At 41.2% G+C, this 72,089-nt stretch overlaps 3 protein-coding genes across 4 annotated transcripts; 2 read left to right on the top strand and 1 right to left on the bottom strand.

Moving 5' to 3' along the window:
- Positions 1-23,031: 23,031 nt before the first annotated feature.
- Positions 23,032-32,629, top strand: LOC115267899 (opioid-binding protein/cell adhesion molecule homolog). The gene is made up of 8 exons (XM_029875512.2): positions 23,032-24,310; positions 28,609-28,752; positions 28,934-29,283; positions 29,401-29,551; positions 29,679-29,836; positions 30,462-30,608; positions 30,674-31,112; positions 31,662-32,629. The coding sequence occupies exons 1-8, from the start codon at positions 24,244-24,246 to the stop codon at positions 31,832-31,834; spliced, it is 1,629 nt and encodes a 542-aa protein (XP_029731372.1). The 5' UTR covers positions 23,032-24,243; the 3' UTR covers positions 31,835-32,629.
- Positions 32,630-33,309: 680 nt separating this feature from the next.
- Positions 33,310-44,782, bottom strand: LOC109411416 (uncharacterized). Of its 2 annotated transcripts, XM_062860517.1 has the most exons (4): positions 44,194-44,782; positions 43,964-44,091; positions 35,057-35,258; positions 33,310-34,990 (listed from the first exon to the last, which is right to left on the bottom strand). In XM_062860517.1, the coding sequence occupies exons 1-4, from the start codon at positions 44,776-44,778 to the stop codon at positions 34,760-34,762; spliced, it is 1,146 nt and encodes a 381-aa protein (XP_062716501.1). In that variant the 5' UTR covers positions 44,779-44,782; the 3' UTR covers positions 33,310-34,759. The 2 variants fall into 2 exon arrangements, with proteins under 2 accessions (XP_062716501.1, XP_019540477.2); XM_019684932.3 differs by having other exon boundaries at positions 43,964-44,782.
- Positions 44,783-65,034: 20,252 nt separating this feature from the next.
- On the top strand, positions 65,035-65,687 carry LOC109411420 (perlucin-like protein). Its single transcript, XM_029876353.2, has 2 exons — positions 65,035-65,193; positions 65,249-65,687. The coding sequence occupies exons 1-2, from the start codon at positions 65,095-65,097 to the stop codon at positions 65,624-65,626; spliced, it is 477 nt and encodes a 158-aa protein (XP_029732213.1). The 5' UTR covers positions 65,035-65,094; the 3' UTR covers positions 65,627-65,687.
- Positions 65,688-72,089: the final 6,402 nt, after the last annotated feature.

Genomic DNA, 72,089 nt, shown 5'->3' with positions numbered 1-72,089 from the left:
CACTCATTCTTTAATTGATTTCATTCATTCATTCTTAAACTGATTTTCCCAGGTATTTAACAAATAATTTTGTACAAGAAATCTTTTGGGATCCTTTCATGCAAGGATTTCTTCTTGTATTAATTCAATTACTCCTGCAAGAGTTTTCCGGAGATTCTTTCACAAATTCCTCCAAGAAATTCTGTAGGAAATCCTCCAGAGGAGGCATTGAGTGTTTTGCTAGTTTATTTTTAGAAATTCCTCTAATAAGCCTATTCAAGGATTCATAAATTCCTCCAATGAATACTTAAGAAACTCAAATAAAAAAATATAAGAATTCTGTCAATTCTCACAGAAATTCCCCCAAGAAATTCTAATGGAATTTCTTCATACATTTTTAGGAAATTGTTTGTGATCTCTTCTGGTAATCATCTTAATTTTTTGGAAATTTTATTAGTAATTCTCTTGAGATTATTCTCGGTCGTTCCGTTGTAAATTCATTGATTTTTTTTTAATTTGCAAAAGTGTATCTCGTAGAAAAGTAATAACAAACAAGCTTTTAAAAGTTGTCACTTAAATTTACAAACGAATCGACTAATTAAATTTCAAAGTGCCTATCGAATGAATTTCAACATTGAACTATTGAAAGTATTACAAATGTAATTGTGAGGTATATTTGCAAAGGGACTTCCGGTGGAACTTTCAAGGAATTTGCTAAAATCACGTGATAAATTTCCAAAGCAGCTAGCTAAAGAGTTTAAAAAAGTGATGTTAAAGATATTTTCACAAATAATAATCTAATTCAACTTCGAATATTATCGCCGATAAATTTCCAAAAGAGTTATCGAAGATTTCGATGGAAGTGCCGAAATAGTTTTCAAAAACATTTGCAAAGAAAGCCCCAAGAATAATTTTATAGGAATTTTCGGATTAAATCCAATCAAAGCATTTCCCAATAATTAGCCATAAAAAAACTCCGCCTAAAGATATTCGAAATTTTTATTCAGGTAACTCACAGAAAACTTGCCAAAAAAAATACCAAAAAAATGCCAGGCGAGTTACCCAATCAATTCCCGTAGGGATTGGCATACAAGTTTCCAGAAAAAAGTTGAATTTATTCCGAAAGTAATTACCAGAGGTTTTCTCAAACGCATTGTCAAAAAAAAAATCAGTGAAAAGTTGCAGATGGAATTCCCAACGAAATTTCCGTTGAAATTAAAATCTGAAGAAGTTCGTAGAAATAAAAATCAGAAGCCATTTTTGTAGCATTGCCGAGAATTCGTTGAAGAAGTTTCCAAAGGAATTGCCTAATAATAAATCAAAAGTATCGCCAAAGGAAATTTTCAGAGCAATTGCCGAATGAATTTCCAAATTAATGTTTAAAGATCCCTAATGAATTTGTACACGGGTTTCCGAATTAGTTACTGAAAAAAAAAATAAAAATACTTCAGAAATTCTAATAAATAATGTAAAAATTCATACAGGAATTCCTCCAAGAAATTCTACTGGATTTCCTCAATGAATCATTTAGAAATTCTTCCAAGTTTTATATTAGATTTTTTTTCTATTGATGCCTTAAAGGGTTTCTTTAGCGATAACACCAGTTTCGTCTGGATTTCCTTCACGAAACTTCTAAGGAAAGTTTCTAACGATTTCATCAAGCAATTTTTTCCAAGTGCGGAGCTCCAAGAACTCTTTCTGGGACATCTTTTACGATTCTTCTGGGAAATACTCCAAGGACTTCTTTACAAATTCTTCCAAGATTTGCTGCGAAAGTTGCTACAGCGATTCCTTAGGAAATTCCTCCTTCATTTCTGAAGAAATTTCTTCAGTATTATGTAATCCCAAGAACTCCATAAAGAGTTTCTTAAATATATCCACTAACGATTAATTTGAAGCTACCCCACATGTTTTCTTCAGCATTTTTTCAGAGGAATACTTTAGGAATTCCTTCAAGAATTTTTTTATAAACTTCTTCAAGGGTTCATTTTGCACTGCCTCATATGATTTTGAAGTCCTTTCAAGGATTTCTTAAGAATTTTTTTCATGCATTTCTTTAGTCATACCTGCAGGGATTTCCTCAGAAATTTCTCTAATAATTGCTGTAGGAAATCATCCAAAGATTCCTTAGGTAATGTTTTCAAGTCCTCTTTCAAAATTCGTTGAATAATCTTTCAAGAAATTCCAGTAAAGATTAAATCTTTTCTCCAAGGATTTTTCAAGTTATTATTATTATTATTATTTCTTTATTATAGAGATTTTCAGCCCTAGGCTGGTTCATCTCTTTAAAAGTATGACGGGGGTTGAGAAGGGAAAGGGGAGAACCCTGGCAGAGTCAGGGAGGGGAAAAGGGGTTTAAACAGAGTTTTTGTGCGTAGTATGAACGCGAAAATAACTGGCAACTGGTGGGGTTGTCTGGTCCGGGTCTAGCTGGGTCTGTCATAATCAAGCTTGGTAGGTCTTGTCATAATCTATCGGGGTCCGTTTTCGTTGCCGGTCAGTCTTCTTGGTTTGTAGTTTCGTTCATGTTCCAAAAACAGTTCCTGTGGTGCGGTCTGCCTCAGAATCTCACTCCGTGCCAGTGGGATGTTTTAAATTTGGTCGTACAGCCCTGCGTCTTTTAGAAATAGAAGCAACGTTGTTTGCCGGACCTCATCTGGAGATAGAGCGCTTTGTATGTCCGTGATATTGTACTGAGTACGTAGATCCTCCAGGGTTCTGCAGTTTGCGATAATATGCTCCACTGTATTTGGTTCTGAGCAGGTATCGCAACGAAGTCGGAAATTTCCGGCACCGCCCATACTATGGGAAAGTCTAGTATGCCCTGTTCGCAGTCTAGACAGAACCACTTGATCTCTTCGAGATGTCAGGTCCGGCCAACGCTGCGGGCTCGGTTTGATCTTCCGGATAAAAAGTGTTTGCCTCGACCAGAGAGAGTCCCACGCTTCTCTGACCCTGTGTCTAAGCCACATCTTGACATCGTCCCCCGGTATCTTCGGGGTGAGGAGTGCCCCTTCACGACCGAGAGAAGCCAGGCTGTCAGCTTCTTCGTTCCCCTTGATACCGCAGTGGCCCGGCACCCACATGAAGGTGACCTCATTTTGGCATTCGTTCAGCAACTCCTGAATCTCCTGGACGAAAGGATGTTTATTACTAGGGCTCTGCAGAGCGTCGAGTACGCTGGCCGAATCCGACACGATTAGCAGTGGGGCAGAGCGGGGGTGAGCAATGGCTCGCGATATCGCTGCCGCCTCGGCTGAGAACACCGAGCACAGGCTTCCTAGTCGGTGAAACTCGTTGTAGTCTTTACTATGGATGCCGATGCCAACCAACTCATTCTTTTTAGAGCCGTCAGTGAAGATAATTTCCGTTTCTCGGTACTTCTTACAGACTCCTCTTGCAAAACTGGCCTTGACGCTTTGAGGGTTTGCGCCTTTGCGGAAATGCCTCTTGATGGTTACGTCCACCATTGGCTTCTCTGCCGCCCAGCTTCTAGGTCCGATCCGGTGGAGACCAGCCACCGGGGGAAGCCGAGGGATGGCCATATCCGTTAGGGCTCGGTTGGCTTGGTTGCCGAGGAAGCCAACGGACCCATCGTCAATTGTGCTCTGTAGGTATCCGACGGCTCGGCAGCTAATCGTCAAGGTTAGCTTATGTTGAAACGGCAGTGCACCTATCTCGGCACAAGCTGCCAGGGCAGGTGTTGACGGTAATAAACCTGATATTGTGCGGATTGCACCGTTGTAAACTGGTCCTAGGGTATTCAGTAACTGCTCCGTCGCCCGGCAGGTGATTTCGACCCCGTAAAAAATTCGGCTGGTGATAATAGCATCGGCTACTCGAAGACGGGACTGTCGGTCACTACGCGTGCGTTTCCCAGATATCGCTCTGAGCAGATTTAAACGGGTCTTGCATCGGTCCTTGACCTTGCCAAAATGGTTGCGAAATGAGAGCGTTCGATCCAGTGTGATTCCAAGCACTTCTAAGGTTTTTTGATTAGGGATCGGAACACCTTTGACTTTCAGCTGTGCTGAGGGAGGCGTGTGATGATGTTCACAGATATGCAGCCGGGCACATTTTTTAGCTGCAAGCTCAAAACCATTTTTGTCCGCCCATCCAGCGACCGCAGTGACTGCGGCTTGCAGCTTCCTCCGTGTGGCCTTTGGGTGTTTACCGGTGACTAGCAACAGAATGTCATCTGCGTACACTAGGATATATACTCCTGCTGGCAAGATGTTGAAAACACCATTCATTGCTACCAGGAACAGGGTTACCGCAATTACCGAGCCCTGGGGGACTCCAGTTTCCTCTCGGGTTGGCTTGGATAAATGGTTGCCTATGGCAACTTGGAAAGTGCGGTTGGTAAGGTAGTGCTTAATGAAGTGCAAACAGTGACCTGTTACGCCCCAATTAGCGAGCTGCTGCATGACTCCCGGCATCCAGGCTCTGTTATACGCTTTAGCCAAGTCTAGTGATGCTACCTCAATGTGGTCTCCTCTCTCCAGCGCTTCGTCTAAAATTTGGCCCAGGGCGGCCAGATATGACCCCGTGCCGTGGCCAGCTCTGAAGGCGTGCTGCCTGTGATCCAGACGGCCTTCGGTTTCTAGGTGATGCACAAGCCGTCTGTTTACCAGTCGTTCCATCACTTTGGCAATGCAGCTGGTAAGTGTGATTGGGCGAAAGTTGTCCACAGTGTTTGTGGGACCCGACCCCTTCGGAATTGGGATCACGATGCCGTGTCCCCAACTGCTGGGCAGAGTATCGTTAAGCCATTCTTTATTGATGGTGTCTAACAGGCGCTTCTTGCCGATCGGGGGGAGGTTTCGGAGCATCGGGTATCCAATTTTGTCTGGGCCGGCTGATTTGCCTTTGGTTTTCCGAAGGACGAAGATTAATTCCTCCATTGTGAAGGGTGAGTTGAAAAACTGTCCCTGATCCGCCGGCACTATAAAATCAGTGACGGCTGTTGCAGCTGTCGGATGTCGCTTAATAAAGACGTCACTGTATCGGTTGATAGATGATATTCCCCCAAAATGGTCGGATAGAGCATCCGCTATTGTTGCTGCGTCTCTGGTTGTGGTATTATGTATTTTCAGAGCAAATCCCTTTTGTCGCCTTTTTCCTTGCAGAGCATTCAATCGTCCCCAAAGTTGGGACGCAGATTGGTCGTCGTTAATCTGGTCTAGGAAGGTGGCCCAGGAAGCATCCTTTGCCTCTCGGATGACCTGCCTGCACTTGTTTCGAGCTTCATGCCATTCGTTCGCTATTTTCTCCCAATCCGGGTGTTCAGTCGGGAGTCGCTTCAGGTGCCTCAGGGCTTTCCGACGTGCCTTTACCGATTTCTTTACCTCGTCTGTCCACCAGTGGAGAGCTTTCCGGCCTGGATTAGGGCTGGTTTGGGGTATCGTGTTCGCCGCTGCCTCTCTAATGACAGAGGAAAGATCCAGTATGTCTTCTGGGGCGTTAGTACATAGACGATCCTCAAGCTGTGCTTGAAAGCTAGCCCAGTCTGCTTGGTCAAACTTCCATCTAGGCCTCCTGGAAGTTTTTGGGACATCGCTGCCCGTGAGGGTGACCAATATTGGCCGGTGATCGCTTCCGTGCATGTCCGGGTCTGCTTCCCACGTCAGTTTTTCAATTATCTGTGTGGATGCGAAAGTAACGTCTATGGCCGATTCTATTATGTTTTCCTTGCTTCTGCGGTTCACTCGGCCAAAGGTATTAGAACCGTCATTCAAGATCGAAAGTCCATGTTTGTTGGCAGTGTTGACAAGGATAGAACCCCGGAGATTTGATGTCCTGCTTCCCCATGCTCGATGATGACTATTGACGTCACCGAGGATCAGCCTAGGTTCTGGAATCTGTTGGAGAACTTCGTCAACCTTTTTCTTTAAGTCTGGCACCTTTCCATTCGGCAGGTATAACGACACGACGGATAGTGGAAAAGGCCATGTGATCCGTGCTGCGATTATAGGTAGGTCGCTGTTCAGATCTATCAGCTCCGAGGATAGTTCGGTGGCTATTCCCAATGCAACCGAGTGGTAGATGTTCTGCTCGGTTCTGATATACCATCGATGGCTACTTCGAAGAGTTCGGTTCATTTGTTCTGTTGTTGCTTGGTGGACCTCTTGCAGGGCGATCACTGCTGGAGCGTGCATATCTTGGAGGATCTCCAGGTCTGGGAGATTATGGAAGAAGCCGTTAATGTTCCATTGCAGGGCTAAAACCTGGTGAGGGCTTCGGGCTGGAAAATGGGTCTTACAACCCGGGTTGGGGTTCCCGGGATGCCCTTTTCAAGTTATGAATAAAGATTCGTTCATGGATTTTCAGTTTTTCTTCAGATAACCCTACAAAGATTAACACATTCATCCCCAAAGTATTGCTGCACAAATTTCCTCATTTCCTCCCCCTGCAGAAATTCCTCCAAGGAAATATGTAAGAATTATTTTGAAGACTGTTTTTTTTATTTGCCCCAAAGAATTTGGAATTCTTTACTAATTCTGTAAAAATACTTCCAGAACATCATCAAATATACCTCCAAAATCAACCCAATGATTCTTTCCAAACACATCTTAGAATTCATCCAGGCGATTTTTCAAGGATTTTTTTTTAAATTTCTACAAAAAATGCTACAGACATTTCTACAAGGATTCCTTCGGGAATTCATTCAAATTTCTTTAGAAAATCTCCCAAGGATCCATTCAAAATCATAAATGATATTTTCAGTGAGGAACTCCTGCAAGATTCCTTCTTGAAGAAATCTCTAAAATCATACTTGGACAGATTTCTTATGGTCCATCTAAAGGATTTCTTGAAGGGCATTATGACATAATCCTTCAATGGCTTTATGATCGTTTCCGAAGAGGTATTTCTGAACGACTGCTTGAAGAAATTCGTACAAAAAAAATCTCAAAGGGATTCCTGAAGGATTTTTCGATAATTTTTTGAAGAAATTCCTGAAGAAATGTTAGGAGGAGTTCCTGAAGGAATCATTGTAAGTATTCGTTAACCAATGCTTAGAATTTTTTTTAAGCAATCCCTAAAAAATGTTCTGAAGTAAATCTTAGAGGAATTTTTGTAGAAGTCTTTGAAGTAACTGTCTGATAAATCGTAAAAAGATATTCTTGCCCGAAGGAATTCCCACAGAAAGCCTTCATGGACGTTGAATGCGTTCAGTTCTTAATTTTGATGAATGGGGCCCCTGAATTTCAGCTGCTATCTTAAGCTAAATCAAGAGCTTTGTTTGGTTCTGTGGTTAGGATATCATGGATGTTTTCATAATGCTCATGAATTTTACTTCCATATCGGTACTGAATATCGTAAAATTCAATTTTGATTTTGAACACATTTTTTATTGTATTTTGGGGCTCCTGCAGGTGCAGAGTAGTCATCAAACTAATATAAACAAAACTACACGAATAAAGTGTATACTTTTTTAATTGTTAATAATAGAACTTCAAAATAGCCATCTGTGTTCCCCATTCCAAAATCTCTTGATCATCACGAAGAGGCCCCTGCATAAGTATCAGCAGATCGGCAAGTGTTGAACTTATACTTATAGGAATCTTTCTCTAATCACAGAACTTTATTCAAACTGGGCCCCCGAATTCAGAGGGCCCCCAAATCAGGGATGGTTTATAACACTAGACCTGCCCTGATTTGGAGGCCCCCTGAATTCGGGGGCCCGGTGCGGACCGCACCCACCGCCCCCCCCCCCCCCCCCCCTTGCTACGTCACTGGCGGGACGTCTGGTCATTTTAAACTAGAAAATCTTGTAAGGCTTCTTTGTGGAGCGGACCTGGTGTGATGTTTAATGCACGTGACTATCACGTCAAGGACCTGGGATTGAATTCCACTTCCGACAAACTCACAAAATGTGAGTTCTTCCTTCGGAAGGGATATAACGCGTGGGTCCCGAGATAACACACCTAGGGCTAAAAATCTCGTTAAAACAGATAAAAAACTTCGATCAATGAACGAGACAATCAAAGGTTTGCTGGCCAGTTGTTCATTCAGTTGGGGCGGTTGATTCAATTTAAGCACTGATCGACAAAACTGCCGAAGTTACTATCAGAGTGCTACATACCTTTTTTGGAGTGGCGAGGACCACTCGGGAGACTGGCTAAGCGCCAGCAGGCTATCGTGATGGACTCTCCAGAGCGAGTCATCGATGTTCGTTGCTGCTAGGCTACGGCAGCTAACCTTGAGGGTGCGATATGCACTAGCCCCTCTCTGAAGCAATACCTTCTTGGTGGTTCCGGAGAGACGTAGGGTTTGGCGACCATAGGAATGTGTTTTAGTGGGTCGAGGAGAGAGTAGTCCTGGCTTCTACCGGCATTATAGAAGACGGCCTCATCCCCACACTACTGTAGTAGCGTGTACATCTAGTACGTTGTTCATTTCCGTTTCCGTTATAGTAGGCTTAGGGATTAGACAGTTAGGAACACTTTAAGTCAATAAATTCATTCTGTTCCCAACCATCAACCAGACGACTTCTACAACTTCAGAAGTGGGATCGACATTGTTCTTTCAAGATCACCAAAGCCATAGCAGTTCAAGATGCGCCGTACTGCCAGAAGTCCACCTCGCAGCCGTCCTGGATTGGTTGAAAATGAAAATGAAACTGAAGCTACTGTTTCAAACCGGATTAATACACCAAAACCAGATGATCATTCAAGTACAAATGAAAATGAAAACGTTCAAAATACCGTCAATTTTTCAAACGCTGGGGCCCAAGGACCATTCATCACTCAATTTCCAATGCACCCGGATGACGTCAAGAAATTAATTCCTGTTTTCAATTCAAATGAAGTTTCATCAAGTTCATGGATTACAAATATAGAAAATTTGAAGCTCCTCTATTCCTGGTCGAATCATACAACCCTTCATCACGCTGTCACAAGATTAGGAGAAGTTCCCCGAATTTGGTACGAAGCTGTCAGATCAAAAATATCTAACTGGGATGATTTCAAGAATGAATTAGCGATTGGTTTCCCGAATATACTGGATGAAGCAGATGTCCATTTCCGTTTGATGAGTCGTCTAAAGAAACCGGATGAAGATTTCGAGAAGTACGTGTTTGAAATAATGGCGATTGGGAAGAACATCAACCTCAGCGAACAGGCCTTGATCAAATACGTAATTCGTGGAATCCAAGACCAAGGACTTCAAACGATGCTGTCTCTTCAGAAGTTCAATTCAGTGATGGAAGTTATTAGCTGCTTGAAAAGATTTGAATGCGTGAGTGGGTTGAAGAATCCTCTCAAGAGTCCTCAAGTTTTTCGGATGTCATCTACAGAAGCCCGCTGGATTTGCCACAATTGTAATCAGGATGGACACATTTCAAGAAACTGCCCAAGGCCTCCTGTTAAGTGCTCTCAATGTAATCGATTTGGTCACAGTTGGAAATTTTGCCGTGCTGGTGCTCCATTATTGCGGATGTCGGACAGGACGAATGGGAATGCAGATCCTAGAATTCTCAATCGAGTTGGAAATGTGTACACCGGTCGCCAGGTTCAAGATGCTAGTCAGCCAAATTTTGATCTAAACACGAATCAGCTAGGTAATATGATTAGGATAAGATTAGTAAAGGATCATTTCATGAGTTCTTTGAGATTCGGTAACTATTTTAAACCATGTTTAACACTAATTGACACAGGTAGCTCAGTTAGTCTAATCAAAGCAAGTCAAATACCAGCATTTTTCAAAATTGTTCCATTTACCAAAGATATAGAATTCAAAGGCATAAATGATACAATTGTTAAAATATTAGGAGTTATTGACACGGAAATGATGATTAACAATGTTATTTTCAATTTACAGATTAAGGTTGTCCCAGATGAGACCATGTACCCGGATTGTATTGTGGGACGCGATTTCATAAGCGGAAATGATGTTAAGCTCATACATGAACAGGATTTGATAACAATCGAAAGGAGATCAAGTTGTGACAACAAATCAGAAATTTTGAATGATACGGAGAATTTTCTCAATCAACTTTATGCTATCCAGGTAAACAATTCACCAACTAATGTTGACATGATTGATAATTTAGACATTGGCGATAAAAACATAACTTTGAATATTATAAATCAGCTTAAATCTCTTTTCAATAAATATTATTTCAATGCTTCTAAACCAGAGAAATCAGAAATTGTAACAATATACTTCGGGTCGAAGTCTCATCAGGATGGCCGAGTTGTAGTAGCGTGTACATCTAGTACGTTGTTCATTTCCGTTTCCGTTATAGTAGGCTTATGCCGTTTTTCTTTATTATCCAGTTCCAACCTGGGTTGGAACTGGATCAGATCACAGTTTCAACCCCAACCCGATTTCGGTTTCGCTTGTACTAAAGTTTGTTTGACGTTGTTTGTTTACACATTTTCCGCCAATCCAGTTCCAACCCAGGTTAAAAAAGAAAAACGGCATTAGGGATTAGACAGTTAGGAACACTTTAAGTCAATAAATTCATTCTGTTCCCAACCATCAACCAGACGACTTCTACACTACCCTAACCTTCCTGTTAGGGTGTCTGATGAGCAGATTTATCCCCCTATGGTTTAGAAGAAAAAAAAAATACCTTTTTTGAAAGATTCTGATAAGTATATTGTCGGCCATTCTACTGGATGCAGATTCTGCAGCCGTTCATTCATTTTGAAGTAGCGTATGGTTCTGCGAAAGGAATAGAGCTTTGGTAGATTATTTCAGAGCAAGGTTCTCTGGCAATCAGAATGACAGGTTCAATGCTGTTTGGATCGAGTTCAACTGTTTGGAGTGCAGAGGTATGGTTTCCTCATTTGTTAATTCAGATGGATTGAAACAGGGTGATGTAACTTCAAATTTACTGTTCAATACTTATTACACTCAAAGCGTTCAGGGGATCCGATGCAGAGGAACTCCTCCATCATGTCGTGATGTGCTCGTACCAACCGAAACCATTGGATCAATTGGTGGTAATCCCAGCATAAACGGTTGCCAACTGCAATCATAAGGAATCCAAAAACAGCCAAAAACTATCGCGAAAAACACAGCAATTTAGAAACGCGCCACAGCAGCCGTTTGGAAAACTTTGGCTACTGAGTTGCGTTGTTGTAACGCTTCCCTACCACATCGCGCGGTTGCAGCTCTCCACAACAGTCAAAAGTTGTTCTTGTAGGAATGGGTCTGCCTGCTTCTGATGGTGTTCATCTAGAAGAGGGATATGCGACATGACGATACTCCCACGAATAGTGATGATGCGCGCGAAGTGTAGTCGTCGAAATCAGCTAATGGCTACCGCACGCTCGCTGGTTAGATTGAAGTGCATCAGTGAGATTTGATTCGTTCTACTTTCAGAGGTGAACCACCTTTTCTCTAAACATTCCAACTACGTGGGTGGAATTTCGGAGCGCGCATATTAGATGTTAGTGTTTATTTCGCGGTGCGGTAAGTGTATTTCATTGTGATAGACAACAACACCAAAGCCAAAAGTTTATACATAGTATTCTCTAGTGTCGATGGTTGACTAAGTTCTGCTAGGACGAACGGCTAGATGTGAAACAGTTAACTTTGTCTTTAATTTTGAACTTAACTATTAAATTCGCTTTTCCAAAAAGATCAAACGTTCAGCCATGACCAAAATTATATTTTGATAATCTATATCCTATTTCACATATGATAATAAAAAAATATTCACTCAGTTCATCAACAGCTCTTGAGAGGCTGATCCTTAAACTACTAGGGACAAAGAGTCCAACTCGTAGCAAATAAATACCGTCAAGAGCAACGTGTCAAGGTTATTCCAACAATTGACGACTCATCATAGGTAATACGTTATGATCACAAGTGAATTTATCTGCGGCATGTCACCAAACCGTTCGGCACTCATTCTGGTGAGTGAGCTTCCGGCCCTGTCACCTGTTACCAAACGATACCACCACCACCGCCTAGGCCATCAGCCAAAGTTTGTCACAGCTGTGCTCCACTGGATGCATCCAGCTGGTGCAGCAGCAGCACCACTTGCGCTGTGTGGCAGTAGCTAGCTGTGCCTCCGGAAAAGCAGGGAAAAATTGCCATTGTATGTGCAACGGCAATAAATATTATGTAAATTATGGTCGCGGTTTTGGCTTTGCAGTTCGGTGCTAAATCCCGCTCGGCCTTGTCCGTCCGTCGTGAGCCAAACAGCGGCGCAGCACAGCGGAAGTGCTGCTATGACAGCAGAAGCCCGGTGGCGACGAACGGTGGTGGTCGGTGTGTTTTGGCACCATGGAACGAACATTTTGCATGCATGAACGGACCGTTGATTTTCCGTCAAGTGTAGCCAGCCGGCAGCTGTTGATCCACTGACTGAGGGGATTTAAAGGATAACATATTAAGCTCTGTTTTGGGTGGATTGTCACGATTTTGGCCGAGATTTAAAACGACAGAGATGAATCTTCGGGGAAAATGTTATTGCGTTTGAAATAACTGGTTAGTGGAAATAGGTGGGAATGATGAGTGAGGTTTGAAGAGGGCCCATATAGCCGAGGCGGTAAACGCACGGATATTCAGCATGACCATGCTGAGGGTGACGGGTTCGATTCCCGGTCGGTCCAGGATCTATTCGTAAAGGAAATTTCCTTGACTTCCTTGGGCATAGAGTATCTTCATGCCTGCCACACGATATACGCATGCAAAATGGTCATTGGCAGAGGAAGATCTCAGTTAATAACTGTGGAAGTGCTCATCATAGAACACTAAGCTGAGAAGCAGGCTTGGTCCCAATGAGGACGTTACGCCAAGAAGAGAGAGAGAGATGAGTGAGGTTTAATCAGCTGAAAAAAGTTACCTTTTTAAAAATAAGATGCAATCAATTGTAGAGACATAGTTTTGGTTGGTTTGATTTCTCGGCTATGTCGTCTAAAAACCTCCTCGAGACGGCAACGGTTTGGATTCTTTTGGGGGTTTTAAGTTATATACTTGCACAGATCAAAAAAAGAGTGTAAAATTCTGTGACATATGATGCACATTAGGGGCTGTTTATAAACCACGTGGACCAAAATTTGGTCATCATCAGGAAAAATCAGGGGAGCTTCAGATGGTCTGGGCTGCAAAACGGTGAGTCGAAAAGGAGAGCATCCAACATAGCCCTGGTTCTCACAAGTTCCTACCTCATGTTTCCACGGGTCAAGCGATGACAAAGACCGCCAGCTAAGAGTTGTGTGCTTAGCAGGTACACCAAAACCTCATTTTATGCATGTTATTTTTATGCACTTTTAATTTATGCACCTTTTTAATGTCCTGCATAAAACAGGGAGAGCTACTCAGAACCAATATTGTGCATAAGAATATTTAATAATGACGGAAACTATTGCAACGGTGGCCAAGGGGTGTTTACAGAGGAGAGCAAAGGAAGGTTACAGGTTCGATTTTGGATGTTTCCGAAGGTCTCATGTGCGTTACATGGGGTCCGAGTGGGTCTTAAGGGGGTTTCGGAGCCATTTCAGGAAGTCTCAGAGCATTTTGGGCTGGTTTCAGAGGCGTTACGGAGGCGTTTTTAGGGGTTTTGGTTTAAGAGAATTTTTTGAGGCATTTCAGGATGTTTCAGGCCATTTTCGGCGAGCTTCAGAGGTGTTACGGAAGCGTTACGGAGAAGTTTTCGGGATGTTCGGAGCTTCTCAGGCGCGTAACATGGGGTTCGAGGGGGTTTGGAGGGATCTTGGAGGCATTTCAAGACGTTTCAGAGGATTTTCGGTAGGATGCAGAGGCGTTACTTAAGCGTTACGAGGAGTTTTCGTGGGTTTCGGAGCCTCTCAGGTGTGTTACATGGGGTCCGAGGGGGTATTAGGGGGATTTTGAAGGCATTTCAGGACGTTTCAGAGCACTTTCTGCGGAATTAAGAGGCGTTACGAAAGCGTTACGGAGGAGTTTTTGGGGTGTTCGGAGCTTCTCAGGTGCGTTACATGGGGTCCGAGGGGGCTTTAAGGGGGATTTTGAAGGCATTTAAAGACGTTTCAGAGCATTTTCTGTGGGATTAAGAGGCGTCACGAAAGCGTTACGGAGTAGTTTTTGGGGGGGTTTGGGGCTCTCAGGAGCGTTACATGGGGTCCGAGGGGGTTTAGGGGGGATTTTGAAAGCATTTCAGGACGTTTCAGAGCCTCTTCGGTGGGATTCAGAGGCGCTACGGAGGAGTTTTCGGGGCGTTCGGAGTTTTTCAGGTGTGTTACATGGGGTCCGAGGGGATTTAAGGGGCATTTTGGAGGCATTTCAAGACGTTTCAGCGCATTTTCGGCATGATGAAGAGGCGTTACGGAAGCCTTACGGAGGAGTTCTCAGGGGTTTCGAAGCCTCTAAGTTGCGTTACATGGGGTCTCAGGGGGCTTTAAGGGGGATTTTTGAGGTATTTCAGGAAGTTTCAGAGCAGACTCTGGAATACCTTAAAACGCCCCTCAAACCTCTTGCAACACCCTTTAAAGGCTCCTGAGATCCCTTGAATTGCCCCTGAAATACCCCAGAATTTCCCGTAATCCCATGAAAACACCAAAAAATCTTGACAGAACACCTTTAAAACGCTCCTCAAATCCCCCGAAACAACCCCTTAAAACGCCCCTGAAGCCCCTTGGAGCCCCCTCTTTGGGCTCTCTGGGAACTTCCTGGAAACCCTCTTAGCCCATCTCAACTGCCCAGGAGCAAGACCTGTTCTCGCGAACTAGATTCTCTAATTAAAGCCCAAACTTAATTTATGCATAAATTTCCCTCTTTTTATGCCTTTTCTAATTTATGCACATTTTTAATTTATGCAGTCCCAGCCATGTGCATAAAAAGAGGTTCCAGTGTAGTACAGTCTGGGCACTATTGTCCTTCTGACTTCAGCTAGATTGAGGAGGGACGTCTTGAGCGTCTGTTCAGCAAGGAGGTGCGCTCAAACAGCGTCTGTTCTGGCATCCAGCGACTGAGTATAAAATGCTCCTCCACCGGAAGCTATACCTAAGGTGGCAGCCCCACCACGGTGGATAGGGGACCTTAGGTCAACAACCTATTGTCTCTGAAACCCAAAAAACGTTACTGAAACCGAAAATAAAAGATTTAGAACTGATTCAACGACAACAACTCTTAGCGCAAAACAATGTACAAAAATTGGAACTTGGAATGTATTAACCATAGCCTAGCAGGATAAACTGGCGCAACTAGCCAGTGAGGCATTCCTTATGAAGCTTGATATCCTAGGACTGAGTGAAGTCCGTTGGCCGAACTTTGGAGAACACAGATTGGCGTCGGGTCAAATTCTGCTATACTCTGGCCATCGAGGTGAACACGTTCCTTGCCGTGGAGTTGGTTTCCTGCTCAGCGCTCACGCCCACGCTGCGCTAATGAAGTGGAAACCTATTAATGAGAGGAAAATTGTAGCTAGATTCAGAACACGAGTTCGAAACCTTACCATGATCTAATGTTACGCGCCAACCGATGCTGCCGAAATGAAAGACAAACAGAACTTTCACAGCCAACTGGATGCTGTCGTGGACAAGATTCCGAAAGGTGATATCAGGATCCTCATGGGGGACTTCAACGCGAAGGTTGGTTCCAACAACTTGGACTATGAGCACGTCATGGGACGCAATGGTCTAGGAGAAATGAGCGAAAACGGAGAGCTGTTTGCAGAGTTTTGTGGCAACAATGACGTGGTGATTGGGGGACCGCTCTTTCCTCATCGACCAGTGCACAAAGTGATATGGGTTTCTCGTGATGGTGTCACGGAAAATCAAATCGACCACATCTGCATCAGCCGAAAATGGAGGCTGAGCCTTCTTGATGTGCTGAACAAACGTGGTGCCGACATTGCGTCCGAACACTATCTCCTAATCGGCGAGATCCGACTGCGCATGGCTTGGATCCATCGACAGGAGGAGAAAATCGGGTGCCGGTTAAACACACGCCGATTGGAAGACGCTGCGGTGAAAAGGTCCTTCGTCGAGGAGCTAGAGAACCGTGCTGCGATTATTCCAGAAGGTGGAAGCGTAGAAGATCAATGGAGTGTCATCAAGAACGTCCTCATCGCCACCGGCGAGAATAATTGTGATATGAGCTACGCACCCGAAGAAAGCAGTGGATCGAAGATGATACCTGGAGGAAGATACAGGAAAGAAGGAACGCCAAAGCCGTGATAGAGCGAGCGAAAACACGAGGAGCCAAAGCCGTTGCCCGTCAGCGCTATTCGGCTCTCGGGAAGGGAGTGAAACTGTTGGTGAAACGCTCATGTAGAAGGGACAAAAGAGCTTGGGCAAACTCCCTAGCCGACGAAGGCGAGAAAGCCGCAAAAACCGGCGACATCCGTCTCCTCTACGATGTCTCACGTCGTCTTAGTGGGACCAAGATGAATGCTACGATGCCCGTGCAAGACACGTTTGGACAGTTACTGACCGACCCGTCTGACCAGTTGAAACGCTGGCTCGAGCACTTTGGAAACATTTTTCAAGTGTCAGTCACGCTATCAACAACTCAGCATGATCCTCCAAGGGTTCGACGCATTACCCGTGTCAACATCGAAGCTCAATCAATGCTGGAGATAGAAACAGCCATCTTTAGCATGACATCGAACAGGGCCCCTGGGGTCGATCGCATATCAGCTGAGATGCTCAAAGCTTTTCCGCAACATATGGGAAACCGCGACATTTCCGGCCGACTGGATGCAAGGTACCCAAAAAGGGTGACCTGACTGTAAGCGATAATTGGCGGGGCATCATGTTACTTTGTGTCGTTCTCAAAGTCCTCTGAAAAGTGATCCTTATCCGAATACAGGAGAAGATTGACGCAACTCTCCAACGGCAGCAAGCAGGATTCCGAGCCGGACGATCCTGTGTGGACCATATTGTCATGCTCCGTATCATTCTGGAGCAAATAAATGAATTCCAAGAGTCTCTTTACCTGGTGTTCATTGATTACGAAAAAGCTTTCGACGTCTCATTCATGGAAACATGTGGGAACCCTCAGGCGCAAGGGTCTCCCCAAGACAATCATCGGCCTTATTGAAGCAATAGGTGCATGGACCAAGAAGGCGAGGGCTGCTTTTGCGAGTTTAAGAAATGTATGGAAAAACAACCAGATAAGTCGAAGCACCAAAATCTGAATTTTTAACTTGAACGTGAAATCTGTAAAATCTGCTATACGCCTGTGAAACCTGGTGTGTATCATTGGAGAACACACAACGGCTGCAGGTCTTCATCAATAGATGCCTCCGGTATATAATTCGTGAATGTTGGCCTCATAATCGGATCTCGATCGTCGATGTCATCAAAAGCCGATAGCGACAGAAATTCGTGAGCGAAAGTGGAGGTGGGTCATCCACACTCTACGCAGGGGCGGAAACGAAATCGGCAAGCAAGCGTTAGATTGAAATCCAGCAGGACATCGCAATAGAGGCACACCCAGAGGTTCATGGCGGCACAGCATCAACAATAAAATTGAATAAACTAGTCGACAGAAATTTGACCTGGTCATAGGTCAAGGCTATGGCTGTCAATCGCCAGGCTGGAAGTCTTTCAATTCGGCTCTCTGCACCACCGTGGGTGCTCAGGACTGAAAGTAGTTCAGGGGGGCACATGAGGCGTTACGGGAGAGACTCTGGTGGCTTCAGGGGGTCTCGGGGCACTTCAGAGGAGCAAAAGGGGGTTTTGGGGGAGTTCCAAGAGGACTTTCAGGGACAAAATCCCTGGAATCCCTGGATGGAGTCCTGAAAGGACTGTGTTAGAGAGTCAGCTGGAGCTGCAAGTTTATATGCACCTTTGGAAAAATTGCGTCGCAGATTTACCTGAGATTGAAGTATGTATGAAGATTTCACGGCTGCAGTATAATATTGCTTTATAAAACTAAATCTTGAAATTCATAAAAATAATGCAAAAGGTTATTCTTCGAAATCATTCAACTATATTTAATTAACTATTAGATGGGATACTTATCGCCCTTTAGTCCCAACCGGGTCAGGCACAGCTCCAGGTCCCGCTGGATCTTGATGGTGGTAGTTTTCATAAAGTTGAAGCTCTTCCGGATATCCGCGGGTGTTCGGCAAAGATACGAAATCGGTTGTTCTTCTTCTTGTAGCTGCTGCTGCTGCGTGGCCAAATCTTCATCGCTTGCGTTGAATCCTTTGTCAGCATAGGAGGAGCAGATCATAACATCCAGAAGTGATTCCGTACTGGAACGACTCAGAGCAGGCTCGACGTTCCCGTAATGCTTTTTGCGCAGGCGGGTCACGTAGCTCAAAGTGAACTGAAGGTGTTCCTCCAGCTCGGCGCAACGATCTAAGGCTTGATCAAGATGTTCTATTTCTTCCATGATAAATGCTGATGTTAGTGACTGATTCTTGATCTTGATGATGAGCAAACAGACTACTTCGATTTGAAACTAGAGGTGCAAGGAGATGAACAGAGCATGGTTTTATCCGTTTTATCCATTAGAATATTAATAACTAGCCACAGAAGTCCAGAATGTCGTGACTGTTCGTGTGACGAACATCTAGTTTGCCACGCCCTTACAGCGTCAGCAGCGGTACTGGAGGTGTCAAATAAATTTTGTTTACCAAAACAAAAGATCCTTTACAAGATGAACACTTAAAAATAGTCAATTAATACAATTGAAATAAGTAAAATATTTAAATAGGAAAAGTGACTACAGCGAGACTTTCATCCTAGGTGTCATGTAGAGTGACTCAATGAATGTAGAGTGAAGTCAATGCCAGAAAACTAAATATGGTAGATGAACATTGTTCCAACCAATAACAATGTTCATCTACCATATTTAGTTTTCTACAAGTCTGTAAAAATCTGGTATAAACCATTCCCTAAGTTCGTTTTCCTATATATCTTTAATTTAGTGTCTCTTTCATGCCGAATCATCAATTCCATCAAATACGTTTCTAAAAGATATGTTTTGAAGACTATTTTCAAACACAGCTTCCACTTTTCCAGGTTCCCCTTGAAGAAGTCATTTGTTTTCTTCGAATTACTGCCAAATGATGCTTGCTACAACATCAACCCACAACCAGTCACAGTACGACGTCCTACCTACATCCGACTGAGCTACGACGACGTCATCTGCCAAGGTCGTCTGATGGCTTATGGCTTATCATGGCTGCTGGCTTCTGACTGCTGGTTGCTGGCTGGTGTGCAAAAGGATCTCACATTTATCAATGTAAAAGAAACAAAACACAACGCCCACTACCGCAGTACCGCACCGTTGGAGATTACAAGGTAAACCAAATGGGAAGCCATAGGCATGGTGGTGGAGAGGCTGAACTGGTAAGATGACGACGCTCCTAAATAAGCAGTTGTGAAGATTAATTTTGTTGTCTTGTACAAGAAAGCTAGAGTTACAAAGGAGTTGAAGTTTAAAGCGAACTCTAAAAAAATATCATGTAAAGTGCATTCATGCGTACACGATTATGGCATTATATTATTGCATTATAAGTTCCGCAGGCAATTTTGATTTCAAGCGGAGGCGTCAGTCTTTTTTGTCAAATGTACAAATATTGTGCTTCACCTGTAACATCAGACAAACATCTATGAACCATTATCTCGGCTTTGTCATGCAAATGTTTACTTTTTGGTTTATTAATGCGTAGACCAACATTTGCTATTGTGTACTGCTGACTTCAGAAGCAACAAACACGCCATGCTGCTTTTATGTCTTTAAAATTTGAGATAGTCCCAGTCTTGGACCCATATGTCGACTAAACAGTTCTCTCACACAAATTCTGCTGTCAGAACCAACATGTAAATAGAGTTTTCCGCTCCATTTTATCATATTCTGTTAAAACAAATCTCTCCAAACTTTTCCGAAAATCGAGCAATCCCGAAGAAAGTTGACTCTCCCTTCATTTCGGGAGTTGTTTTGATCTGGATTTTCCTAGTTTCCACCTAAACAGTACGAACGGGAAGTGTAATCAAGATACAAGCAGAGGAGATTGAAACGGATCACCACAGAAGAGAACGTGTTCAGTTCATTCGTGCCATTCACGCCAAGTTGTACGGATGTTGCCCAATTTTCGAGCGCTTGCTCTTTAAAATAAAACTCTGCACAGAATAGAAAAAAAGCCTTTCGATAAAAGCCAGTACATACTCTCTTCGATATGACGGACACATTAAAATACAGGTTGAATAATTTGTACAAGTATCAACTAGTAGTATGGTCGTTGTACATGTTTTTTTTTATTTTTTTAGACAGAACCAATGTTTACGTTAGTAGGCTGTGACATATTTTTTTAAAATTTGTTGAAACCGTTTCAAAGTTGTTGGAATTTGTAAGCATTCAAATGGCATAAAAAGAGAAACCTCCGAATTTGAGTCAAATATATTGATATTTAGAGGTGGCGCTCCACTACACTCCACTCCACTTCACTCCACTCCACTCCACTCCACTCCACTCCACTCCACTCCACTCCACTCCACTCCACTCCACTCCACTCCACTCCACTCCACTCCACTCCACTCCACTCCACTCCACTCCACTCCACTCCACTCCACTCCACTCCACTCCACTCCACTCCACTCCACTCCACTCCACTCCACTCCACTCCACTCCACTCCACTCCACTCCACTCCACTCCACTCCACTCCACTCCACTCCACTCCACTCCACTCCACTCCACTCCACTCCACTCCACTCCACTCCACTCCACTCCACTCCACTCCACTCCACTCCACTCCACTCCACTCCACTCCACTCCACTCCACTCCACTCCACTCCACTCCACTCCACTCCACTCCACTCCACTCCACTCCACTCCACTCCACTCCACTCCACTCCACTCCACTCCACTCCACTCCACTCCACTCCACTCCACTCCACTCCACTCCACTCCACTCCACTCCACTCCACTCCACTCCACTCCACTCCACTCCACTCCACTCCACTCCACTCCACTCCACTCCACTCCACTCCACTCCACTCCACTCCACTCCACTCCACTCCACTCCACTCCACTCCACTCCACTCCACTCCACTCCACTCCACTCCACTCCACTCCACTCCACTCCACTCCACTCCACTCCACTCCACTCCACTCCACTCCACTCCACTCCACTCCACTCCACTCCACTCCACTCCACTCCACTCCACTCCACTCCACTCCACTCCACTCCACTCCACTCCACTCCACTCCACTCCACTCCACTCCACTCCACTCCACTCCACTCCACTCCACTCCACTCCACTCCACTCCACTTCACTCCACTCCACTCCACTCCACTCCACTCCACTCCACTCCACTCCACTCCACTTCACTCCACTCCACTCCACTTCACTCCACTCCACTCCACTCCACTCCACTCCACTCCACTCCACGCCACAAAGAAATTGTTGCAGAATTACTTTCAGGTATCAGTTTCGGGGTCAGGGCTTTCCAGAAAGTTAATTGTAAAAATTATTGAAGAAATTCATGAAGGTACCTAGTCGCAAATGAATTTCTCCAAGATCTTCTAAATAATGTCAGCAAGAATTCCTGAGGGGAATCCTGCAGGAGTTTCCAAAGAAACTTTTGCCGGATTTGATTTTGGAAGAACCTTTGGAGATACTCCTGGAGGAATCCCAGCAGGAACTTTTAGAGCAATTCGTGGTAAAAAAATAGAGAAACTGTCGCAGAAACTCCTTCAAGACTGCCTAGATTTCTTGAAGAAATTCTTCCAACAGTGTCTCTAGATTTGTATTGCTCTTTGTTGATTTAAAACTCTCCCAAAATTCCTAGAGTGTTTTCGGAAGTTCTTTCAGAAAAACTATCATGAGCTCTTCTACACAGCAAAGCAAAGCAAAGCAAAGCAAAGCAAAGCAAAGCAAAGCAAAGCAAAGCAAAGCAAAGCAAAGCAAAGCAAAGCAAAGCAAAGCAAAGCAAAGCAAAGCAAAGCAAAGCAAAGCAAAGCAAAGCAAAGCAAAGCAAAGCAAAGCAAAGCAAAGCAAAGCAAAGCAAAGCAAAGCAAAGCAAAGCAAAGCAAAGCAAAGCAAAGCAAAGCAAAGCAAAGCAAAGCAAAGCAAAGCAAAGCAAAGCAAAGCAAAGCAAAGCAAAGCAAAGCAAAGCAAAGCAAAGCAAAGCAAAGCAAAGCAAAGCAAAGCAAAGCAAAGCAAAGCAAAGCAAAGCAAAGCAAAGCAAAGCAAAGCAAAGCAAAGCAAAGCAAAGCAAAGCAAAGCAAAGCAAAGCAAAGCAAAGCAAAGCAAAGCAAAGCAAAGCAAAGCAAAGCAAAGCAAAGCAAAGCAAAGCAAAGCAAAGCAAAGCAAAGCAAAGCAAAGCAAAGCAAAGCAAAGCAAAGCAAAGCAAAGCAAAGCAAAGCAAAGCAAAGCAAAGCAAAGCAAAGCAAAGCAAAGCAAAGCAAAGCAAAGCAAAGCAAAGCAAAGCAAAGCAAAGCAAAGCAAAGCAAAGCAAAGCAAAGCAAAGCAAAGCAAAGCAAAGCAAAGCAAAGCAAAGCAAAGCAAAGCAAAGCAAAGCAAAGCAAAGCAAAGCAAAGCAAAGCAAAGCAAAGCAAAGCAAAGCAAAGCAAAGCAAAGCAAAGCAAAGCAAAGCAAAGCAAAGCAAAGCAAAGCAAAGCAAAGCAAAGCAAAGCAAAGCAAAGCAAAGCAAAGCAAAGCAAAGCAAAGCAAAGCAAAGCAAAGCAAAGCAAAGCAAAGCAAAGCAAAGCAAAGCAAAGCAAAGCAAAGCAAAGCAAAGCAAAGCAAAGCAAAGCAAAGCAAAGCAAAGCAAAGCAAAGCAAAGCAAAGCAAAGCAAAGCAAAGCAAAGCAAAGCAAAGCAAAGCAAAGCAAAGCAAAGCAAAGCAAAGCAAAGCAAAGCAAAGCAAAGCAAAGCAAAGCAAAGCAAAGCAAAGCAAAGCAAAGCAAAGCAAAGCAAAGCAAAGCAAAGCAAAGCAAAGCAAAGCAAAGCAAAGCAAAGCAAAGCAAAGCAGGGTCTTGATGAGTTCATACGAGGCATGAACCAGATTGGTTCACCTTTACCGATGCACCTGCAAACTAGAATGCGGGAAATGACTATTGACTACGTTCTTCTCTTCCATCTAGTTCTACCCACCGATTCACGAAGTCACCCCTAAGCAAAATTCGAGCAGTTTAGTGTTCATCCCTTTTCAGTTTGTTGCCATCACCATTATAGCCATATCCTCCCACACGCTACAAAACATCCTCGTGCTGCCGCCACGTGAACCACAAGCACCACAGTTGACACTAGGTGCTCTGGCTCTCATCTTTGCTCTTCCGCTGCAGCACAGAGCGAGCCTACTTTCTATGCTCAATCTAATTCTCATCGCATCCACACCGGTCGGCGCGGAGGCGGCCGACCGACCACCCGTCTCTGACTAGAAAACAGCTGTGTAACCGCACGCACTTTCGCAACTTTCGGGGGATGTCTTCGAGCTGGCAACCACTGCTAACTCTCTATCAGTCTATTGCGCGAGGGTTGAACGTTCGGATCGGACCGGACCGGTGTGCTGTGTTTGCTGCGGTCGGTGGCGGATCCTAGCTCGTTGTGTGTCGTCGTACGCGGTGCGGTGGTGGATTTGGCGCGAAAGGGTAGGCGTTTTCCGGCATTAGTGTTCGTGGGAAAGCTGATCGCGAGCGATGCCAGGGAGGCGGTTGTTTCGCTGGTAGTTGCCAGTTCCGGTTAACAAGGTCGTTTCGGCAGCGGGTTGGATTGGGGCGTGCGTGCGTGAGTGCGTGCGGTTGGACAGTGGTGGGTGTTGGAGGAGAGTGGATGCAAATCAGCTCACCGTAACGCACGAGAGTAGAGTGAATCGAATGCGCTTTTTGTGTTGCACTTGATTGCATTATTGTGCCGTTGCGGTGAAAGATTGTTTGCCTTCTGAGTGATGGATGGCTATTCTACGTGCAAACGATAGCTGGAAGTATAGTGCAGTGAGCTCATACGAGACTGTTCCCATTGAGGGAGATCGATAAAATTTTGTGGCTTTGTGGATGATGCTTCTCTTCCGTCGGCTCTGATTACGAAAGATTGATGAGGATTATTGGAACAACTTCTGACGAATGAGCCTTGTAGCACCCACATCAATCGAAGAATGTGTCAGTAGTTTTAAACTATTCCAATGAAGATGCTCAATAACGATTCCCAAGGAATGTTTCATCACTCAAGCTAAACTTGAGGCAACTTCCATGGACTAAGGCAAACTGTCAGTTGCAAACATCGGCGATCTAAAACTTCGAAAAGTACCGAAAACTCGTTGCGGCTTGTTTTGATGGATTAGGGTGCTGGTGCAATCTGTGTAAAACGGTAGCTGTATCGTTAAAAGAAGTGAATATCAACTTAAGACTGCCCTTGGGATAAGATGCTGTATATGGCAGTTCGCAGCCTACGATGGATGAAGATCCTGATATTATTGCTATTTATACAAGGTAAATTGCAGTAACAGTACAGAGACCAGACAGTAAATGCGATGCTAATCATTGTTTTGTTCTTGATTTTAACACTATACTTCTGAGTTGCCGTGCAATCATGCTGTGCTGAAACATTCTGGAATTCATTTCCAAAATTCGAATCAAGCCTATCCCTGCTGTATTTACAGTTAAATGATACATATTTTAGTAGATTTTGAGGACACAGAACAACTAGTGTTGCATTACAGCATGCAGCAGGAAAAAATGCGAAAGTGTTTTTCAACTTCAAACCTCATTTTCGTCCATTTGAAGTTAACCAATCAATGTTTCAACGTTCCTTGATTACAAATAGGCTAGTTTTTTGAAAAGTTAATTCAACATTTTCCCATTTTAATCACTAATTTTTACAAGGCGGCGTCTGAAGCTGAAGGCAATTAGAATTTTCAAACCGCAGAAAAGTGCACAGGTCGCTAAATTTTGTATCTGATAAAACAAAAGTTTTAATTTTCTCTACAATATCATCAAATATATGTACTTATTCCATCTAGTATGTGAAACTACATGGCTCTGGAGCAGTGTGGTCTGCTTGTTCATCGAATTTAAACTAATTATGTTACTGTTATAGTCAATTTGTTTAATGACCATTGGGCGCGCAGTTTAATGATACCCGCTTATTAGGCCTACATTATCACATGGTAAACATCAAATATGTTCATTTTTATTTTGCAGTGCTAGAATATAGACCTGGTTGAGTTCATGACAGGGGTGTCGGATGCACAACAGGTACACAAAATAAGTTTGATTAGTGTGAAATGTTGTTGGGAAATGATGATTCAGTGGATTATCAAATTGTCACAGTAGTCTAAACATTGACGAGATACCCAATATTTCTGCACTACTGATTTCCTTCGTCAGCCAGGTTTCCGTGAAAACTAACACGTCGTAGTCACAACGGGTGAGCAGCAAACGTAGTTTTACGATTTTGGTGCGCAAGCCTCTTACATTTTGGTAGTACACCGAGAAGTTCGTCTTCTGGTTCTTGTCTGTTCCCTTGACGCCGGACACAATTATGGACCTCGGTGACTCAGAGCATGCCAAATTATTGGATGCGTTTCTGAATCGTCAGATGTTGTAACCGTTCATAGAATAGCGCTCGAGGTGTTATAAACTTGGCGGCTTAAGCGCCACTCTCATGGATGAGAGACCACCAATTCAAGTTGAATCTGCCCGACTTTTGTTGACTCTTTTCCTCAGGGGACTCTCGAACGGTCGCTGGCTAAAGTTTATCGAAACTTTACAAAAAAATACTTACTCTAACTCCGGGATTTCGTTACTATTCTCTCCTTTTAAACACAAAAAAAAAAAAAGAAAACCTTGAGTTCGCTCAAAATCGCTGAACGCTGTACACAGTAGGCGAAAGCTCGAAATTCTAACTGAGTGAGAAGCGGAAAACCAAACTGAACACCGTAATTGGAGTGAATAACTCAGCACCGTCAAACGGAAGCAACTAAAACACAAACTCAGCTAGATTTCAAACAATTTCGCAAACTTAACTTTATTAGCTCATTCGGGTTGGACTTAAAGTTGTTCGATACGGAATGGAAATGAGCTACTAAATCATGACCATGAATAGAGAGAAAAGCTCACATACCTGCGCAGGATTTTCTTACTCGATGACTCGTTGACACGATGACTCGAAGGCTTGACACGATGGCGTCCTCGCTCCTCCTGATTCGGTGGCGATGGCGGCGTTGTAACGATGCCGCTCTCGCTGCTGATTGGCGGTAGCGATGGAGGTCGAGCTCGTGCGGTATGGCCGAAACTAAAGCTGCGGGGGTGAGTGGCGGCTGGGTGGAGGCCTTCCGACTTTGTGTAGGACGAGAACGTCCGGATTCCCCTTCCTCTTCAGAGGGAAGTCCCTTTTCCCAATCGACCCGGCTTCGCGTACCTTTCCGCTATGACCGAGCGGAGTCAAGGGAACTTCTAACCGTCGATTCTGGTCTCGATCCTGCGTACACTAATTAGCGGTGTACGGGGATCGCGTTCTCGATCAAAAATCCAGGGGATTGTAACTTGTCGGAGGTTCACCGGCGGTTGATTGGCGACCGCGGTAGTTTTCGCTTGAATTGACTAGCGACTTCACTCGTTTGACTGCCTTCGAAAGGCGGGCCTTGACGGGTGCACGAGCTCCAAAATGTCCGTGCTCCACGGACGGAAATGGCGGGCCCTGGTTTCGCCACAAAAGATTCCCCGATCCGACTCCGGTCGAATCCACAACATTCCAGCCCGTACCAAAAAGCGCTTTGCGATGCAAAGTCCAACGCGAAATCACAAATTAATGAACTGGATCAAATTAAAACTCAAATTACAACACATTACCTTTTTGTACGTTTCGACTAGTTCACTAATAGAAAATTCGTGGACTTAGTCAGATGGACTGACGTTGGCAACGAAAAACTGTCGATTTAGAAAATTATGGTCAAGAACTTTGTAGCACTAGAAATTCACTCCAATCATAATTACCTTTGTCTAAAAATCACTATTTAATCTTCAAACTTCAAATTCAACTCACTATACTTCAAACTCTCGCGATACTTCTATTCACCAGCCGTATTTGAACGATAATGATCGAGCTTAAGATCTATGGCAAGCATGAAACTTCATCTTGGTCTGAAATCTATTATTTCAAATTTTGCGCAAAGCAATTTTAGGATGGCGACATTGAGTGCACATCATCGGTGAGCCGACAAAAACCGCGTACATAAACCATTATAGTCGGGTTCGTGCTAAATTCATATTAGATAATAGTTTATAGCACGATCTTAGTCAATGCACAAACCCGCAGTCGACATAAACAAATTCAAATGTTGTCGTACTGATGACGTTAATTTGACTTTACTTAACGTTTCGTCCTAAGGGGCTATCCATAAACCACGTGATCATTGGGACTTCTCAAGCCCCCCTACCCCCGCGTGGTCATTAGTCCATACAAACATTTTTTTCTTCCATACAAAATGGTCATTGGCCGAAAACCCCCCCTCATGACCACGTGGTTTATGGACAGCCCCTAATCGATTTATAATTACATTACTCTAATCCAGTTTATTCATTTTAATTCAGTTTATTATTTTACTTAAAAAAAATAAAAACGTCAAAAACTATAATTACATCAATAAAATTCAAAATAATATTTTGCTAAAAAGACAAAAAACATCAAACGTTACAATGTTACCGGAGAGGAAATGTTTGTATTACATGCATACTTGCCTGCGTTAGCGGGTTGGAAGACCCCCTCTCCAAACTCATACGCAGGGCCGGGATGGGTGCTGGTCGCTGGCAGGAGTGGCTCGACTGCGACGAGGGGATTTAGGGCTTCCATGGTACTAGCAGGTGTGCATCGCGGTGAAATGGACGATGGTGCATGATGTTTAGTGCTGGGAGAATTCGTTGAGCTCCAGAAAGTTCTCGAGCAGATGATCGGATGGAATAAGTCAGAAGCGTCAGACATTAACGGAAGGACTGTGTTCTTATTGCGTATGTACTTGCCTGCCCTGACGGGTTGGAAGACCCCCTCACAAAGCTTGTACACAGGACCGGGATAGCTGCAGGTCACTGGCAGGAGTGGCTCGACTGTGACGAGAGGTTTGGGGGCTCCCATAAAGCTTGCAGGCATGCATCCCGGTTGCTCAGTGGAGGTGGACTGTTGTTGAAGCGGCATAACGTTAACTGGGTGTTCGGAAGTCGTACTGCAGATCCGTTTTTAGTGTTTGGTTCGAATGGGCGAACAGAAACACCGTCTGGCCAGTACCATGGGCCACCGACTACGCGAGAAGCTGTTCTGCATATGCTGACTTTGAATGAAACGAAGGAAAGGTCTTCCACTTGCTTTCCTTGCGGAGCTTGGTGACTTGAACAAGAGCCGAACTAACATTCGAAACATCCATTACGTGTCTATTGACATCCTCTTCGCTTTGATCAGGTTCAAATGGAGTCACATAAAAATATTCCATTTCGCTGTTACTCTGAGATCCTGTAGCTACTTTCAAAAATGAGCGAATGGCTTCACGATTGATGATCTTGTGATCTGCACAGACCGCAGAGGACAAGCTTCTTTCAAAGCAATAGTTATGGTTAGGGACAATGGAAATTTGCCAGAATCCGTTAATGTTTTTCATTGCTTTCGGTAATTAGTATTGTTAAGTTAAAATTTACAATTTTGATGAACCCCATGGAAAATCGCATTAAATAATGAATTCCTCTTTGTTAAGGACTTATTTAGACACGCTATTCTTTTTTTTCTCACTTTCTCTCGATAGGCACCGCACCATCACTCTCGCGGTACTCCGGCGGAAATTACTTGGAAGAGGACAAATACTCGCCCGGTTTCCTGACGCTGGGACAAAAGTACAGCATAGCCCTCGGCTCGACCGTTGTACTGCCATGCAAAATTAATGAAACAGGTAAGAGAAATGGTTCCTTTTTTCCCAGTAGCACCTGCCAGTCACCCACACTGGCTGCCCTACGAGGAACACGATTTTCATGGCTCTACTGGCTTGAATAATTAGATGACAATCTGCCAGCGCCCTGTAAATCAGTTTTCGCCTCCCATGTGTGTTACGTGTATCCTTTCCTATCCTTCAGAACGATCCGCCCAGTACATACTGGCGTGGAAGCGGGGCATCGCGGTCCTGACGGCGGGCAGCCTCAAAGTCACCGTCAACCCCCGGATACGGCTAATGCCAATGGTGCAAGGTCAGCCCGGGTATAATTTGGAAATCCGAGACGTGCACATCGGCGACGCCGGGGACTACATCTGCCAGATCGGCACCATGGAGGTGAAGGAGATTGTCCACACGCTGGAGGTGCTGGTGCCGGCCAAGATTGATTACATCGCACCGGTGCACCCGGTCGAGGTGCACAAGGGAGCTCGGGTTCGGCTGGAATGCAGGGGCACCGGAAACCCCATGCCGAGAATCATCTGGTCCAGACGGGTAAGTGGTGTTGGGTATGTATTCGTCAACTTGGGGGGAAACATGCTTTGATCCGGCAGCTTGGCTTATAATGGGATTCTTGTCTTTGTGTCGGTATATTTCTATTAATTTCTGTAGAATAAATTACTGCCGAGCGGAGATGCCAACGTAATGGAATTCGTATTTGAGATTCTTCATGTTAATCGTCACAGCAGTGGGCATTACCTGTGCACGGCCGACAACCGAGTCGGACAGCCGGACGTCAGAGAGTTTACCGTCAATGTGCTACGTGAGTATGTAGAAAATATTGGCTTCAGAACTGTTATTTTATACACAGAAAATACATTAATCATGCTGCATGCCTGATCGTTCTTTTTCTTTGCCTCTCATTCTTTTTCGCCTCATTTAAAACTTAGACGCACCGGAAGTTGAAGTTGAGCAGCATACAGTTCACGGTGGTGTTGGGTACGAGGCCCAACTAACATGCACCGTTCACTCCGAACCAGCGGCCAATGTGGTTTGGCTGAAAGAGGGCACCGAGTTGGACAGCAACGCTAAGCATCATTCGCAATCGGTATGTATGTATGCTTGCTCTTAAGTTAAATAGAATTTGTGGGCTTTGTAGCCGTGCGATTAGGGGCGTTAGTCGTCTTGCCGTTTTGTAAGCCTAGGAGTGCGCTCCAGTCGGTGAAAATTTTCCGTGAAACGATACGATACGATACGATACGATACGATACGATACGATACGATACGATACGATACGATACGATACGATACGATACGATACGATACGATACGATACGATACGATACGATACGATACCCCAGTCAACCAGTGATCGTATAAGATGTTGAATAAGATGTTAAAGTGGAGGCGATATGCGTACATTTTACAAGCGCTTAAATGGAGGCATGCACGCATATAGCCTCCACTTTATCATCTTGTGCAACATCTCATACGATTACTGGTTCTCTGGGTACGATACGATACGATACGATACGATACGATACGATACGATACGATACGATACGATACGATACGATACGATAGATCGAAACACTATATTAAGTCAGAATATTGTTATGATTTCTTAAATAAAAGAAAATCGGGTTAACCCGATTTTCTTTTATTTACAGATATTCCCCTAACAAGCCCAGGTTAATCATCATCATATGATTTCTTAATTTTTTACACTATAGGTCAATGGGAACAAACACAGTCTCCTCATTCGCAACGTTACCCGCTACGACCTTGGAAACTACACCTGCCAAGCATCCAACCATCTGGGCACCGATCGTGGAACTCTAAACCTGAGTGGTCTTCCAGCGATTTGTCACTTTGATTCGGTAATTCAAAATTTAAAACCGTTAAAATTTTCTCAAAGCTATCATTTGTACCTATTGATCAACAGCCAATTGCGAGTAACGATCGAGACCAGTACAACATCACCTGGACGGTGGAAAGCCATTCACCGATCGAGGAGTACCGGCTGTTCTACCGGTTGCAATCTCCCAACCGGCATCCGTCGTTGGATAATCACTTATTCCCGCATTCCGAATTTGGTTTGTACGGTTCTGGTGGGTACAACTCGGGGGGATATTTCGGTGATGAACCATGGGAAAGCGTCTCCATACCGGAGATGGTGGACAACATTCACGGCGGTGGAGGATATGGTAGAGGGATGTTCTACAGCGATCCGTACGGTTACCAGCCGGAAGTGGTTCATCGTTCGAGTTTCCAGTTGAAGAAGCTACGATCGGGAAGCAATTACGAGGCACGGGTTCAGGCCCGTAACGAGTACGGCTGGAATCAGCTGTCGAGCGTGTTTCATTTCTCTACGAAGGCGGATGGTGAGTTTCGTTGTGATCTTTATGTAGACCATCGTTTCCAAAACTTAGCTTTCACGACTCCTTATTCTGCCGTCAACCCGCTCTTCGTAGAAACGAAGTTTGGAAAACTATGCTGTAGACCATTTTTTATTAATTCACGATTGTTTTAAGTTCCTTGTTCCCTAAAGTCGACCTTGTGAGCTGCCCTTTCGATATTCTGATCATTTTCAGTAAATAATCTCTTTTGTTACAATTGTCTCTCTCTCTATTCTTGGCGTAACGTCCTCACTGGGACAAAGCCTGCTTCTCAGCTTAGTGTTCTATGAGCACTTCCACAGTTATTAACTGAGAGCTTCCTCTGCCAATGACCATTTTGCATGCGTATATCGTGTGGCAGGCACGAAGATACTCTATGCCCAAGGAAGTCAAGAAAATTTCCTTTACGAAAAGATCCTGGACCGACCGGGAATCGTACCCGTCACCCTCAGCATGGTCATGCTGAATACCCGTGCGTTTACCGCCTCGGCTATATGGGCCCTAATTGTGTGTTTTTGTTTTTTTTTTCGCCAGATCCTCAAGTGGAACCTTCTGCACAACCGGCCGTATACGGGATCGGCTTGCTCGAGAAAAGTCGAATGATTTTCGGTAGTGGAGCAAGTAGATCTTCGCAATTCTGTACACTCCTGCTGGGTCTGTTGACGCAAGTCAGTGTCTTAATCGTAATCCAGCCATTTCTACTGTAAAACAATTCTCAGATGTATTAATTACTTATTATGTTAAGTAAGGTAAGCTTATAATGACTGATTAATTGAAGAACCATAATTTAACATAAACTGAATTTATAATAAGAAAATACTAGAGGAAAGTATGCTTCTACATTTGTTTCAAAATATTCATCCTAACAGCTTAATTTTAAGAGCGCATAAGGTAAACCGGTTTCTGAAAAAGTGAGGTTTTATAAGTTTAATAAACTTTTTTTAATTCATAATATAAGTTCGTCAGCGATGTTTATAAGTGTCAGTTTTTCGATTTACTGGAAAAAACCGTTTGGAATCAACTAAGATAATTAGTTTTCCAGATATTTTGATTTGTTTATTTTAAAACAAGATGACAATTTTGGCCAATGGCTTTGGTCGAACATAGATCGTTGAATAAGAATCAAATAAATATAGTGTCTAGAATTTAGAAACACTTTGTTTACAAAGACATTTCTGAAATGGAACGAGCGATCAAATTACAAAAGTCTTATCTGGAGAAGATTTGTAAAACAGTTACCTACATAATGTACATATCTCAATATTTATGTCAGTAAGTAATCATCACGAAGAAAGAACAAAGTATAGTGGGAACGCCGAATAGTTAGTAATACCACTTACAGAATTACTAATTGGTCGAACGATTATTCTTTACATTATTCCATTTACAAATCCAATTGCTGATAAACTTAACAAAAAATGTGAGATTTATACACAAAAAAATGGTAATTCAAAGAGCTCATATGTCAAGAAATATAATAAAATTATTTTTGAGTCACATTACCCACACATACATTTATGTATAAATAGTGATGTATCACCATCATTTAAGCAAAGGCATAATAGTCCTTCAGCTGATATAGGATGTAACAAATACCTTTGCAACAGGTAAGTAAATCAACATCATATCAAGGGTGGGAACACTCACTTGCAAAGAGTTACACTCACTTGCTATTTTCTCAACTCAGAAGCGGTGAATCAAGAAACGATATATGGACGACTTTTGCATTGTGGTTTTGTCTAAAACTTTGCCGAATAAAGTAGGGGTTGCACAAGCATACTGAAGTCGTGAGGGAGCTGCAAAGGCAGCTCGTGGAGACTCGCTTTCACAACTCTGTCATGACTTTGGTTGGTATACGTGTGCGACCCCTATTCGGCAAAGTTTTAGACAAAACCACAATGCAAAAGTCGTCCATTCATCGTTTCTTGATTGCACGCTTCTCAGCCGAGAAAATACCCAAGTAACCAAAAGATCCGCTTCTCATGACAAAATGCACTTTCAAGTTCCGCGAAGTTCAGATAAAGTTTCAAATGGAACTTTCTGGCTGCTTAAGAGGCTAACGATGAGCCTTGCTGGAACTTAGGTCACAAGTTCCGGCAAGGCTCATTGTTAGCCTCTTAAGCAGCCAGAAAGTTCCATTCGGAACTTTATCTGAACTTCGTGGAACTTTAAAGCTGCTTATGATGCTACTCGGAACTTCGTCGGAACTTTCAAGTTCATAGAAGTTCAGTTCAGTAGCATTATGTTTCAATGAAGATAAAATTTATTTTTTTTACAGAAAACAACTGTTTAAGCATACACGAATAAAAAACAAATATGTATTCATCAAATCAATGAATACTAAGCTTAAGCAAAAAAATTGCTGCCCATCGGATTCGAACCGATAGTCGCTGCGTGTGAACCCTACGCTCTACCACAGTACTACAGTTGTGATTGAGTGGTCAGCAGGTAAAGTGTGACTTGAATCGATTTTCTGTCGGCAGCTAGTTTAGTTTTGCACATTTGTGCAGTAGGGAAGTTAGCTTAACTATGTCAAGTGTCTTCAGCAGCGCAGCGGTAAGTCGGCAGGCTATCACGCAGGAGGATCCAGTTCAAATCAACATAGCAGCGACATGTGTGAAAATATAATTATCAGAAGCAATTTCCAGACATGAATCACAAACCCACCAAACAGGTCTGTGATTCTGAAAACTCTTTTTTGTTTCTGCATGCATTTTGTCAAAGTTCTGTCAGAAGCTGCTTAGAAGGCTATCCAGCGTGCTTATGTGAACTTTCAAGTTCCAAAATTACTTAAAAATGAAGCTGCTTAGAAAGCTAATGAGCAACCTCGAACAAGCTGCTTAGCTTATAAAGTACCCTTTTATCTGAACTTTTGGTTACTTGGGTAGCAAGTGAGTGTAACTCCTTGAAAGTGAGTGTTCCCATCCCTGCAGCATATGTTTTTTTATTATATGTACATAAGGTACATACAGTCTCCAGTTAGCCTAGTGGTTAAGGCTATGGATCGCCAATCCGGAGACGGCGGGTTCGATTCCCGATCTGGTCAGGACAATTTTATCGACTCACTGGGCATAGTGTATCATTGTACTTGCCTCACAATAAACAAATTCATGCAATGGCAGGCAAAGAATGCCCTTCAATTAATAACTGTGGAAGTGCTCAAAGAACACTTAGTTGAAGCGCGGCAGGCCAAGTCCCAGTGGGGACGTAGAGCCACAAAGAAGAAGAAGAAGGTACATAAGATGAATTCTTTCAAAATTGAAAGAACTCTTTAAATTGGGCCTAGCCTATGATAACTGACAGATTTAGTATGCAGGATAGTACCAATAGTTTAGAAGCTTATGTTAACCTGATGTCTGTCAGGTACCACTTTAATTTCCTCATGTCATTACTTATTTTTTTATGTGATTTATTGGTGTTAGAACATTGTAGCAGCTACTTTTTATTTGTATTTTTTCCAATGGACACAAGGACAAATGTTAACTGGTGAGCTCGTTCCATGCTATTGTTTATGATGATTGAACGTTATACAGCCTTGATAAGGTTTAGATAAGTTTAAGGTTCTAAAAAACTGTATTGTGAAAAAACTTAGAAATTGTCTTGGTAACGACTTCATTCCCTACAATTCAAATTTAACTCATATTGATCAGGAACATCAGCACCGAGTAGCTCACATTGACCAAATCGACGAACGCCAGCGTGGAAATATCAAACAGCCCCAAACATTTCATCGCCCGGATGTTGCAACTGTTTATCCACAGAATCAGCTTGTTGGACTTCAACCGAACATAAGCCGAATGCTTCTCCCGATTGTACGGCATCTTGGCACACAACTCGTACATCACGTCTCCAATCGTTTCGGCCTGTGAAATGTGGGTCATTCTATAAAATTCCGCGATTATTCTTGAATGATTTTTCTTCTCACTTACCTCATTCTGAATAGACTCGACCAAATTACACCACAGGTAGTATTCCACCAGGAAGATGGGCGTTGTGGCCATCAGCAGGGCCGAGAATGCATTGACGCCGATGTTCTGGGTGATGTAGTAAAATCCTCCGATGCTGAAAATGGCGTAGTAGTGTACCAGGAAAAACGTTTTTTCGACAAGATTCCTTAGGATGTGGAGATGTCTGGAAGAGAATGTCCAAAATTAAATTAAAATTTGATGTTGAACTTATGATCGGGTGTCTCATTGCATAATAGCCTTGAAAATTTGACTTTCTCACATTCAGAATGTCAAATATAAGACTCAGAAAGATGCGTTACTCATGTGGCCTCTCTACTTGCTTAGATAATCATCACTGGACACTACTTAATTGTTAAAAAGGGTACACTGAAATAAATTTTGTTGTGGAAATTACCGATTCCATAGTAAAATTACTAACCGTACCTATGATTCTCAACTGACAACAAAATCTGTAAAGTTCACTGAAATATGATTGAAGTAACAATGCATTGCAGTAAATTTTACTAAAAGCGTAGTCGCCTCAACAACAAAACATTGTCATTTTTTCCTGGACACGCATCTTACAACACGGTATGGTTAAAAATACAATGCCCAGTTGTTAAATTTAGATTTTTTTTGGTAATGTTAACAGCACTGTTAGTTAAATTGACAGTGTTTTAGTGAAATTAACAGGAAATAGCTGTCGGTTGAGAATCATAGGTACGGTTAGTAGTTTTACTATGGAATCGGTAGTTTTTACAACAAAATTTATTTCAGTGTAGGAACTTAAAGGGGAACGCAACAGACATGATGATTGACACGTCGAATAGGGACCATGGCGGGTCGGCCTGAATGCCCCAGTATACGTTGATGACCCAACTGTCGATACAGCAACAACAGCGGACAACAGAACAATACAGCAGAGCCCAATTCACTGGAAGCTAAGTTGCTGCAGCAACCTTGAATGCGGTCCCTTATCAAATTCTAATCGACAACGAACCTAAACAGGATGATAGTCCACGTCTAAAAAAGGGTTCGTTGAAGCGAGGATCTATGGGGTTACTATGAAACCATTCTCACCCCCTTCATCCATTTTATAAGTTTTCGTCCATGCTAGATTCGCTATCCAGTACATTGGAGAGATTGGGTCTTGGTGTCACCGTTGGAAACTTCAACACTTGGGCGGTGAATGGGACAGAAGCTTGACCAACTCAAGAGGCCGGACTGTACTAACCAACAACAGCACCTACTGTAAGATTCCATTATTGATGTGTATTTTATTACACTGAAACCTCCATTTAGGTACGATCCATTTAGGTAAAATCTATTTATGTCCCTCCATTTAGGTAACGTTACCTAAATGGAATTTGATTATGTTCAGAGCAGTTGGAGTACTCAATATTACAGATAAAGTTGGTTTACGGGAAATAAATCAGAATTAAGAGTTGAGGGATGTTTACGGAGTATTTAAGGGTTAAAAGTTTAACAGTATCCGAGAAATCCCTGGAGCCGTCTGATCTACAAGCGTAATCAGCGAACTATAGGATCATTATGAATGCAATTTTTGCTTACACAGCCTCATGTTGCTATGAGTTGTCAAGTGGTGAGTTCGTTGTCAGTTTGAGAATCTCCAAGAACTTCCTTGCGTATAGGTAATCGGATCTACCAATGATTCTTTAAGGTTCTCCAAGAACTCCCTTGAATATAAGTCATCGAATCTGCGAGGGCTACTAGTTGTATAGCATGAAGTTTAAGGTTAATACTTACACAGTCCCAGGCATCTATGCTCCATCAAGTGGTTGGTTCTATGAGTGTATAATATATCCGAGAATTCCCTTGAGTTAAGGCCATCTAATCTACAAGCGTAATCAGTGATCTATTGGAGTATTATGAATACAATTTAGGCTAGCATAGCTTCATGCAACTATGTGCTGTCAAGTGGTGAGTTCTTATCAGTTTGAGGAACTCCAAGAACTTCCTTGAGTATAGGACATCGGATCTACTAACGTATTTGATTGTCTCTAACAGAATTACGGCTAAGGTTCATACTTACACAACCTCAGGTATCTGTGATCTATCAAGTTCGAAAAATCTTCAAGGGTCTACAAGAACTCTCTAGAGTTCCTGGGACGCACTGAAATGTCTTGAAACCCCTTGAAACGTCCTGAAACGCTTTGAAACGCCTCTAAACCCTTTTGAAACCTCCGTGAAAGTCACTGAGAGCCTCTGAAGCCCCCAAAACCCCTGTGAAATCTCCTGAAATGCCCTGAAACGCCCTGAAATGTATTGGAACACCTTGAAACGCTTTGAAATGTCTCTGAAATCTTGGATCCGTGAAATTTACCTAAGATGCTATGAAGCCCCCTTTAAGCCCCTCGTAAACCTCCTGAAACGTCCTGAAACGTCCTGAAACGCATTAAAACGTCCTGCTACGCCTTAAAACGCTTTTAAACGCCTATGGAACCCCATGAAACCTCCGTAAAAATCACCTAGGAGTTTCTGAAGTACCATATAACCTCTCTGAAACCTCCTGAAACGCCTTGAAACGCCTCTAAAACACAAATGAAACCCATGGGAAATGCACCTGAAAGCCTCTGAAGCTCCCTAAAATACCTCTGAAACGCCTGGAAACGCCTTTATAGCCAACACCCCCACCCCCCTAAAAACTCCCTTGATATCACTCTGACGATTCGGTATAGAGTTTACTATGTAAGAAGCCGACTCGGATATCTCCGAGGGTCATTGATAGCCATCGCGGATGGCTGACCTCGGACTTTGATAAGCAGGAATTTGTGTCCGGAAATCCCAGGGCACCATGAAACCTGTCTAAGACCCGAGCAGAAAAGGACCATTAGATAGTTCTCCAGTAATTTCCCTTAAGAACTCCTCTAGACTTGTGATTTGAGCTAATGTAAGAGCGTCGACAATTCTTTCAAAATTCAGTACGAGATTTTTTTTTAGGAAATTGTCCATTAGATTGGATCAACAAGGTTGGTTTTTTAGAACAAAACTTTTTCAATCCAGATTAACGTCCAAAACAATTGCACAATGTTTGGGTGCAAATGGTTGTGTCCCCGTATTTCGCATTGCGATTTAAACTTGTATGGGATGTTGTACCCTAAGTACCCTCAGATGATCTGTACGCTATAATTCTCGTCACAAGGGTTGGATCGCTTTGCGGTCTTCGACAAAAATTTTCGACACATCCTAGGCTATATTTCAACATCATCGGTTACACAGTTCAAGGAAAATGTAAGCCCGTTATGAGAAAAATTCGAAAAGTAAGTTTGCCCATACAAATTTCAATCGCAATGCGGAATACCGGCATTTCTTTTGAGGATAACTCTCTTTACCTGCGGATTCTTTAAGAAATTCGTTCAGACATGTTTTCTTGGAAGCTCTACAGCAATTCCTGAAGAAATATTCCGAATGTTTTTTTTTTCCTAATAATCTTCACAGAAGCTTATCATGGCGTTTCTTCATGTTTTCCTACAGGAATTCTTTCAGAAAAACTTTCACCGGTTGCTCCATGAATACTTACCTTCAAAAATGTTAAAATAGAATTTCCCCAGGGTTTTTTTTTAAACAAGGATCGGTATATTCGCCTCACTCCATTCATATTCACTCCTCTTTGCTGAAGCGAATCGAGAAAGATGCAGCAAACGGATAGTCATGATCGAACATGCAACCCCATCACCAGTGAGAAGCGATGGGCAAATTGTTCGACATGGATATTCGTTGCCGTTCGTCGCAGTTTGGATCGCACGCGAATGCATGAATGGCGAATGGTGAAGAATGCTGGTGAGCGATCGAAGCGGCTATTATCATAACTAGAAGAGAATTTTTGTATGTAATGCATACATTTTAAGTGTATTGTTGTTGAAATGCTAGATTAGCAAAGAAAATAATAAACATTCTTTGGGAACACCAAAAATTCGTATGCACAATATCACTCACGAATCGCATCACCGCTCGATCGCTTGCGATGCGAATGTGGACGAATGAGTACTTTCAAAGTGTGGCTTCCCACCGTTCGCTGGAGTTTGCTGTCGTCCGCTGACAAGCGAGCACACAAACTAAAGCGACAACCGTTCGCTGCTGACTGTCTTCGCATGTGGAAGAAGATAAAAAGTGGAAATCAGGAACCCTGTTTTTAAATTATACAACAACCATTTTAACCCTCGAGCGATCGCGCTGTTGTATTTTGTACAATACGTTGAAAAAAGCTCGCTTTCTGTACTCAGCATTAGCGTGGTGCTGACGCAGGTAGCCAACCGCGCGAGTTACGGTAGGTTAAGAAATTTCAGCATGTTTTTTTTCCGAGAAATTTTTCAATAATTCCCGCCGAGATTCCTTTAAAAGTTTTCCAGCAATTTCTTCAGATACTGCTCTAGAGATTCATCTAAGATCATCTGAGAATTATACATAATTTTTCAAAAAAAACTACTAAAATTTCTTAAGGTATGCTTTTTGAAATTCTTGTTCGGGCTCTTTTTGATATAGATATAGATTCTTCAGATATGGACTTCACAGAGGATTTCTTCAAAAGTTCTTATATGCAGTTACTCAGAAGTTTATTCACTTTATTTAAATCCAACAGATGAATACTTCTAAGGGTACCTCCAAGAATTCCATGACAAATTTCTTCAGAGATTCCTGCAAGGATTTTTCTTTTATGAATTGAATTTGTGGCTCCGTCAAAAATATATCTTAACCCTCGAGTGATCGCGCTGCTGTATTTTGTACAACACGTTAAAAAAATCTCGCCTTTTTGTACTCAGCATTAGTGTGGTGCTGACGCAGGCAATCAACCGCGCGAGTTACGGAAGGTTTAGATTAGTGTATCATTGCGAGGCAAGGACAGTGTACAAATTCCTTCCATTCTAAAAAAAAACCTTCAACTCATAACTGTGGAGGTTCTCAAAAAACCCTAAGTTGAATGCCAAGTTCCAGAGTGACAGAAGAAGAAGAAAATCTCCTAAGATTACTGTTGAAATTATGTCAGGTATTACTGCAGACAGACAGGGATTTAGTTTGGGAGTTCTTCCAAAAATTTCACAAAAAAAAGAATCTCTGGAAAAAAATTCTACAAAAATCCTTGAATGTCTGTCACAAAAATTGTCTTCTTTCAAAACTCCTGGTGATAACTTTGGAGATTCCATGAAGAAATTCTTAAAATTTTTCTGGGACGATCCTAGATAAAAAATTTAGAAATAATTTCAGAAGTTTTTTTTCTCGAAATTCTTGGTTTAATGAGAAGATACCTTCAAAACTCCCTAAGATACCTTCTCAATTCCCAAAAAAAGTCATGAATCAGAAGTTTCTGGGAGAGCTTTGAAAGCAATTGCAACGAAAATTTCGTTGGGGAATGTTTTACTGGTACTGGTACTAGTGGAATTCTTGAATAAAACCCTCCATAAATTTCCGAGGGATCCCTGAAGGGTTTTCTGAAGAAAATCTTGAAAGAACTCCTAGAGGTATCTCTGGAAGGGATTATTACACACTGGAGGATTTTTTAAAGAGCGCCTGGACAAATTTCTGGAAAAGAGATTTTTTAGAAAGAAATGTAAGAATACCTGGGAAAACAAAAGAACCCTTTGCAGGTGTTGTTTGTGACAATGTTCTTGAAAAGTACACAGTAATAGATTCCGGAGAAATCTCTGCTGGAATTGCTGAGAGAATCTATGCAGCGAAATTTATGAGAGAATCCCTGAAAACAGGAATAATATCTGAAGGAACATTTGTAGAAATTACAATAATAATTTCTGAAATTTCATTTTTTTTAATCTTTGGTGGAGCTCGTTGAGGAAATTTTCGAAAAATTTCGAGTAGAATTTCCTGAAAAAAAATTTTGAAGAATGTCTGGAGAAATCCCAAAGAAAAACTGCTGGAGGACATTCTGATAATATCCCTGAGGAAAACTCCCACAGAAGTATTTAAAAATAGATACATGCACGAATTTCCGTGGAAATTTTTAAAAGAATTTCCTAAATTTGGATGAATTTCTAAAAATATTTGAAAAGCAAAAAAATACGGAAAATCTTTTAAAAATCCTGGACGAGTACCTATTTCTGCTGGTATTTCAAGATAAATTCTTAAAGAAAGAAATCCTGCAAAATTACGAGAGGAATTTATACAGCAATCGCTGGATAAATCATAGGACGGATTTGAATAGGAGTACTTGGAGCAATCTTCCGGAATTTCGTATAAGGTGTGAAATTCTGACTAGAAGTTTCGGCCGACTCCTGCTTCTCAGCGAGACGCCGGATGGGTGCGCCACGTGTTGTTTGTTCGGTTGCTGCGATGCAGAAGGGGCATGGTCGGCGGTCGCGAGGTTTTTCGAGCCCGGTTGGCTCGAACCTTCGTGTCGCTGACAAGCGTTTGCGATTATGCATTGAGACGTTGTGAAGCCACGATGTCTGATGAAGCGCGAATGTTGCTGTCGCGGTCAGGTCACGATGTCAAGTGGTATGCCACAAAAGGCATTTGTGGAGGAATTCCAAATCGATTTTTCCAAAGATTTCTGCATAGGTTTCTCGAAGAGCTTTTCTTGGCATTTCCCCGCGAATTTCTACAAGTGTACCTTCAGAAAATCCTCTACACACCAAAAATCGATTGAGGGTTTCAGCAAAATTTTGCTGAATTTTGCCGAGCTGAAGGTTTCAGCAAATATTTTGCTGAATTTCAGCAATATTTTGCTGATTTGTTCAGTAAACTCTGCTGATCACCAGCAACGTTTTGCTGAAATTCAGCAAACTTTGCTGAAACTTCAGCAAAAAATTTTGCTGGACCCTTCAGCTCGGCAAAATTCAGCAAAATATTGCTGAAAGCGTTTGGTGTGTAGCTTATCTTCTAGGAATGCCCACTGGGATTCCTGCAGATACCGATCCTTCTGTGATTTTTACATGCATTTTTCAAAAGATTTCTGCAAATTCCGATAGGAAATTCCCCAAGAATGCCTGCTAGGTTTTCTTCAAAAAATCCTCATGCGATACCTCCAGAGGTTTTCTCAAGGACTCCTCCAGTAATTCCTCGTGGAATTTATCCAACAATTCCTCTGGGATTACCTGTCTATAAATTCTTGCTGGGAATCGTCCATGGATTCAACTAGAACTTCACCCTGAGATTTCTATAGAGTAATCACAGCAGTTTTTAGCAGAATCCCATCAACATGCCTGAAGATATTTCAAGATGATTTTTCAAAAGATTTCTCCTGCAATTTCTGCTGAAATTCCACTAGGGATACCTACTGGGGTTTCTCAAAAAAATCATCCTAGAGTTCCTCCAAAATTTCCTCCTGGGATTCCTGGCCCTCTTGAAGTTATTTTAAGGTTTCCTGCAATACTCCGTTTATATATTATTTCACGGATTCCTTCTGCTCTTTATAATCTGATAGTTACTGCTGGGGATCCTTCAGGAAATTCAACTGGAATTTCTTTGGGAACTTTTGCTGAGATTTCTCAGCATTTTCAGCAGGAACATCCTCTTGTGGAATTCTCTCCCGTTATTTTCAAGAGGATTCCCAAAAGAATTCTTTGCAATCCCAGCAGCAATTTCTAGAGTACCCCATCGGGCATTCCTGGAGACAATCCCTAGAACATCTTTGTGCAAATCCTCTCAGAACTCCTCCACTAGTGCTTGATGGGATTCCTCTTTAGTCTAAACATTCTTGTTGGGATTGCTTCAGGTATTTATTAAGCGTATCAGCAAAAACTCCTAATATGGGTTTTCTAGGAATGTTTGCTGGGGCTTCTGAAGCATTTTTAGCGGGTACTTATCTAGTAATTAATGTTGGGAGACTTCCAAGAACTCTAGGAGAATTCGAAGCAGAAATTCGTATCCCAGCAAAACTTCCTGATGGAATCTATCAGAAATTTCGAACTGTAGTATTCCTGGAGCAATACCAGCGACAAATTTGAAAGGAATCTTGAAAGCGACTTTCAACTTGAATTACTAGGAATATTCTTAGACAATTTCTATAGTAATCCTCGGAGAAATCCTAAAAAGGAATCACAGCAGGAATTTTCGGAAGAATCTTTGCTGTAGCTACTAGCGTTTTCAGCTTCTTTTCTTGCTCGCTCTCCTGAAAAAAAAAACACTAGAAACAGAAGATGGAAGGAGGGCTTGCCCCGTCTTTCATTCCACTCTTTCTTCTGTTTATCAAGAAGAGTGAGTGCGAAAAATAAAAGACTGTCGACGCGAACTTCAACAATAATTCAGCCAGGGATTTCTCCAAAGATTCCACTAGGAAATCTTTTTGGGATTTCTCCCAAGTTGGCGAGAGTTTTGGTTCGTATACACTGACTCAGGCCGATACGAGTTAAGTTCAGTCAATTCGATGTGTTTTATTGAAATGCGCATACTTTTCGTGTGACATCTTCCTTAAACTTTTCCACAGTATCATCCGACACTAAATTTGCAACATTGTCTGAGTTATGCTTAAAATTGTCCAATAAACGCCGGTCTTCGATTTTTTGAGGATTATTCTTAATCAATTCATTTGAACAGAGTGGGGGTTAATTCCAGATCATCGTATTCGCCGAATCCAAACTTTGAGAATTTGGCAAATCTTCGGTACCTTTACCTTCCTGTACAAATTCTGAGGCAGTTTCAATATTAGATATTCAACATCTTAGCAGAACAGCCGTGCGGCATATCTGGATATTTTACTTTTTTTTACTTTTTGAGAAAATTAGTTGGCGCAAGAGTTTTCGACTCGACATTATATAGAATAAAAGGGACTGTGGCAAAACGATGTCTTTATCATTTCACCATACATTTGCATGAAGTAGTCTTCGCCGAGAATACTGCATTAGGGCATTTCCGTTAACTACTTTTTACTGCGTACATTCGTTAAAGTTCACTTTACAGCATTCTGAAGTAACTTACCTCCAGTATTCCATCTGTTGATCCACGGCGCTTCGCACCTCCCGATCCAGTTGCTCCAAATGGTGTTCTGTATCGAAACTCTTATCCAATATTTTAACGTACCGATTAGCCAAAATTTTTATGTTAGCCTGCATCCCCATCAAAAGCATTCCAACGGTCGCCATATTGCAAGAAAATTTACAAAGAATCAAAAATGGCATTAGGCTTATGCCGAAAAAATGAATTATCACCGTCGCCGTCGGCCCAGCGCTTTTCATCTCCGGTGGAACGAAAAACACAATTGCCGTCGCTCCGCTCGGAACAGACAGGAAAATGGCATCCATCACCATCAGCACGAATAGAATTCTCAGCAAGAAAAGCGCAGATCTTTTGAATTTCATCCGCTGCAGCTCATCGAAGGCCGCGTCTCCGGACTGCATTTCTTTGCCGGCTATGAACTTCCGGACGGCAGCTACCGATCGACCCAACCGGATCATAATGAACATTTTGAAGTAGGCCACAATGAAAAAGGTCCACTTCATGACCTCGACAAATAAGTCGAACACATTATCCCGCTCAATCACGTGTTTCGTCTGCAGGAATGCTATGACCGTTTGGAAAGCGTACAAAGCATGAAGAAAGTAGCGAACTGTACTTTCCCAGCGCCATTTCGAAGTGAGTTCATTGGGAACTCCAGCCAGATGAAGTAAGACATCCAGCGCGTAGAAACAATCGCTTCCTTCATTGGTGGACCATACTTGGCCAAATTTAGACGAGGTATCCTGGAACCATTCGCGAATAATGGTCCAATGTGATCGGCCGAAAGAGGCAATCATTTTTCGCAGGAGGTTAGAAGATGACTGACTGGTCACAAGTTCGCTGATGGATCAAAGGTTCAACCTCGGTTCGGTAAGTTCCCGAACTGGTAGAGGTGATGTAATCATAACTCTACAACCGAACATTCGTAAGGTAGCACTTTACCTTGTCCATCTTGCTTATTTCAACGGGATGTCGGGATATGTGGTGAGAACTCATTTCGCAGGGTTGTCATCTGGCATTCTCACATTTTTTGCCTTTCTCGTACACCAAGGTGTACCGAAAGGCTATATGTTCACTCCAAAAATGAAATTTTGATAGAGCCACCGGAGGGGCAAGTTTCATATACCAATCGACTCAACTCGACGAGTTGAGATGATGTCTGTGTGTGTGTATGTGTGTGTGTGTGTATGTATGTGTGAGTGTATGTGTACAAAAAAAGGTCACCTCACTTTTAGATAGTAAATATCAACCGATTTTAACGATCAACGGCTCATTCGACGCAGAATCTGGTCCCATTGTTTCCTATTGAAAATGGTTCGGATCGGTCCAGCCGTTCCGGAGTTATGGCCATTTGGGTGTTCCGGATCGGTACCCCTGGAAGGGACCAGACATGAGCATGCACCAAACCCATGCATGCGACCCATCAAACCACGGCATTTACGATTATCTGATGAACGCTGAGCAGGAGAATAGTCTCAGACCATATCTGAACCGGTAGTGTTCCGGAACCGGTGCTGGGTGTCCCGCCGGAAGCGGCCTAATATAAAAGAGTACCAAACCCATGCATGCGACACATCAAACAGCGGCATTTTCGATAACCTGATGAACGATTAGCAGGAAAACAATATAAGACCATATCTGAAACAGTAGTGTTCCGGAACCGGTTTCGGGGGTCGTGACGGATGTGGCCAAATATAAAAGAGTACCTAACCCATGCATGCGATACAGCAAATAACGGCTTTTCTGATAACTTGACGACTAGTTATCATATAAATAGATTAGGACCACATTAGAGACAGCCGGTTGTATTCCGGAACCAGTTCCGAGTGTCGCGCCGGAAATGGCCAAATATAAAAGTGAACCAAACCCATGCATGCGACACATCAAACAGCGGCATTTTCGATAACCTGAGAAACGGTTAGCAGGAAAACAGTATCAGACCATATCTGAACCGGTAGTGTACCGGAACCGGTTCCGGATGTTCCACCGGAAGTGGCCAAATACAAATGAGTACCAAACCGATGCATGCGATACATCAAACAACGGCATTTTCGATAATCTTATGAACGGTTAGCAGGAAAACAGTATCAGACCATGTCTGAACCGGTAGTTGTCCGGAACCGGTTCCGGGGGTCCCGACGGATGTCTCCAAATATAAAAGAGTACCAAACCCATGCATGCGATACAACAAATACCGGCTTTTCTGATAACCTGATGACTGGTAATCAAAGAAATAGGGTTGGACCACATTAGGGACAGCCGGTAGTGCCGTAACCAGTTCCGGGTGTCCCTCCGAAAGCGATTAAATATAAAATTTAACTGAACCTATGTATGCGACACAGCAAAGCTAGGATTTTTGATAACCCCATGAACGTTAGCAAGCAAACAGGTTCAGACCGATGAAAAAAAATGTTTTACGCATATGGTCAAATCTCAAACGTTACGTAGTAATTGAACTTTACATGTTTTTGACTTTTCTTGTCACAAACTGACTATGTATAACTTGAAAATGGTCAAACTTATCGCATTTGAAAGATTAATAAATTTGCTACCAAATAAGATCTTCAAATCTATTGGTTTAGTTAGATAAATAAAGCTAAAAAGCTCGAAAGTAGTGTTTTGCCTTTCTCGTACACTTAGTGTACTTAAAAATTATATGCTCACTCAAAAAACGATTTTTCGAAAAAAGGCTCGGAGGATCAAGTTGCAAATACCAATCAACTGAGTCCAATGAATTAAGATTATGTCTGTATGTGTGTATGTATGTATGTATGTATGTATGTGTGCAAAATAAGTTCACTCACTTTTAAGGCACTTCCCATTGGCGGGATTTTTCGGATTATAGCTTGAATCTAACCGGAATTGTTTGCTATCAAAAATGGTCCAGATCGGCCAAGGCGTTCCGGAGTTACGGCCATTTCAGTGATCCGGACCAGCACCAGTAGAACTGGCCGTATATAAAACTGAACTAGCCCCATCATGCGATGCATCAAACTGCGGCGATTTTTGTAACCTTTAGCATGGTTGGCTAGTTTTATGCGGAAATCAACACTGGAGACCAGAAGCTCCACGATGTCGGCCCAAAATTCAAGATGGCAGCAAAATGTTCAATGTGGCGGCTCAAAATTCAATATGGCGGCTGTTTAATAGAGATTTAGGCTCTTAAAGCATGCTATATGGGAATATTTGATATGTGGAAGATGTCTGGACTCCTAAAATGGCAACTAGAATATCCAAGATGTCGGTCTGAAATCCAAAATGGTGGCTTCAAATTCAAGATGGCGTCTGTTTAAAGTTTAAGGCTCTAAAACCATGCAATATTGGAATATTTGGTATGGGGAAGACTACCAGAGCCCAAAATGGCGATCAGGATAACCAAGATGGCGATCTTAAATTTAAGATGGCGGCTCCGAATTTAAAATCGCGGTCCTTTAATGGAGTTTTAGGGCCTGAAACAATGCATTTTTGGTATAATGGACTACCCGCTTTGCGCGCAGCCACAGTTGATCAGCAGGAGTAAATCATTTTAATTTTGTATGGCGAAATGCATCTAAACTTGAATTACTTGAAATAGAAAGCTTTTACTGAAAAAATATTTGGTAGGCTTAATAGTAGTTACCATTGTGCACAACCACTACCAAATATTTTTTCGAATAATGTGTTCCACTTTAGGAATTTCCCTTTAGATGGTATTCGCCATACAATATTTTTACGATTTACTTTTAGCGATTTTTTGCGCATAGAAGCTAGCGCCACATTGGTCGATGCGGAGAGTAGGGAAACAGCCGATGTAGTTAATTCATTGGTACGAGGATGATGTCTGGATTCCAAAAATGGCGACTTGAACATCCAAGATGTTGATCCAAAATCAAGATGGCGGCTGTTTAATGTAGTATATTTTTCATAGGGAAGATGCCTGGACGCCAAAAATGGCGACCAGAACATCCAAGATGGCAATCTTAAATCCTAAATGGCAGCTTCAAATTCAAGATAGCGTCTTTTTCTTAAGAGTTTGTGGCTCAAACATTAAAAGCCAGATAAACGATATGATTTCTGGTATCATGAAATGGATTTCTGTTAATTGTATGAAAGTGTGATATACATCAACATTTCGCTTGAGTTTTATTGAAATGGGGTTTCGAAGGCACGAGAAAGGCGCCGTCACCGCTAGGTGGATTAATTAGGGTTTTTTACATTTGTTTTTTTTTCTCATATTCTTATAGATTTGGCAACTGGTTAACTGATAACTTCATGGAGAACGCAACAATTTATTTGACACTTGTGACTCCTGAACGAAAAGTCTTCTTCTTCTTCTTCTATATGGCTCTATGTCCCCACTGGGACTTGGCCTGCCTTGCTTCAACTTAGTGTTCTATGAGCACTTCCACAGTTATTAATTGAAGGGCTTTCTTTGCCTGCCATTGCCTGAATTTGTATATTGTGAGGCAAGGACAATGATACACTATGCCCAGGGAGTCGAGAAAATCTTCCCGACCGGAACGGGAATCCCGCCGTCTCCGGATTGGTGACCCATAGCCTTAACCACTAGGCTGATGGGAGACCCCAACGAAAAGTCACAACAGTCAAATTAACTTGAACGTTTGTGTTTTCCTTTAGCTCGGGCCAATAAACGTGCGATCAAGACACGTGACATCTGAAAGTATTCGAATTGCGGTACATATGTGGAATTCGCAGTGTACCACCTCAACGCGTTGGGGGTGGGGCAACGTTTTCCTTGACGTTTCACCGCATCGATGACACGGCGGAAGCTATAATTTGCTCATCGTTTCATCTCTCAGACCGCAAGTACCCTCGTTTTCCGTCGTAGCAATTTTCTTCCCACAAAGGAATGTGCTTTGTGTACTTCCTTATGTATGATTTGAATAGTTTATTGTATGGTAAAAGAATGGAGATATATTTTTGCCATTGAACGAATTTTCCCACGCAAAACTACTACTTCTTTAATCGAGAATAGCTCCATAGTACAATTTCTTTGAACTGCTTGGAGAGGTACAAGTGTCCTATATTCCGTTGAATAAATTATCATGAATAGCAGCACAGCGCATTTTGCGGAAATTGTTAAACTTGTATGACCATATTGCTCTATTATTACACTATAGTTTCAAAGCACATCCGGAGTCTCTGTAATTAAAAAGTTTTTTTTTATAGGTACAATATGAAAATTGATGCAATTACAAAACAATTAAAGAATCCAGGTAATCGTAGCTTGATCTTACTGAATGATCGTGCGTTCACTACTGCTTTGATTTATTATTTCAACTCAAGTAAGATGTTGGGGAAAATATGACCCAGACAGGCCCGCTAATCGTGCACTACGGCATCGTGGTGCGTAAATCTTAACATCCTCGGAGGGTTAAATACATATGCTGTTTGGAACTGCAGTACATAAGGATTACTTTTGCTTTTATATTTGTGATTTTAATTACTAAGTAAAAGTATCAGAAAAAATTTAGTAAATGAAAAAACGTCACATATACTTGAACATCAACACCAAAACTTCAACGAACAATCGACAGTTCAAGTTTTCCAACCCTCACGCTACTATTTTTAGACAATTTTTTTTCCAAATAGCTCTCTCTTTTGTACGCCATTGGATACTTTGTCCGTTGCTGTTGATGCTGCTGTTGCATATGGAACAATATTGGAATAACTCAATCGATGGGAATTCAGCTGCGGAAATAATGTATCAATTCCTGATGGGAAAATTCAATTTACTTTCCGCCATCCTATGATCCGTTCGTGGAAGGAAGCTCCTCAGTCCTCAAATGCAGCACACATGGGTCATTCCATGGGAAGTGTCCATATAATGTGTAGTCGATTGGCACCGATTTGGACTGAATTGGGTTAAAATCTTCATAGCTTGAATCTATTATTTTGAGCTGATCTTTTTGTATCTACTTCTTCTTCTTCTTCTTTAGGGCTCTACGTCCCCACTGGGACTTGGCCTGCCTCGCTTCAACTTAGTGTTTTTTATGCACTTCCACAGTTATTAATTGAAGGGCGCTCTTTACCTGCCATTGCATGAATTTGTATATTGTGAGGCAAGTACAATGATACACTATGCCCAGGGAGTCGAGAAAATGTTCCCTACTGGAACGGGAATCGAACCCGCCGTCTCCGGATTGGCGATCCATAGCCTTTACCACTAGGCTAACTGGAGACCCCTTTTTGTATCTAGTTCCAACAATGATTTTTGTAGATAGTTTTTGATTTAAATTGCTTTTTTCGGAACTAAAATTTTCAAGCACAGTTTCTGCATAACGCTGATTCTCATGAAAAAGCCAAATCCAGAACAAAAGCGTTCATGGAAGCTCTGAAATCCAAGAACAATGACGATCAACAGAACGTGTGGTAATCATTTGCTGTCAAATCCTTTCCCGTTCGGCAGGATACCGAAGGACCTCTCGGCTGAGCTATAAAAATCGTCCACCACACATTGGCGTAGCTAGGATTTTTTTCCTGGAGGGGGCCAAGGGGGGGGGGAGGGTGGCTTGACTTGAGATGAATTTTAAGCGGGATGGGCGCCCGATATGTGAATATGCAAATCGGTATTGTAGTTTTGAGTAATCAAAATGACTTTTAGATTTGATCATAGTTCCGTAAACTATATGCACTCCCGTTCAAAAGTTTGGGGTCACCCCCTTAAAAATATGTAATTTTTTCAGGCCCATATCTCCGCCAATTTGCGTCCGATTTCAAAACCATAGGTTTCATTCAAAAGATAATAAGTCAAAGAAACTTTGAACATGATTTAAAAGAACCTTTTCAAAAAAAAAAAATTGTATGTAAACTTAACCCAAAGTTACCAAATTTTCTAAAAAATGAATATAAACTTACGGTAGTGTCGCTGGAAGTTGGGTCGATCAAATTTTAAGATGAGAGCGGTAATATGACCCATTTTCTATTAGCTTTCAACTGCTTTTTACAGAACTTAGCTAAAAAATCTAGAAAAAAAGTTATTAAGTAAATTTATCCTTAATGTCATCGACCAAAAGTTTGTGGTCACCCCTCAAAATGCTGTATCGGCCAAAAGTTTGGGGTCACTATCGTAAAACATGGAAAAGTGATTTGTTGATATCTTTGTCATCTTTCATTCAATTTTAATTCTTCTTGGCTTATTTGAAACAAAATGAATGATACTTACTGCATAGACATTGAACCACACATATTTGTAGAAATTTACATACTAAAACTTAACGTAAAGTTGCCTCATTTTTTGAAGCGTGGTAAAATGTGCTAACTTTACATAACATTTTTATATACAAAAATCGTTAAATACGTTAAGTTGAAGACATAAAACATAAATTTAGTTAATTATCTTTGAAATAAGCCAAAAATGATTAAAATTGAACTATAGATGACGAAGATATCACCAAATCACTTTTCCATGTGTTACGAAAATGACCCCAAACTTTTGGCCGATACATCATATTGAGGGGTGACCCCAAACTTTTGGTCGATGACATTAAGGATTAATTTACTTAAGAACTTTTTTTCTAGATTTTTTAGCTAAGTTCTGTAAAAAGCAGTTGAAAGCTAATAGAAAATGGGTCATATTACCGCTCTCATCTTAAAATTTGGTCGACCCAACTTCCAGCGACACTGCCGTAAGTTTATATTCATTTTTTAGAAAACTTGGCAACTTTGGGTTAAGTTTACATACAAATTTTTTTTGAAAAAGTTTCTTTCAAATCATGTTCAAAGTTTCTTAGACTTATTATCTTTTGAATGAAACCTAGGGTTTTGAAATCGGACGCAAATTGGCGGAGATATGGGCCTAAAAAAATGACATGTTTTTGAGGGGGTGACCCCAAACTTTTGAACGGGAGTGTATGTAAGTACGAATAATCAATCCAAGATTTTTTCCATAGCTTGTGATTCCATCATGGCTTCTTCCAGAAATTCAATCAAGAATTCATCTAGGGATTCCACTAGACATTTTTTCGGGGATTTGTCCTGGGATATCTTTAGAGGTTCCTCCAGTAATTGTTCTAGTGCTTTTTTCAAGGTTTCCTTTGGGAATTTCTCTAAAGATCCTTTAAATTATTTCCGCAGGTATTCAGAGATTTCTACAGGGACTTCTACATATATGCCTTCCAGAATTCCACTAGAGATTGCTCCAATAATTACATCGAAGTATTTCTGCAGGCATGTATTTCAGAAATTCTTTTTGAAAGTTTTACTTTGAGATTATTAGAAAATAGGGTCTTGTACCATTTGGGCAGGTGTGCCTATTTTGGGCACTTGCCGCTATAACTATGTTAATTTCAAACCGATTCATTTGAAATTTTGTATAGAGTTAGGCACGTACAGTATCTAACTCTGTACAAAAATTCAAATCAATCGGTTTGAAATTTACTTAGTTATAGCGGCAAGAGCTCAAAATAGGTACACCTGCCCAAATGGTACAATACCCTACTCCAAGAATTGCTTAAAAATTTGTACAAAAAAAAAACTTCAGGGATCCTAGTATTCTTTCAAAAATTACTGCAGAAATTGATTTCTTCAATTTTTTTTTATCCAGGAGTATTCCTACAAATTTTTTTCCAGGTATTCGTTAAGGAAGCTCTTCTGAGATTCCATAAAGAGTTCCTCATGGGGTTGCTTCAGAAATTATTTCAAGTACCTCCAGGGATTCACCGGAAATTTCTTCTGTTATTATTTCAAAAACGAATTCCGGGATTATTTTAAAAATGCCTGCAAGAACTCTTGTTAGGATTCCTTCAGAACTTTCCCAGAAATTAATCCAGGATTTCTGGATTTCCTCAGGAATTTCAGCGGTTTATTCAGTATTTTCCCTGAGAATTCTTCAGAAACTCCTCCTGGAATTCCCTCAGAAATCGAACTTTGTGTTTCATCAGGAATAAAACTTGAGATCCCCCCAAGGGATTCCTTCGGAAATTCCTCCCGGATTTTTCTCAAGAGTTATTCCAGGTATTGTTCCTGGCATTTCTCTAAGAGTTCATTCAGACATTTCTCCAGGGCTCCTGCAAGAGTTCTACCAAGAATTTCTCCAGGAATCATCCTCCTGGAACTCCACCAGAAATTCCTTTCAGAATTCCTCTAAAAATTTCTCCAGAATTCAGAAATTTCTCCATGGATTCATTCCAGAATTCCTCTAGAGATTATTTCAGGAATTCATTTAGGGATTCCTCCTGGAGTTCTTCCATGAATAGTTTCACGGAATTTCCCCAAGATTTTCTATAGAGATTTGTCCAGGAATTCCTCCTGAGTTTCCTCCAGAATTTGTTTCAGGGATTCCTTCATATTTCTTTCCAAGAATTCCCCAGGGATTCTTCCAAGTAAATCGCTGGAAATCCCTCTAAGGATGCCTCCAGAAATTTCCCAAGAGGTTTCTTAAGAATTAACCAGGGAATCCCTTCAGAAAGTCCTCCAGGAATTGATCCAGGAACTCCCACAGGAAGTCCTTTAGAAATTACTACCGCAATTCCTCCAGGAATTCCTTCTGGAAATCCTATAAAAATCCCTCTGGGAATTCCTCTAGAAATTTCTCTGGAATTTCTTCAGAAATTTCGCTTGGAATTTCTCTCGAGATTCCTCCAGAAATTCTTCCAGGGATAGTTCCACGGAATTTGCCCAAAAAATCCTTTACAAATTTATCCAGGAATTCTTCCCATAACTTCCTGCAGGAATTTGTTCAGAACTTTTCAGGCATTCCTCCAGAAATTGCTTCAGGGATTTCTCCAGAGATTTTTCCAAGAATTTTCCCAGGGATTCTTCCAAGAATTTCTCAAGAAATTTCGCTAAGGATTCCTCTAGTCATTTTTCAAGAGGTTTCTTCAGAAACTTCTTCTGAGAGTTTCTCCATGGACTCATCCCGGGATTTCTCCAGGAATTCATCTAGAGATTGCTCCGGACTTCTTCTGGAGGTCCCTTCCAGAATTCTTCTAAAAACTCCACCAGGAATTCATCTAGGAATTTATACAGAGATTGCTCCAGGCATTAGTCCAGGAATTTCTTCAGGGATTCTTCAAGGAAATTATCCAGGGTTTCCTCCAGGGATTTTTTAAGGAATTTCTCGAGAGATTCCTCCAGAAATTGATACAGGCATGTCTCCAGGAATTTATCCAGGAGGTCCTTCAGGCATGCCTCCAGAGATTTCTAAAGGGATTCCTCCAGGATTCCTTCAGAAATTACTACCTCAATTTCTCCAAGAATTTATCTAGAAAATCCTTAAGGGATTCATTAAGAAATTTCCGCAAGAATTCCTACCGCAGTTTATCCAAGAATTATTCCAATAATTCTTCCTGGGATTCCTGCATGAATTCCTCCTGAGATTTCTCTACGAATTCCTTCAAATATTTTTTCAATAATCCTCCAGGAAATCCTCAAGAGATTCTTTTGAAAAATTCTCCAGAAATTCTTTCCGGAATCAATTCAAGAATTATTCCAGGTATTCCTCCTGGCATTCTTCCAGGATTTCATCCAGGCATTTCTCCACGGATTCCTCCAGGAGTTGTACCACGAATTTCACAAGGAATTACCCCAGGTATTTCTTCAGGAATACCTCCGAGAAATTTTCCGGAAATACGTACAGCAATTCCTTCAGGAATTCTTCCAGGAATTCCTCCTGAAATCCATCCAGGAATTCCTCCAGAAATCCTTCCAGGGTTCCTCCAAGAATTAATCCAGGAATTTCTTCTCCACGGTTTCCTCTACACATTCCTCCAGGAATTATTTCATAGATTCCCCCAGAAATTCTACCGATGATTCCTCCAGTATTTCTTCCAGCAATTCCTTCTGAAATTGCTCCTGGAATTCCTCCAGAAATTCCTCTGGAAATTTCTCCTGGAACTCCACCAGAAATTCCTCTCAGAATTCCTCTAGGAATTTCTCTAGGAATTTCTCTAGGAATTTCTTCAGAAATTTCTCCATGGCTTCCTTCCTGAATTTCTCTACAGATTTTTCCAGGAATTCATTGAAGGATTCCTCAAAAAATTGATTTAGGGATTCCTCCTGGAATTCTTCCATGATTAGTTCCATTGAATTTCCCCAAGATTCCCTATAGAAATTTGTCCAGTAATTCCTCCTGGGATTCCGCCTGGAAATTGTCCGGAAGATCCTACAGGAATTCCTCCTGTGGTTCCTCCAGAAATTTGTTTCAGGGATTCCTCAAGGGTTCTTTGCAAGAATTCCCCCAGGGAATCTTCCAAGAATTTCTGTAGAAATTTCTCTAAGAATTTTTCCAGGAATTTCTTAAAAGGTTTCTTCAGAAATACCCCAGGAATTCTTTCATAAAGTCCTCGAGGAATTAATATAGGAATTCCTTCAGGAATTCATGTAGAAATTCCTTCAGATATTACTACTGCAATTTCTCCAGAAATTTCTCCAGAAATTCTGCCCGGAGTTTTTCAAGGCATTATTCCAAGAATTCCTCCAGGAGTTCCTGCATGAATTCCTCCTGAGATTCCTCTAAGAATTCTTTCAAGGATTTCTTCAGGAATCCTCCAGGAAATCTTCCAATGATTCCTTCAGAAATACCCTCAGCAATTTCCCTGGGAATTTATCCAGGAATTATTCCAGGCATTCCTCCAGGATTTCATCCAGGCATTTCTCCAGAGACTCCTCCAGGAATTCCACCAAGATTTACCCCAGGCATTTTTTCTGAATATCCTACAGGAATTTCTTCAGAAATTGATCCAGGAATTTCTTCGGAAATTCTTACAGCATTCCTCCAGGAATTTCTACAGGAAATCCTTCAGGGATTGTTTCAGATTTTTTTTCATGAGATTCTTCAGGAAATTCTATAGGAATTTTTCAGTGGGGTGGCACGGCTGTCAAACTCGGTACATCGCCGCTCCACCCAACATCATTTTTGGTACGGCGCGTTTTGGTACCCACTTTCTGGTCGGTTTACCCTAACTTGCATCTGATTTTCGGGTGTGTGGCTCGTGTGTTGCTAGTGCTTATTTCAGAAATTACACATTTCAAACGAAATCATTGTTTTTGATGATTGTTTCTCTTTCCTTATCACTTTGCACAATATTATGTGTAGCAGCGAAGCAGTGTCGATGTTTCTAGCGCATTTTTTCCATGAATTAAGCAATCGAAACAAAAACATTGGACGCCATGTTGAATTGAATGCTGGGTAGATGATTCTGGCCCTTCGTCATCCCCCTGGAATTTTTCCAAGGAATTCCTCCGGAAATTCTTGCAGGTTTCCTCCAGGAGTTATTCCATGAATTTCAACTCCAGGGATTCCTCTAGAAATCCGTCCAGGAGTTATTTCACGTATTCTTCCAGAAACTCCACCAGGAATTCCTCCAGGAATAAAGGGCAAACACGAATTTATTGCGACACATTCAACAGGGCATAACTTTTTTTACCATTGCGTAAAAATCAACCATATTTTGCACACTTTCTCATTGATGTGTATTGTTTACATGCTGTCAAACTCGAAGTCGTGTTTTTCAATTCAACGAAAATGGAGGTGTGCTAACGCGAGTTGAGAGAACAAATTCTTTCCAAACACCTGGAATTTCCTGACCTGTCGCACCGGCAGTTGGGAAAAATGTTGAAAATTCACCATTCAACCGTCTCCAGAGTGTTGAAGCGGTTCCAGAAGCGGTTGACGTTGGACCACGGCATAAGAGTTGGAAAAAAACCGGGACCGCAGAACAAAAAGACGGAGGGAAAGGTGAAGCCGTTGATTAAAGCAAATCCCAACGTCTCAAGCCGTGATTTGGCTAAAAAGATCGGCATGTCGCAAAGCTACGTCCAGAATGCAAAGAAGAGAGCTGGACTACACACATACAGGGTACAGAACTTTTCAAACCACTATGAGCGGCAACAATCGAAGGCTAAAACTCGGGCACGGAAGCTCTACGAGAAGATGCTGACAAAATATGGCTTGGCTATGTCAAATTCCGGGGTTGGAGTTTTTCACCGGCAATAGCAAGTTCCATGTGGACGACAAATTTAGGAAGAAGTATCGACATTTAGTTCGCCTCCAAATATCTCATTTGGCAGGTCATCTGCTCTTGCGGACTGAGGAGTTAGCCATTCGTGACATAGGGCACAGTTATTGGCGAGATCTACAAATCTGAGTGCCTAGGGTAAAAAATATAATTTGGACATGGGGAACGTCCATAAATTACGTCACGCAAAAATTGACCATTCTCTACCCCCCCTCCCCCCTATGTCACACTTTTTGTGTGGGACGTCTGGAATTTTTGTATGGGTCGTCACACTTTGCTGAACCCCCCCTCCCCCCTCAAAGCGTGATGTAATTTATGGGCGTTCCCATGTATATAATTTGGACATGCACGGCGATGTATGCCTTGTTCCGGAGAGCTAATAAAAGTAGATACTTCTCAATATCGATTATTGGATCAAATAGACCCTATTCTTATGACTTATGTTGAAAATACGCCTAACAATTAAGAATTCACTTCAAAATTATCGAAAACGTAAATTATTTTACTAAAACCCCTCAAATGCACAGGTATGCAAGACGACATACACTTCACAGTCACATACAATATTCACCCCAAAATCGTTGAATTGAATAATTGTAAGAAATTTGTATGCCTTATCACAATGAAAAATGTTCAATAAAGAAGCATTAAGCAGCCAATCTCTTAACATTCATCTAGAACGCTTGAAATAGGTGGTGTTCAAAATACATTACTGGTTTTCTACTGCAAATATAGTTTGGTCATCTGACGAACTACATGGGGATACTGTGCGATTGCATACTTATAGGCGTATTCTGTAGGTCTGGCGATATTTTCTCGATTCTAACAAAAACTGTAATAGTTATCAAAATAGATGAATGTTAAGCGTAAAAATGTGATTATTTGTGAGAAAATATTTGTTAATTTATGTTGCTTCCATGATTTTGCAGTATTCATGGTTAAACATTGAGATAACTGCCCTGTCCAAATTATATATACCTGAGGGTGTCCAAAACATATATTCGGTGTCCAAAATGCGATTCTAACAGGCGATTGGAAATTGTGACTTTCTCAGCTTAAAATGCTTTCGTTGAGGTTTTTGTCACCTGGAACGCAAAGTACAATCATATTATAAGCGTATTAGTAACTTTGCAAAATAATCAATTGCTTTCTAAGGAAGCTAGGGGACGATTTTTCCAACGTTGTCCTCAGCCTGTCCAAAATACATGAATTACCCTAGAGCAGCGCCTTTTGCCGTTTTTGCAGCAGCACGACGAAGCTCCGCTATTTTGGCCAGATTTGGCATCATACCACTATTCTAAAAGTGTCCTGGAGTGGTATGAGGAAAATTATGTCCATTTTGTTCCAAAGCACATGAATCCGTCAAACTGTCTGGAGCTGCGCCCGGTGCACGGTGTGTTTATAGAGCAACTTTAAAACAAAAAAATAAGTAAGTCTGAAATTTTGCCCAACGATACTTTGGGCCATTCGCTTCAATTTGCTGGGTCGGTGGAAAACATCCATCGGGGGGTCCAGAACAAAATTTTTTTTTGAAGGTTTTTCATGCAAAAACTGTTAAAAGCGCATATTGTAAATTATTGCATCTCCTACAAATAGTCACAACTTTTTTGTCTTTGAAGATAGAACCATAAAATTTTCAGGCGTTTCGAAGTAGTATGTGTAGATGACTGTGTGAAAATTTCATTGAAATATGTTGAATGGTTTTCAAATAATACCAAAACTATCAAACGCATTCTAAAATACTAAGCTTAGTAGAAAAAGTCCAACAAAATATCTATATTTTTATATAATAATACATGAAGAATATTTAATTTTGAGCACCTTGAGTCATTATGACGGCGGTACTGTGAAAACTTGTTTTTCAAATGATGAACAGATACATACATAGTCAAATACATGAAAGGAAAACACACACTGCCATTATGTAGCTTTTCACAAAAGTATTAATTATTTATTTCAGGAACGTGGTTTTGCGTATACATGTTCACAAGTACAAGTACACCTTTATTACGAATCCTATAATAAACAAATTTATCATGACTGCTGAGCATGTCGGCCTTCCTTAAAAAATATTTGAATGTTATTTGATAAGCCAAGAAAAGCACTCGAGGATTGGGAAACATCTCTGTTTCGAGGAAAAAGTACAGAAACTAAATTAATTTGGAATTAATGTTTACAAGCTCAAAATTAAATAGTATTTCACCTAAGTCAAAGAATAAAAACAAGTTTATTCTGTTAAAGACATCATAATAACATTGAAGTTGTGGTTATGAGTCAACATTAAACCACTGTCTCGAAGGACACAATATACGAGAACTGAATTCAAAACATAATTCAGTTGGGCAATATTCGATCTAAAGCAACTTTACGGTACTAAACATAGTTTCCGTATTATTCCACGATATTTGACATAGCTGTTGGACCTAAACTTAAGTTTGTCTTTGAATTCAATAGCAATATGATGCTTATTGCTTATGCCACCATTTATTAACAAATAACTGATAATAAGTACTGAAAGAATAAGTTGAAAGTTGAAATAGTTGAAAGAAAGGAGTACTTATTGAAATTGTTCTACATTAAGCATGAAAATTAGGCTGTTCAACATGAAGCCTAGGAAAAACAATTTGATAACAATGATTTAAATAGTCTCATCGATTTGCATATGATGTCTGAAAAAATATTTTCTGTGTAATTTGAAACCTTCAAGCATGGTCATTGTTAGGGCGTTGTTTACTAGTAGAATATTTTTAACATAAAACTATATCTTTCGAAAAAAATAAACAGTTTTTTTTTTGTAATCTAAGTTATTGCGCAACGCTCCCCTAAAGCCTTTCGTTTGCAATTTGATACTTAGATAAGACCTTAATCATTTAAAAAAATGGAAAAAATGAACATGTATACGCAAAACCACGTTCTTGAAATAAATAATTAATATTTTAGTGAAAAGCTACATAATGGCTGTGTGTGTTTTCCTTTCATGTATTTGACTATGTATCTGTTCATCATTTGAAAAACAAGTTTCCACAGTACCGCCATTATAATGACTCAAGGTGCTTAGTATTAAATATTTTTCATGTATTATTATTTAAAAAAATAGATAGTTGGTTGGACTTTTGCTACTAAGCTTAGTATTTTAGAATGCGTTTGATAGTTTTGCTATTATTTGAAAACCATTCAACATATTTCAATGAAATTTTCACACAGTCATCTACACATACTACTTCGAAACGCCTGAAAATTTTATGGTTCTATCTTCAACGACAAAAAAGTTGTGACTATTTGTAGGAGATGCAATAATTTACAATATGCGCTTTTAACAGTTTTTGCATGAAAAACCTTCAAAAAAAAATTTGTTCTAGACCCCCCGATGGATGTTTTCCACCGACCCAGCAAATTGAAGCGAATGGCCCAAAGTATCGTTGGGCAAAATTTCAGACTTACTTATTTTTTTATTATAAAGTTGTTCTACACAACACACCGTGGGTGGAGCAGTACTGGGCAATGATGAAGCGGGAACTTCGGAAGAGCAAGAAGACAGTCAAAGACGAGAAGGATATGATAAGAAAATGGAAAAAAAACCTGAGAAACTGGTACCGGATGACACTGTAAAGACTTTGATGGAGGGCATCAAGCGAAAATGCGTTCAATTTTACACTCAAGGCTCCATCGATTAACTTTTCTTTTGATTTTTGAAGTAAATATATGTATAAAACTACCCTAAAATTTGAGTTTGATTCTAAACATTATAAGAAAATTGGCATGACATTTTCGGTGTCGTAATAATTTCGTGTTCGCCCTTTATACCAGAAGTTCCTTCAGGGATTCCTCTAAGGATTCTTACGTGAGATTCATCCAGTAATTCCTCTAGAAATCCCTCCAAGAATGCCTCCAAGAATTCCTCCTGGAATTCCTCCAGAAATTCCTCTGGAAATTCTTTCAGAAATTTATCTTGGAATTTCATCAGAAATTTCTCTAATGCTCCAGGCATTACTCCAGGAACTTCTCCAGGGATTCCGCCAGGAATTTGTACAGAATTTCCTCTAGAAATCCATCTAGGAATTGGTGAGAATTTGCTTATGATTTCACAAAAAAATATGTCTGCGATGCTTCGTTCTTGAGTTATGATTTTTCAAAGTAGGAGGTGTCTGTGGAAAATGTTTGTTCTCCACAGCAGGACCGAAGCTTTTGTTTGGAGAACAGGCTCTGAGATAATTGAAGTTTGATATACATGATTTATAATCAACCTCTAACCATGATTTGCTTTGTTGTTATGATCTTAAATTTTGATACTCAACTACACATTCAACCCTTCAGGGCGCGCTCCGTTGTAAAAAGTACAACACTTCCATAAAACCTCGCTCGTCGTATACAGCGCGAGCACGGTGCAGGTTCAGCAACTTGATGAAGCGGGTTAATATTTGTCGTATACATTTAAATTGTTTTCAAACGCTAATCTGAACACCCAATGAAATTCAGTAAACACAAAGTGATCAAACAGTAGTTGGTTTGTAGTCACAGAGTTTAACCTTTCTAATGCGTTGGATAAAGCTCGCTGACGTAGTAAATTGTTTGGGTTAAAATGACCCAAATGCACAAGCAGGTTTAAGCATATTGTTCACGACTATTGCAAATCTTTGTAAAGATTTATCAAACGTTACATGGACTTAATAGAGAAATTCTACAGGATGTTATTCAACTCCCACATTAGTTTTTCATATATTGAAAAAAAAACTTATGCGAACAGAACGTGCATATATTTTTGAATTTTTTTTACAGATCTACTAAACATCTTGAGGTCCTTCGTTGGTCTTCACAGGCCCAAACTGACCTTGCAAACATTTACAAACCTTCAACGACCTTAAATAACCTTAAATGCCCATTATAGGTCTGCGGACTTCCACATTTGTTGGCGGACAATTACAGACCTTTACAGATCTGCACAAGCTTTGTTGTTTGCGATTTGGTCTTTGAAAAATGGCATCATCTTTCGGACTAAGAGAATTTTGCCAGCTTTTCATGGGTGGTTGGATTTATTTCATGAGGTCGCGAGCGTGGGAAAGTGTGCTGATTTATGACTTGATGGCGTCACAGTGGCACCTCTCCACAGGAATGCCAGGAATCATTCACGATTTTTCCACAAAACTATCTCAGGACTCCTCCAGGAATTTCTCGTGAGATTCCAGCGAGTTCTTGATAAGATTCTATTGTTATTCCTAGAAAGGATCTTTCTCGGATTCATTCAAGATCATATACCGGGATTCCTCCAGGAAATACTCACGGGCTTCTATCACCAGCAAATATTCTTTCCTGGTTTGCTTAAGAAATAACCTTCTGAGTTCATTTCAGGAGCTTCCTAGATTTTTTCTAAATTGTTTCCGCAATTTCTCTAGAATTAAAATTTTTAGATTCCTCTAGGATTGCTCCTTCCAAGATTGCTTCCGTATTTTCTTCTGAGATTCTTCTAGGAATTCTTTCCGTGGTTTCTCCACATTTTTTTCTCTTGGATTTCCATCTGTGATTCCTCAGAGAGAGATTCTTTTTGGGGTTCCTTTTTTCTGTTAACAGAGATTTTTAGCCCTGGGCCAGTTCATCTCGGGACCCACGCTTTACTTCCCTTCCGAAGTAAGAACTCACATATTTTTTTGCGAGTTTGTCGGGAGTGGGATTCAATCCCAGGTCCTCGGAGTGATAGCCAAGTGTTCTAATCATCACACCAGGTCCGCTCCACTTTGGGGTTCCTTCTTGAGTTCCCTTTGAAGGCCTTCCAGGAGGTTTTTTTTCTGGGATTCCTTTTAAGACTTCTAGGTTTTTTTCCGGGATTTCTGATGTAGTTTCGGGAATCCTCAAGGAATTCCATCCAGGAATTCCAAACGACACTCTTCGATAGTGTCGTCAGAAGAGTTCCTAGATAAATCATGGAAAGAGTTCCTGAATAAATTCGGGAAGCAGTTTCTGAAAAAAATCCAGAAGAACTTCCCGAGAGGAATCCCAGGAAAAGTTCTAAATGGAATCCCGCAGAAGTATCTGAAGAAATCCACGAAGGAGTTTCTGAATAAATTCCAGATACAATTCCTGATAGAAGGCCGGAATTCCGAAAGAGTTCGGTATAGGAATCTTGAAGCAAACTCAAAAGTATTTCCTGAAAGAATCGTTGAAGGTTCTCCAGGAAAAAATCCCGAAGAAGTTTTTTGAGGAATACTGATAGAGGTTCTTGTAGGATTCCTGGAAGGAACTCATAAAAATCCTGAAGAAATGTCAGATGGAGCTCTATATCGCTCCTCTTCTCTCACACACTCACTCACTCTCTCTCACCACTTATATCGCTGTTTGACACAAATTTGAGTAATTCCACGGATGACCGGGATTGCGTCAAAACAACTTAAATTTGGGTTGATTTGTAGTTCAGTGTAGGGAAAAGCGTAGAAACTTGTGATGACCAGAAAGTAGAAGGAAGCTTCTTCCAGGTTGTCAACTAAGAATTTCGCAGGAAAACTCAAAGGCTTCAAAATAAATGTTCATGGCAATGCTGCCAAATATATTATTTTTGATTTGAACTACGTACAAAGTTTACACTCAATTTTGGCCATTTCCTATGGAACAACCCACACATGGAGTCCGAAGGGGAAGTATGGTTTGCCATTGCAGTGCACTACGTAGTAGGTACATGCAACATTCCCTTTAGTTGTTCCCGTTGGCATCTCAATCATCGCCGACTTTCCAACCATCATCGGCGACGTGATGTTGTTTTTTATTTCTTCTCGCTCGCAAGATCAAACTCTTCGGACCGAAGGTTGGCCGAGGCCAGGCCAAGGGTTGGTCCCTTATTGACTGAGATCAGGACATGTGTTGTGCTGCTTCCGATGTTACTTTTGCTGGCTGCTCGTATCGTGCTCATATCGAGTACCTACCTAGCCACCCACCCATATTATACATAGTTTAGTTTTTCATATCATAAATACCCCAGCATCTTCCTGTTTACAATACACGAGTGGCATCATTTCTCGGGAAAAGGATACGGATGCAAGAGCTTATTGTGTATTCCTGTTTTTTCGATTCGATGCATGCATGCAAGTGGACGAATATTTAGAAAAAAAATGCTAGTGTCTCATTTTGTCTGATCATTATTACTGATTGTAAGTTATTCATTGTTTTGAAATTTTAAGAAATTCAATGCCATTTCCATAAATCGGACCTCCACTGTAATTGCATTTGATGGTCAAAGGCAACCCACAATTCAGATGGTCTTTATCTGGCAACGTACACCTTCCTACCTTACCAATCTTACCGAGCTGAGTTGATTGATGCATAATAAAAGTGAAATATTGTGTATGGGGAAATGCACATTTCCATTCCATTATTGTGCTGGGTTACATCGGAACAACACACAATTGATGATAAGAATGGCCATGAGATGAGAGTGGAGAGGTGGGTAATCATGGTAACATCAAATTTCTGGTTATGCAACGTGTGTAACATGAGGATATGAAGTTATTCCGATTAGGCGATAAAGAAGAGTAAATTGCTTTTTATTGCTAGACAACGGTAATGGAACAATAAGTAATCGTCTTTATTATTGTGCGTCTAGGAAATAAAGCATTAAGATGAGTTCAAATGTTTCAATTTCAGGTAATGATCCGCTTATTGTTGTTAAGTAAGATGGGTTTGGTGGCCTTATGACAACTGTTACTTTTTAAAGTCTGCCTTTTATTATTCTATCATCTTTCCTTTCTTCGAAATTCTACTAATGCATATTATTGAATTAAGTTGAAAAATATGCTTCCCTTCCAGAAACTAAGACGACAGATTTACATAGGTTGACAAACAATGCTAAATTAATTACAAATGTTAATAGCCACTCGTTACATGCATGAAGGTTAGATTCTCATACCTTTTGCAAAAAATGTTGCATAATCAGTTGTTTTGAAATTGCATCCAGTATAGAGTTACACTTTCACCCCGCATTGAGTGCCTCATTTCAATCAGTAATAATAATATTATTTGTATTTCGTTCGAAGGTTTAGAATTGCAGATAACGTAATGAGGACACAATCTGTAACTTGTACTTCTGTGAAATTACGTTACAGAGCTAGTATAATTGCGAGACTTGAGCTGTTCAGTAGAATTTTGCGATTGGTTGTCAAAACGTTACTTAAAATGAAGTTTATTCTCAAATGTCTATTGCTGTTGATATCATCTTGTTGTTACAGTCATTGTACATCGTCCCAACCTAAATACCACATTGCAACTTACACGGTAACTATCCATGTTTTGTAAAAGACACCCCAAAAAATCTACAAACAATTCGCAGAGCAATTGGTTTGAGGCGGCGGAGTACTGCCACCGGATGAACAAGCAACTGGCCATACTGGACTCGGAGGAAAAGCAAAACGCCGCTGTGGAAGCCGCCCAAGCCGAGGAACTGCACCTGTCCGGATTCTTCGGAGTTTGGCTGGGTGCCACGGATTTGGCTCGGACGGGTAACTTCGTGTGGCACAACACCGGAGCGCGGATGCGTTTCTCCCGCTGGAAACCCGGCGAGCCCAGCGGTCGCGGTGAACATTGTGTGGTGCTGTACTACTGGCCCAAGCAGGGATTCAACTGGACCTGGAATGACGCTCCGTGCAGCACGGAGCTGTATGCCATCTGTGAGAGTGCGGGACAAAGCACGTGCATTCAAGAGTTTTAGCATTTGATTTTAGTGCGAACGGGTTCAATAAATCAGAAGAAGAAGAAGAAGTTATAATGCAGTTTTTGGGTGGTGTCAATTCATTCGGCCGAAGGCCATTAGCCGAATTGTTGTTGGGTCAACTAATCACTGCACTTCTGCTCTTTTTTTTTGTTTTCTGATTTAAAAAAAATGTAATTTGCCTTTCTCGTAAAACAAACAACAAAGTGTACTGAAAGGTATATGTTCACTCAAAAAACGAATTATTGTGCTATAAAAAAGCTCTATGTGAAAACAAATATTATCATATTTTCCAAGTTTGAAACTTGGGTAAAATAACAATTGTATAACATGAATAGAGCATCCAATACGAAATAATAACGAAAAAAAGATTAAAAATAACTAATTAGTCAAGGGAACAGACCCCGAGAGCCCAATCGAATTCCCACGAAATAAAACATGGGTAATATAGATATATTTCGTATGGAGAAGATGCTCGGAGTCCAGAAATGAGGACCATAAAATCCTATATAGTGGCTGTGTTGTGGAGTTTTGAGCTTTATAATCTGCAATATGTGTATATTCGATATGGGGTAGATTTTCGGAGTTCAAAAACGGTGACCAAAAATCAAAGATGGTTGTCTAAAATCCAAGAAAGCGGACAACAAATTAAGATGGCGGTTGTTTGCTACAGTTTTGAGCTCTAAAACTATGCAATATGGGTATATTTGATATGACACAGATGTTCAGAATCCAAAAATGGTGATCCAAGATTCTAATGTAGCAGTTCGAAATACAAGAGTGCGGCTGTTTTATGAAAGTTAAAGTTCCAAAACTATGCAAGATTAGTGTATTTGGCATGGGGAAGATGTTCGTAGTATAAAAATGGTTACAGGAGAATCCAAAATGGCGGTCCAAAATTCAAGATGATCTATCTCTCAAGTTGGAGCTCATTTAGTAGGGTTTTCAAACTTTACAATATGAGCACACCCATACCAAATGGGAAACATGTCTAGAATTCAAAGTTTTGTATTCAGAAAATTATAGATGTCCGCTGTTTTACGAGGTCTCTTAAACCATGCAATATGACTTTAATTTGTATGAGGAACAGTGCCGAAATAGTACAAAAAGCGTGTGTTATATGATTCCTTGCCTAACTTGATGCTATTTGTGCAAAGTTTTAGATAACTCTCTGTAAGTTGCAAGAAATGAAGAAAACAACGACACAGTTACCCGATCATCAAATTAGGAAAAGAAACATAATACCCACACTTTTTGCACTATTTTATTACCTTCTCACCATACAAACATTCAGTCCATTACTATATGTACAAGTCTAGTACTTCACCGATCGTGCCCTATTATTGGCATGTCTAACCGATTTATAATCCGTTTCGTATTCAGTTCTATTACTGCTGCATTTCAACTCATCCTGATGACCATTTCTCATAGAGACCATCCCAAGCAACACGCATGTCGTATAATAGTTACGGCAGTACAAGTTAAGGTTTCTTCAACAAGCTCCAACAAGTCTTCAGCAACGATTGGAGTCGAATCTTCTCAGGGGTTATTAACCAGACATTCAGTATTACATTTAATAAATTCTTATGGCATTTTTTCGGGGATTCCCCAAATCATAAATTTTTGCCCAAGAGATTCCTACAGCAATGTCTCCACGAATATCCTCAATATTTGATTCAGAATGGTTCCCTGGAGAAGAATTCAGAAGGATTTCAGAAGGAACGAGGAAATAGTGGTATTTCTTCACGAACTTCCATCAAACATGCCTCGAGTTCCTTTATGAATTTCTTCAGATATTTTTCCAAGAACTCTTGCAGGCATCCTTCAAATACATTCCATTAGCGATTGATTTAAACATTCCCTCATGCATTTTTCAGAAATGCCTTAAGTAACTGTTTCAGCTCTGGTTTTTTTTTTCGAGAGCTGATCTAAGAACTCTTTCAATGAGATTTCAGCAATGTTCTGCTGAGGTTCTTCTTAATATTTATACATGTGGAGTAATGGACGTATTTTGGCCCATCTAGGGAATTTTATTACATTTATCATAGAATCTCTGTAAAAATCTGGTGAAGGATTATTGGAAGTTCTAATAATAATTTGCCAAGATTTTGTAGAGATTATATGATAAATGTAATAACATTTCCAAGGTGGGCCAAAATACCTGCCCGGGCCAAAATACATCCACTATCCAATTCATGTATATTTTCATCCAAGGTTTTCTTCACAAATTCATTCAGATCTTCTTCTTTATAGCTGTATTTTCTTATTGGAACTGGCATGCCTTTTTTCAACTTAGTACCTTCACAGTTATAAATTCTCTGCCTGCCATTGCATGAATTTGTGTATTGTGAGGCATCCACAATGATACACTATGGGCAGAGTGTCGAGAAAACTTTCCGACCGGAGCGGGAAGCTTATCCACCGCCTCAGGACTGGCGATCCAAAGCCTTAACCATTGGGTATACTGGAGATCATAGATATTTTCATTGGAATGTCTCTATTTACACATTAAACTAGATAAAGCATTGCTTCCGAGATTTTCTTCCAAATTTTATTTCATACATTTTTTTTAAATCAGAAACCCCTCAAAAATCTTTCACAAACTCCTCTAGCATTTGCATCAGAAGGACTTCCAGAAATTTCTTCAAGCGTTCCACCTGGGATTTCTCCAACAGCCGTCCAGGGAGGTAAATTTATTATTCGTCCAGCGATGACTTCAGGAATTGCATAAATTGTTCCTTCTGAATTTTTTTTGTATTCCTTCGAATCGAAAAAAAAAATCCATTCAGAGACAAATCCATTCGGCAATTCGTTGAAGAATATTGACATCATAAATTTTTTAAAATTGCTCCAGGAATTATGTTAAATTTTTTTCCTAGTTTTTGGTCAAAGATTTCTCCAGGAATTACTGTAGAGGTTCCTGTAAAAATCCTTTCAAGTATAACTCCAGGATACCATCAGGATTTCTTAAGGACACATGCAGAAATTCCATCGGGAATACATTCAGATATTCCTGCATTAATTCTATAAGGAATTTCCATCAGGGATTAGTCCAGTGATTCTGTTGGAAATTTTTCAGTACTTCCTCGTGGTAATCTCTAAGGGATTTCTTCAAAGTTTCTCCCGAAATTCCTTCAGATATACTTCCAAACAATCCTTCAGGGTTACGTTCAGCAGTTCGTTCATTTTTTTTCTTTGAAGAACACATTCAGAAATTCCTTCTAGAACACCTTTACGAGTACCTTCATTAGTTTTATCAGGGATTCCCACAGCAATTCCTTCAGAATTTACTTCAAAGATTTATCCATGTTTTTTTCCGGAGCACCTCAGACATTTCTTTATGGTTCCCATTTAGGATTTGTAAATGCAAACCGTAAGAAATTCTGTCAAGGATTTCTATAAAAAAAAAACCGTCGGGAAATATTTATAAATTCCCCCTGGACATCTGTCAGGAATTTCCCCAAGATCTTAGCCGGAGTTTCCATCAGAAATACTTCCAGAAAGTACTTCACCTTCCGAAATTCTTTCCAGGATACCTTAAAGACTATTTAAAGGAATCATGAGTTTCTCCAAGGATACCGTCAGAGAGTCCTCCAGAAATTTCGTCAATGCATTCTGCAAAAATTCCATCAGATATTCTTCAAAGAATTTTGCTATGCCTAGTAGGATGTTGGGGTGCATATGATCCAGGCAGGCACGCTGAACGTTCACTTCATCAACGTGGTGCGGTAAACCTAACATCTTAGGAGGTTTAAAAACATTTTCGGAGATTGCCTCAGATATTCCTTATATACATGTTCCTTCAGAAAGTTAAAGTTGTTCTTCCAGGGGTATATTTAGAAATGCTGTCAGTTCACCAGAAATTCATGGATAGATTGTTCCACGAATTTTATGCAGTATCCTTCCAGGCATTCTGTCCAGAAAATCATTCTGGGATTTGACTAGGAATTTCAAGAGAGATTTTTGTAGGGCTATTTCGTAAAAAACCGCACTCGTCATCATCGTGGTCATAATCGTCACTGTTTTGTTCCCGTAGGTTAATACTTACGTTTACTGGTCTTGGCCGAGCTTATGTTTTGTAGCCCGCCTCATTGTTGTGCGCTTGGTTGTGCGTCTCCACTTTCTTTTTATTAGAGGAACATTGTTTGCTGTTTATCGGTCGGAATAACTGTCACGGAATATTTTTTTTACTGAAATATACGAGAATTGTGAAGCTGTATACTTCTAACCTCTTAAAGTTGTAGCTTGATCTTGGTTTTGCAGGAATTCAACCTGCCCAGCTTCAGATTTCGCTAGAATAAAGCTAACGTCGATCACGAGAATATTTTTCCTAACAATAAGTACTCTCATTTGTACTTGATGGGCCACAAATCATAACAGTGAGTATACGTCGAATGAAGCATTACCACCACTTACTGGTATCGGTTCTGGGCCAATGGACTACCCGCTTGGCGCACACCCACAGTTGATCAGCAGGAGTAAATCAATTTTATTTTGTATGGTGAAAAGCATCTAAACTTGAATTACTTGAAATAGAAAGCTTTTACTGAAAAAATATTTGGTAGGCTTAATAGTAGTTACCATTGTGCACAACCACTACCAAATATTTTTTCGAATAATGTATTCCACTTCGATAAATTTACCTTTAGATGCTATTCGCCATACAATATTTTTGCGATTTACTTTTAGCGATTTTTCGCGCATAGAAGCTAGCGCCACATTGGTCGACGCGGAGAGTAGGAAAACAGCCGATGTAGTTAATTCATTAATTACCTGTATCGGCTGTTTTCCTACTCTCCTCGTCGACCAATGTGGCGCTAGCTTCTATGCGCGAAAAACCGCTAAAAGTAAATCGCAAAAATATTGTATGGCGAATAGCATCTAAAGACACATTTCTCGAAGGGAAATACATTATTCGAAAAAATATTTGGTAGTGGTTGTGCCGGTTGTGCACAATGGCAACCACTATTATGCCTACCAAATATTTTTGTAGGAAGAGCTTTCTATTTCAAGTAATTCAAGTTTAGATGCTTTTCGCCATACAAAATTAAATGGATTTACTCCTGCTGATCAACTGTGGCTGCGCGTCAAGCGGGCAGTCCATTCGCGAGTGAAAAGTCAACACAACGCTTAAGCCTGGAACACATAGCGTCCGTTCCGTCGAGGTTTACGTTTTTTGACAGTTTTCCCATGGGAAATGTGTCAAACTACTGTCACGCACACGCAAAGGTATGCATTGTGTGGGGCACTTAACTCACGATTCCGAGAGTAAACAGTGTGAGAGCTTCTTCGCAACTGCCTGCTTCGTGAGTAAGAAGCAGAACGAAAACAAAAGCACTCATAAGTTTTTATTCGCGAAGAACTAGTGGAGGTACGGGAAGTGCATTTTAGTGTGGTAATACAGTATTGTTCCGATTTTATCACGCCCCTTTTCGAAAATGCTTTTAAATGTCCTGCAAAATCTATACGCATTTTCTATATTTTTAACGTTGCAAAACACGCCTTCAATATTAATCTTGAAGAAGAGGGGAAACAGTTTCTCTCAAATGTAACAGCAAATTAATGAAAAATGGAGGACTGACACGCGGGGGGCGTGATGGAAACGGAACATTACTGTAATACAGTCCGGATTTGCTGGTTGGGTCACGACTGCGCCCCGATTAGCGAATCGTGTTCGTTCATTGGGGAAACTGACAACTGATCAAAATGCTCTAGACACACGCAAGTGACGAGAAATACGTCACGAAACACTCACATACTTGCGCAAACGTTCTGTGATGCGACGGCGGTCAGACGTCAAACTCGTTTTGACATCTATTTTGACATTGATAGAGCTTTTTAATTGGGTTTTGCCCCAACCAGTGAACATTCCACCGTCGAGACAGCCCATCTAACGAGCTCTCAATTAGTGAATCGTCACTGTAGCATTAGGCCGTGTCGATTTTTGCAAAATTGCGAATACACAATCCCGAATAGTCACAAATGGTTGCAAGTGGACCCAAATGAAGCCCTGCAAAATTTAAAAATTCTAAAAAATCGGTAAGCTAGTCCGCAATCGACTTGAAGTTTTATATGGGAATTTTAATTTTTCAGTATGGGGAAATCCAACTTTTCAAACTTTTGAAGAAAAAGGCACATTAAAGCAACTCTAAAAATCCGCTCCCCCCCTGAAGATTTAGTGCATATATTAGGGAACATTTTGTTAGAAGACAACTTTTTAGTTGCACTTAAGATAAGGGCGTAATTAAATTTCGAAACAATGGACATTTTATTCGTATGATTTCTAACTTTTTTAATTGGCATCACTGCACGTTTTGCGTGTTGAAGAGGGTGGTAACAGCCATCTGCGGCGTCACCACCCGTCGCTGGGTGGAGACGCAAGTACCTGATAAAAATGAGATAGTTAGGATTGTAAATATTGCTTTATAAAAACTTAGTATCTTCGGCAAAGTTGTTGGCATGG

Source organism: Aedes albopictus, chromosome 3 (genome assembly GCF_035046485.1).
Source record: "Aedes albopictus strain Foshan chromosome 3, AalbF5, whole genome shotgun sequence".
Taxonomy (NCBI): domain Eukaryota; kingdom Metazoa; phylum Arthropoda; class Insecta; order Diptera; family Culicidae; genus Aedes; species Aedes albopictus.
Note: the sequence above shows the minus strand (reverse complement) of the source record. Positions and strands in the feature narration are given on the sequence as shown.

Bases quoted from the DNA above. Each gene is read 5' to 3' on its own strand.
- LOC109411420 (XM_029876353.2), top strand. From the start codon at position 65,095: ATGAAGTTTATTCTCAAATGTCTATTGCTGTTGATATCATCTTGTTGT. The intron at 65,194-65,248 runs GTAACTATCCAT...AACAATTCGCAG, and splicing joins ACCACATTGCAACTTACACG to AGCAATTGGTTTGAGGCGGC.
- LOC109411416 (XM_019684932.3), bottom strand. From the start codon at position 44,778: ATGATTGCCTCTTTCGGCCGATCACATTGGACCATTATTCGCGAATGG. The intron at 35,259-43,963 runs GTAAGTTACTTC...ATTCTCTTCCAG, and splicing joins CAACAGATGGAATACTGGAG to ACATCTCCACATCCTAAGGA. The intron at 34,991-35,056 runs GTAAGTGAGAAG...CACATTTCACAG, and splicing joins TCGAGTCTATTCAGAATGAG to GCCGAAACGATTGGAGACGT.
- LOC115267899 (XM_029875512.2), top strand. From the start codon at position 24,244: ATGCTGTATATGGCAGTTCGCAGCCTACGATGGATGAAGATCCTGATA. The intron at 24,311-28,608 runs GTAAATTGCAGT...TTCTCTCGATAG, and splicing joins ATTATTGCTATTTATACAAG to GCACCGCACCATCACTCTCG. The intron at 29,284-29,400 runs GTAAGTGGTGTT...TAATTTCTGTAG, and splicing joins GAATCATCTGGTCCAGACGG to AATAAATTACTGCCGAGCGG.